Here is a 70,986-nt window from a genome sequence, read left to right as displayed (position 1 = left end):
TATTCTTGGTGTTGATTTTCTCAGAACTCATGGGCCTCTATTTCAACCACATATCATTATCATGCTTTCACTCTAATGAAATAGAACACAAGAAATATGGCTTACATCCATTTTCTGAAAAACGCAATGGAGGTATTCACCCAGCACTGAGGCATGTTTCTCTTCAATAATGAAGGAATAAATGTAACCACCTGGGTCGGACTCCCTTCCCTTCCTGCCGTTGATGCCTTTGGATGTTGTCATTTTTTAAATTAGGCTGCTTACTACACAATAAGATGACAATGTCTGTCTCCACCACGGACTATTTTTACATCCTTTTCCTTGGTGATCTCCATTTATTTATTGGCCCCCTCGATATGAACCATACGTAGAAATATGTTAATTATGATTCTTTGAAGAGTGAGATGACAAATCTATGTATGCATGTAGACCCCATGATTGAGCCTAAGCAGAGCCCTGTGAGTTCATTGCCACCAAAACCTTTCTACAGTCTCTGGCATGTCAGAATCAAAGACTACTGCTTTCCTTACTTTATGTCTGTTTAAAGAGACCAACCTCTTGAGCACTTGTTGACAGTGGGTTTACAAAGGATGAAGAAATGGATCTACCCAAGATCACGGGCTAATAAGTGGTCCCTCTAGAATTTGAACCCATGTCTGTGTGACTCCAGAATCAACTTCCTTTCCTCTTTTTCCTTGTAGAGAGCACACCACGATCAACCATGTTTTCAATTCAGCCTTTTCCCCACAATCAGTCAGACCAAGAAGTATTGACAGGTCTCTTACCTCCTCTTCCCTAGATCATCCAGAATCTAATTTGATGGGAAGTCCCTGTTTGGTGAAGAACTGCATCTTGTACACACCAAAAGTAGTACAGACAAAACTAAATGATTCTATTGCATAATGGGGAGGAAAGGAGTCCCACAGAGCTCCCTTCTGTAAAAGCATAGTCAGGAAATGGTACATAAAATGTTTACAAATATATTCTTGTTCTTCACCCTTTGCAGTCATGGCTTCATTCAACCCTTTAAATTACTACAAATAAAAATTGCCTTGTGCCAACATAACAGCATTAAAATCCCAGGACCTGACAAGTGGATGGGGGATAAGGGAAGGAGGGAAGCAGAGAGAAATGGATGGAGCAGTCACTGAAATCAGGAAAACAACCAGCTAAATTAAGTACTTTCTAATCTAATGCATTTAAGTCAGACTCAATAAAGCTTGACACTGATCCCTATTCACTGTGCTACCAGGATCTCAGCAGATTCAGATTAGTAGAGTACTTTCTTTCTTTTCTTTTTCTTTTCTTTTTTTTTTTTTTTTTGAGATGGAGTCTCGCCCTGTTATCCAGGCTGGAGTGCACTGGCGCAATCTCCGCTCACTGCAACCTGCACCTCCCAGGTTCAAGCGATTCTCCTGCCTCAGTCTCCCAAATAGCTGGGATTACAGGTGCCTGCCACTATGCCCGTATAATTTTTGTATTTTTAGTAGAGATAGGGTTTCGCCATGTTGGCCAGGCTGGTCTCAAACTCCTGACCTCAGGTGATCCACCTGCCTCGGCCTCCCAAAGTGCTGGGATTACAGGCGTGAGAGCCATCACACCAGCCTTGGATGCTGTCTGAAATCCTCTTTCTCACAGTTGTTCAGACTGAACAAGGTAAAGATTGATGCTCAGGGTTTACCAGTGATTGCTTGCTTTTGTTCTCTTTGAGCACATGTTAGAAACATACTTCCTGTTCTCCTGTGGTTGAGTGGGATCTGTAACCAGTTTGGACCCATGGATTTTGTGCTACTTTAGGGTATACCTTTAATTTCAGGTCCAAGAATTTCCAGAGCACTTGTCCTCTGGCATGGCAGCTGCCCACTTCAAGATGATAGCTTGAAGGCTTCTCTGTCATCCTAGGCCTTTGAAAGATTGCTGTAAGTCGAGACCCCTTGGCAACTTGGGATAGGCATGTAATATGTCACTGTCTGTCTACACACCCATGACCTGTGGGCATGTAACATGCATGATAAATAAACCTTTGTTGTTTTAAGCCACTAAGATTTGGCAGTTTGTGTTACTGCAACATACTCCAGCCTATCCCAATTGATTCCGCAAACAAGCTTTTGAGCCTGTAAGGAAGCGGGAGATTTGACATTGCAAGGAGCTTTTGCCAACCATCACCTTTAAGGAATTACGGATACCCTAAGACTCTGGGTGTTTCCTGAGGACCGCTATTTCTGGAGAACTGCAACAGGAAGATCCTAAAGCCCTACTAAAGCCTTTTTGACTTTAAGGGTCATCTCACAGTCTGAAGGGTATGACCTTTGGGACCTGAAAAATGTCACAACTCCCTGCAGAGATGCTCAATAGACATCAATGCAGACTGAAAAGCAAACTGGGGCAGAGATAATGCTGCCTTTCCAACTGTGCTCCCTCCTTTAACATGGTTTGGGATCATGAACATGCATTCTGGAGCTAGACTGATTAGGTTCAAATCCCAGCTCCATTATTTACCAGCTGAATGATCTATGGGCAAACTGCTTAGTCTCAGTTGTTTCCATCAGTGAAGAGGAAATACTACTACTACCTACCTCACGGGATTGTTGTAAGGATTAAACAAGTTGCTAAATAAAGAGCTTGGACCAATGCCTGGCACATAGAAAGCACTGTGTAAGTATCAGCTATCATTTCTTTTTGGTAATATTATCATTAGTTCACTTTTCCTTCATCAGTGAATATCTTTTTTTTTTTAATTCGACTGGTAAACTTGAGTATGCATATAAATTTTTTTTCTAGACCATAATAAACACTTTCAAGTGAAAATGTGGATTTTGGATATATTTTTTCCAGTCCAAAGAAATTTGGTAGCCATTCTGCTGCCAACATTCAGATGACAATCCCTTGGCTGACCTCTCTGTAAAGCACCATGCTGCTACCAATGGCACACGTGCATTGAGCCCTGGTGCTCTAGGATTCAGGAAGCAATAAAATGGCCATTGTTCTTGGCTCTAGATGCCATCATTTTAAGAGGTCTCCCTGCTGCACAATACTTACAGATCCCCAGGTCTATAGGATCCCCAGGTCTATAGATCCCCAGACATTCAGACCTTTTGAGACAGATACTTAATTTTTAACTCCTTGTTGAACTCTGCTCCATTTTGTTGAATGAGCCATAAGTTTAAGAGTTGTAGGGAAGCTCAGAGGGCAACCAAATGGTGCATCAACATTTTTTAGTAACACTGGGTCCCACTTGACTTTCTAAGTGTCTGTTGCTAAAGTATGTAATACACTTTGGAGGGACTCCTAGAGTTCAGTGAATTCATAGACACCAACATGCATCAAGAACATCAAGCGTCTCTTGCTGGCCCTCCAGCTGTTCTCCAATGTGCTAGAGACCTGTCACATGGCACTTAAAACGTGGAGCACTGACAGTCTGAGCCGCACTAGGAAGCTTTGGCAGTCAGTCATCCCTACATCCCTGGTCCCATTTGACTCCCCGCAGCCTTGGTCTCTCACCCAAATGTGAGTCTGCTCCAGTGAAAAGGGAAGAAAACAAATTAACCTTTATTTCATCCTTGAAAAGTATGGGACAGCTCTGCTACTTATTTTGAAGTTCAATCTATTGAGCTGAAATTTCTGTAGTGCAAGATCCTTTTTAGGCATACTAAGCTTTCACAAAGTACACAGTTACTATGGCTGTGTTGTTTTTTAATCCAAAGGTTCAGAGACCTCTTCTCATAGGGTCCATGTGGGGACAGCAGGGAATCCACTTAGGACCACAAATGTAGCTCAGGCCTCTGACTTCTAGACTTGCATTCTCACTATTTAATACCCCAATGACAAGTGACAAAAACCACTTCGAACACTTACCAGTAAAGGGCACATAAGCCCCAGTTTTCTAGGCCCTAAGATACTGAAATGGCACCTTTCAACTCGGTGGAGTCATTTATATATGGATTAATCATGCCTTTTCACTTATTGTCTTTCTGATGCTTTGACATCTGGGGCCTTGCTGACCCTGGAGAGGTAACCATAGAGATAGCAATTTCTAGAGATTACAAAGAACAGCTGCAAGTGTACCTTTCACACATGCAAACTAACCAATCCAAAGCCCACATCTTCACCACCTCCTCTATTGGGCTTTAGCAGGACTTTCACACTCTGAGCCACTATCTGTCTGCCCTAATGACCCCAGGGCCAGGTACCAGACAATGGAGATAGCCCCTATACCACAGAGCCTGCTATGAAGTTATTCAGATTAGCCAATCCCAAGCCTGCTTACCCTGCCTCGCCTGTTCCTCCCCACAGAAACCACAATAAAGGCTGGTGGCCATGCTTTCCTCCCACTTCTCTGCCTCCTGTCGGACCCTGGTGCTTCCCCAAGTGGCCTGGTGTGGTATGACATGCCCCCTCCTCTTGGAACTGTGAGCAACAAACTGTCTCCTCAATGGCAGTCATCTCCTGATCTGTTGGCTTTCACCATACTTGAATAATAATAAAATCTATATTCTAAAACAATGTACATTCACATGTTATGCACATTTTACAAAGTACAAGTCCAACTGGCTACTAGGAGGGCTCTCACCAAGAGGCATATCAATGACTATCCTCATTCTCTTCAATAACAGCGGACACATGGGCCAATTCTGACTCTCAGTCGCAGCACCACTAAAAATATAAACAACTTAGGAATAGTTTTGTGAAAGTTAATATGAATTCATTCCTTTAGATGGCTACTGAGCCATCTACCATGTACTAGGTAGTACCTATCTGGTTCATAGGTATTCAAAGAAGAGTAAGTTGTGGTCAAGGCCTCTAAGACCTTCTACTACAAAAGAAAAAATCGAGACCATCCTGGCTAACAAGGTGAAACCCCGTCTCTACTAAAAATACAAAAAATTAGCCGGGCGCGGTGGCGGGCGCCTGTAGTCCCAGCTACTCGGGAGGCTGAGGCAGGAGAATGGCGTGAACCCGGGAAGCGGAGCTTGCAGTGAGCCGAGATTGCGCCACTGCAGTCCGCAGTCCGGCCTGGGCGACAGAGCGAGACTCCGTCTCAAAAAAAAAAAAAAAAAAAAAATAGTACCTATGCATCACCTTATGGTCTATAGAGAGTGGTGGACAGTCATTGTGCTACTTGCTCCCCAGTGATGGTGTCACAAGCAGTGGGGGAGAGGAGCTCAAAAGACTTAGCAATAAGGCAGCCAGAAAGGAAGCTAAAGGTGTCAGCAAACATAAACGATTAATGGAAAATCCTTCTGCTCCATGAATACCTCCCCTTGCTGCCTGAACCTCCAGCCTTGGGGCCACCCAGTTACCTCCATTTGGTAGTATTTACCTCACAGTTCCAGGGATTTCTTATTTTTTAAAAAAGAATGTGGCACTAGCATCTTCTGGGTCTTTGATTGCAAGATTTGACATATTTGCCTTCCGCTCCTCATGGCCAAGCAAGAATGGAGTCAAGCCAACACTGACTGCTGGCCCAGGAGGTTTTCACACCAGAGGAGGGACCACCCTCTCTGGCATGAAATGGGATGTCCCAGTGAAGGGCAGTATCGACTGAGAAGCGTTTAGGGGTCCTGACTGCTGTATGCCAACTGTTCCCACCTCTCCATGTTAAGGCAAAAGGAAGAATTGCCCTTGCCAGGGTTGGGTGGAGCCGTGTGATCAATTTTATCCAATGAGCTCTAAGGAGAAGACACATGTGTTGGCCACTGCTAGATTGAACACGTAATTGTTGAAGTGAAACCCTAGAGATGCACTATCCAATATGGCAGTCCACAAGTGGCCACTGTGCATTTGCAACATGGCCGGTGCAAATCAAGATGCACTGTAAGCATAAAATGCTCATACTGAATCACAAAAACTTAGTACCAAAAAATGTGTGTGCGTTTGTGTTTGTGTTTGTTTGTGTGTGCATGTAGAGACAAATTCAAATTTTTTTTTTTTTTTTCGAGACAGAGTCTCGCTCTGTCACCCAGGCTGGAGTGCAGTGGTGCAATCTCGGCTCACTGCAAGCTCGGCCTCCCAGGTTCACGCCATTCTCCTGCCTCAACCTCCCGAGTAGCTGGGACTACAGGCACCTGCCACCATGCCCGGCTAATTTTTTGTATTTTTTAGTGGAGACAGGGTTTCACCGTGTTAGCCGGGATGGTCACAATCTCCTGACCTTGTGATCCGCCCGCCTCGGCCTCTCAAAGTGCTGGGATTACAGGCGTGAGCCACTGCACCCGGCCAGACCAATTCAAATTTATATATTGATTATATGTTAAAATTATAATATTAGGTTAAATAAAATAATTAAACTTAATTTTACCTTTTTAATGTGGCTACTAGAAAACATGAACATACATATGTGGCTCACATTTGTGGCTCACGTTATATTTCTATCGCACAGAGCTGCCCTACAGCTTTTTTCCCCTCTGCTATAGCAACTAGGAATGTGCCAGATAAGGTCACTTCTGACAGCCAGAGTCCTGGGGTGAGGATGACAATGATGTGGAGAGAGACCCTCAGCTATCCTCAAAGGACATGCAGCACAAGCAAAAAATACACCTTTGATTAGTCTAAGCAAATGAGAGTTGGGTTGGTTCATTACTGCAGCATGACCCAAGCTAATCTAACTGATACAAGAATGAAGACACGAGGAGCCAGTCTGGGGGGAGCCGGGTAAGACATATAATGGGAAATGGACACAGAGGAGTAGACATTACCTGTATCATGATCCTGCCTATAATCATTCCTGCACACACATGCACACGAGTGTACATACACACAAGCCCTGTTTATGTCCTAGAGAGGAAGAGCTAGAACCTGAAATGCTCTTTTTCACTCCAGTGACACCTCAGACTGCCAGTGTTAGATGAGGTGGCACAGGTCTCATAGAGAACTTGGCTTACGGGGATAGTTAATACTGGGGATTTTAGCTTGGCTGTGTCATTCCTGCACATGCTGCCATGTTTTCATCTCATTCCTGCCCATGAAGCCATTTCTGATATTTTACTTTTAGGGCTGACAGTCACAGTGATGCCTCATTCAACCTACATCCTTGATTCACTCAGGACTCATAGTGACAGTGCAGAAAAAAGCAATCCTAGAAGTGAACAGCTGAAGGAAATTCTGTAAAAGGGCACAATGAAGGGATGGACTTAGTGATTTGGTCTTCAACAAATATCAAGGAAGGAAGATCCTAAAGTCCACCTGTAAAAGAAGTGTGAGTGGTGTCTCTGAAGGTGAGTTTGCCAAGAATCAGACATCTAGCCTTCTCTACCTATTGCCTATCACAGCTCTGCTACTTCTTTTATTCTCTGTTTTGATTAGAGGTCTTTTGCCTGTAATTCTTTACATTGGTTTAAAATAGAGATTTCTCTTTCTTGCATAATAAGAGGTTGAGAGATAGTCAGCCCAGGGCTAGTGTAGCAATTCAGCAATGTCATTAAGACCCAAGCCTCACCCATCATTCCTTTCGCCCTCCTAAGCAGGTTGGTGTGTTGTCTCATGGCTGTAAAATGGCTGCTTTAGCTCCAGGCATTACACCCCACTTGAAGACAGGAAGAAGAGGAGAAAAGGAGGAGCAAGCTTCTGGCCTCACACTTGGGGAGGGGGCATACTTTGAAGAAAGGGGGATAGGGCAGAGGAGAGCTGTACCTTCTTCTCCTAAATCCATGGGCCTTGACTCAGGGCTTCATCAGTTGGGAAAAAGGGGCATTTTTTGAGGTTTTTCTGCCCAGGCGGTCTCCCTGTTGCAGTATGCACAAAAGCACTGCTTATGCTAGTGGCATCTGGTCTGATAGCCTTGGCTGAATGGCCTCTGTTTCATACCTTTCCAGGGATGTCTGTAGCCAGCTGCAATGGTCACTTTTATCACGAGAGTGATCAACAGTTTGGAAAACAGTGCCTTAAGGGTTAGAGTATGAAGTCCACGATGGGTCATCCTCAGCCTGTCCCCAGCCCCATGCTAATCCCACTCCTCATCTCTTCCTCACTTCCTCACACCAGCAGTTGTGCCATCCAGAAACACAACAGGTTCTTAGCTATCCTACTGCAGCTGATTGACAATTCATCCCTACCAAAAACTGGGCAGATAATGACAAAGCAGATGTTCCTGGACGCACATGATATTAATAGGCTACTCTAGAAGTATCAAGAGCTTTTCCTAGAGCTCAAGGGCCATCGGTAGTTATGGGCCTGAAACTGAGAGAGGGCAGCTCTGGAGGCAGCCTGTCTCCAGAGCCTGCCAGTCCAGAGGCTGGGTGAAATTTTCCACCACTCCCAACTCTGGAGAGGGAAGCTGTGCCCATTAGGCAAAGACTGCTCTCACAAGTGGCATTTCTGGATGGGTAAATTGCCCTGCAGCAAAAAGAGCTGGTGCTAATTTAGTGTTCACTTCTCATCAACTGAAATGTTTTTATTTTTGGAGAGAATTGGCGAGCTATAATTATTATTGATCTCTGTGACAGCAATCAGAGAAAGCTTTCGTGTGCCCTCCAACAAGCACGGCCAGAAATAGATGCAGTGTCTTTCTCGGCCAATCATAGCTTCTTTTTGCTCTAAATTGGTTTTATAGCTGAGTTGCCATTTAAAGAAAAAAAAACAAAGGTCTACATAGTGAATTTGGGTGTCCTAATCCTTCCCCTGTCAGGCACATTCGCTGGGGCTCTAGTCTTAGAGAATGCCTTACCTGACTTTCAACAGATGGATGTTAATGGGATATTTATTTACTGAGTAAAATTAAATTGGAGCTGCATCTTAATGCACAATTTACATAATCAGCTTTGTTCTGAACTGATGAGCTGTTTTCAATAGCACTTGGGACCTTTCCGTCACAGCTGCCTCAAAGCAGCAGCCACCGAGAATGGAGATTAAACAATTTCCTAAAGCTGGAAGTCTTGATGAGGATCTATTATCCCATTCTGGAGACCTCATAATTTCTCCAGACACTGGCATAGGATCAAAGATTCATGTTAGTTTCTTGCCATCGTTTGGGATCAAAAGAAAGATGTTCAATTTGCATTTGGAAACCATCACAGTCTTGGATAATCTCCACGCTCACCCTCACTTCATAAAATGTATGGCATTTCTATTTTTATAACGTCTCATACTCCAGACAACACACATAATTACCAACGTGCCTCACGGTGTGCTTAGTGAGCCTGGGGGAAACCTTTCTAACGATGAATTTCATTATACCTATGTAATACATAAAGCTGGACTGCAAGTAGAGCAGATCATAGGTAAGATGAGTTTAGAGCCTGGAGGGGTAGATGGAGTGAAGGCTGGGGTGGGGGGTAAGGTGAACAGGGTTACCAGAACTGGATCCTTAATTTTAAAAACTGTAACCTTCCAGGTGTGGCGACACCCACCTGTAATCCCAGATCCTCGAAAGGCTGAGGTGGGCTGGGCGCAGTGGCTCACGCCTGTAATCCCAGCACTTTAGGAGGCCAAGGCGGGCAGATCGCCTGAGTCAGGGGTTCAAAACCAGCCTGGCCAACATGACAAAATCCCGTCTCTACTAAAAATACAATTAGCCAGGCGCAGTGGTGGGCACCTGTAATCCCAGCTACTTGGGGGACTGAGGCAGGAGAATCGCTTGAACCCGGGAGGTGGAGGTTGCAGTGAGCCGAGATTGTGCCATTGCACTCCAGCCTGGGCAACAGAGCGAGGCTCTGTCTCAAAAAACTAAAAATAAAAAACAATTTTTTTAAAAAGCTGAGGTGGGAGGATCACTTGAGCCTAGGGATTCTGGTTGACAGGGTATTATGCTAATTGAGTGTTCCCACTAACTGAGTGTTCAGCACAAATGTGGTGACCTCCCAGGAGTGGGAGACCACCAGGTTGCCTAAGGAGGGGTGAACCGGAGCAGGCCAAAACTCCTGTGATGACCAGTAGTGGGATGTGGCCTGTGAATAGCTACTGCACTCCAGCCTGGGCAACATAGCAAGATCTTATCTCTTTAAAAAAAAACTGTTACATTTTATCCCTACCTCAGCCTGTAGGGTAGTGCATTGATCAGACACCTTTTATACTTCCAATCCGTCTGATCCTGACCAACTCCGCAGTGGACAGTATTTCTTCTAAGAGAAATAATAATAAACACTACCTAAAAATTCAAGCTCTTTAAATTTGCTTTGTTTAATCCTCCCTCCAGCCTTAAGAGATAGCAACTATCATTGCTTCCCCTCACCTGCCCTTTTTACCAATGAGAAAACTGAGTTCTAGAGAGGTTAAGTAATTAGCCCGAAGTCCCTCAGCTAATTAAATGGAATGACCAGGATTTGAATCTGGTTTGTCTGGCTCCAGAACACAAAGCATTTACCCCCTATGCCGCACGGGACCTCACAGAGCAAACAGCATGGGCAGTCCTATTCATAGACCTGGTGTTCCCATTTACAAATAGAAACAAAAGGGTGCTTAAAATGAGACTTCTATTCCTCAGGGCTATATTTGCTTAACCTTGAACATTGGGCAAATACATAAAATCCTTAAAGGGAAAGCTGATCTAAATTATTTATTTATTTATTTATTCTTCCATTCATGTATTCACTACAGAGTGGCTTATTCCAGTCAGCTATAGTTAAGTATAATAGAGATCAAATCCATACCCCATGGAGAGCAAGCAATGTACGTAACTGGGATCTCAGCAAATTTGGGATTTGGCGATGCCAATTGGTTGTCTAAATAAACTCCAATCCTAGCAGGGTGCATTGTATACATGAAACATGTTCCTTAAATCCACTGAGATCATTAGAGACAACCAAATGTAGTAGAGGAAACATTCAACTGGAAGTGAGGGGTCTGCAGCGCTACCTGGCATCGGGCATGTGATCCTCAGCTCGTAGCTTGTGTTTCATGACAGGCTAAATGGGCAGTGACATCCTGATCATGCTTAACAGTCTAACTTCCTTCTATCACAAACTCTACACTTCCTCTGGGACAATCCAGAAACAAACAGAAGTGGGCAGGAAGGTGGTCACTTTTCCCACTGGAGTCCAAGAAGGTGAGTCCAGCATAGATGTAAGGCAAAATTAGGAATGGTCAGACTCTACCTTTGGCTTCCTAACTTCTCACTTGGGGTGGCTTGTCACAGGTTCAGTCTGATGGGGCCCCAAGGTCTTCTGCTGCCTCTTATTGCTTTACTAACATGGCCTCATCTGTCCCTTTCCTCTGGGATCCTGCTCTCAGCCCTGGACTAATGGGCATTGAATGTTCAGATGATCTCTCTCAGAGGTACTTTACTTTTTCATAAGGGCCCTCTACAGATACAGTGCTTAAATTTCAGTTATGTTTCTAAATGGTACCAAGACAGAGAGTAGGGAGAGAGCTGGCCACTGTCGTGGTTTGAAAGGTAGCTTCCAAAACATAAGTCCATTTTCTAACCCTTGGAAACTGTGAAGGTGACCTTATTTGAAAATGGGTCTTTGAGAATATAACTAAGATGGTATCTCAGGATAAAATCATCGTGGATTACCTTAAATCCAATGACAAATGTCCTTAAGAGAAGCAAAAGAGGAGAAACTATAGCTACAGAGACAAAGTCAACGTGAAGATGGGGGAGAGACTGGAGTTATGCAGCCACAAACTCAGGAATGCCTGAAACCACCAGAAGCTGGGAAAAGCAAGGAGGGATTCTTTCCTTGAGCCTTCAGAGGGAACACAGTCCTGCCCTGAGACACTAATGCAGCCACAGTGGGGAGAAGACTTTTCTACATCCACAGAGGTGCTCCCCTTAACTTCTGCACTGACTTGGAGAAGCAGCCTGAGCCAGTTCCCCCCACCTCTCTGTGACTTCTCAGAAAAAGGACTAGTGTCAGGAGCAATGGCTCATGCCCGTAAATTCCAGCTACTCCAGACACGGAGGCAGGAGGATTACTTGAGTCCAGGAGTTCGAAGCTGCAGGGAGCCGTGATGGCTCCAGTACACTCCAGCCTGGGTAACAGAGTGAGACCCCTTTCTAAGAAAATAAAATAAAGACTCTGTGGGCCTGTGAGGCTCTGGTCTTGCTGTCTCCCACACTGCAGCCTGTTTTTCTGTGTGGCAAACGTCCCCACCAGCCCCACCTGCCTACATTGGGAAGAAGGGTGGGGAGAAAGGCAACATTCTTGAGACCTCAATTGGATCATGAAGAAAACTCAAAGGAGTAAGATCTATAGAACCAGGACATGCTTGAGAGAAAATGGCACAACTTCCTAAATTATTGGAGAAAGGTGTTAACATAACGAAGGGGAGTGATGGAATAAAGAAATAATGGAATTAAAATGAGAAAAGAAATACTTAGACATATACGCAGCTGAAAGAACTAAAATCAGTCTGCAAGATGATTTCTGTAGGTAAATGATGGAAGACTTGTTCCTTAGAACATTTAAAGCTAAATCAGCCTGCAGGATACACACAGGAGAAGGGATATACATCATCAGGGCCATCACACAAATAATTCAGGAAGGAAAAAAAAAACTACTCTTGGAGTAAAATAGTTCTATCATCTGAAAAAACTACATTTGATCTTTGTACGAATTGAATTTATCTGGCAATTGTTCAATTGTCTACTTCTTTGTATAAATTTATTTTTTTATTTTTATTTATTTATTTATTTTGAGAGCGACGGAGTCTCGCTCTATCGCCCAGGCTGGAGTGCAGCGGCACCATCTCCACTCACTGCAACCTCCACCTCCTGGGCTCAAGCAATTCCCCTGCCTCAGCCTCCCGAGTAGCTGGGATTGCAGGCATGCGCCACTACACCCAGCTAATTTTTGTATTTTTAGTAGAGACGGGGTTTCACCATGTTGGCCAGGCTGGCCTCAAACTCCTGACCTCAGGTGATCTGCCCACCTTGGCCTTCCAAAGTTCTGGGATTACGGGTGTGAGCCACTGTGCCTGGCCCTTTGTATACATTTTTAAATGCACCTAATTTTCCTTGGGGCACCTAGTCAGGGTTAGGAAAGCAACCTCTGCTGGCAGGACAAGCAAGTTATCATAAAACAATTTCAGCAGGCTCCAATGTCTGATCTCTGGAGCTCAGAGGTCCTTTCTCTAGGTGCCCCTAGAGGTCGCATGGCTCCTGTGCCACCCCCATCTCTAACCCTCAGCTTCATTTCCCTTCATTCCCCATGACCACAATACAGGGCAGACTATTCTGAGGGCCGCCACGTGGCTGCTCAAATGAACCCATCCCTGTGGAGTCACCGAACCAGTGGAGCACTCGCTTCACCTGCTGCATAAGTCAGATTTTAACCAAGTTTTGCACAAGCTCTTTTACTGGAATGAGCGATCCCTCACTTTTCAATTCTGCTTGTTCCTATCACTTGTGCTCAGAGTGTGATAGGAGACACATATGAAAAGGAAATTACATGTCGGATTTTTTTTGTTTTCTGAGACGGAGTATCACTCTGTTGCCCAGGCTGGAGTGCAGTGGCACGATCTCAGCTCACTGCAACCTCTGCCTCCCGGGTTTAAGCAATTCTCCTGCCTCAGCCTCCCAAGTAGCTGGGACTACAGACGCCCACCACCACGCCTGGCTAATTTTTGTATTTTTAGTAGAGACAGGGTTTCACCATGTTGGCCAGCCTGGTCTCGAACTCCTGACCTCAGGTGATCCACCTGCCTCAGCCTCCCAGAGTGCTGGGATTACAGGTATGAGCCACCATGTCTGGCCTACATGTGGTACATTTCTACTGTAATGTTTCTACCTCCATAACATATGGAGAAGTAATCAGAAGCCTGCTATTTCATTTTTTTTTTTTTTTTTTTTTTTTGCTTATCTTTACAAAATGAGTCATTTCAATTATAAGACTTCCTAGTCTTTCCACATGGCCTTGCTGCTCCTCCATGTTCCAGCCCCTGCCTCAGTCCTGGTCTTGAACCTGTCTCCCCTCACCTCTGCCTTACCAGTTGGCTCCAGCCACATTGGCCTCCATGCTGGGCTGGACCCACCCCAGGGCCTCTGAACGTGCCATCCTCCTGCCTGGAAAAGCCTCCTCCATTCCTCACATGGCAGCTCCTTCTCTTCATTCAGATCTCAGATGTTCACAGGGGCCTTTCGGCTCCTGGTTTCCCGTCATGCACATAAGGACTTTGGTCATTGTCATTTCCATCCTCACAGAAAATAAACTTTAAAACTGAAAGTCAACAATTCTTCTTAGATCCATCAGAGAATTGAAGTCACAGGACAAACCTCTGCCCCAAAATGAGAGAGACAGACAGGTGGATACAGAGAATCCTAATTTACAGGAACAGAAACCTCCGAGAGAACCAATACCTAAGCAGGAAAATCTGAATTGTAATTGACAAATTGCAGGAGGCTCAGTATAGACAATTCTGAGTGTTAAGAACTTCAGGGGCATCCAGTCAGGCTTTTGTGAGTTTTACCTCCAGGAGTCCCACCATGTTCTCACAAGACAGATGAGAGAAAAATCCCCCTGTGCTTCTGGCAGGAGGAGGGGAAAAGGAACCATTTTGAAATATGCCAGAGAATTGCATTCTTCTTAACAAGGTCTGCTCTCAGAAGAAACTATTTTACCAGACCCCAAACTGTTGGGGTTTTATTGGAGCCTAACCTACCTGGGAGAAGAGAAATATCCAACTCTAACCCCTCTAGCCTCCTGTCCCATCTAGAGGGGAGGAGGGAGTACTGAGAAGCACTTGTGAAGGTCACAGCCCAGGGGCACAGGCTCACTGAAGGACTGAGACTAGAGGACTGTAGAACACTTCCCAGCCCCCATGCCTTCCCATCACATCAGTAGAATCCTGTATAGCAACAGGAGAATACAGCTACAGAACTGCATGTCTGCTGTGGTCTAAGTGTTGATGTCCCCCCAAATTTGTATGTTGGAACCTAACACCAATGTGATTATATTAAGAGACAGGGCCTTTTAGGAAGTGATCCAGTTCTGATTAAGGGGCTAGTACTCATAAAAGAGATTGAAGGGAGCTGCCTTGCCCCTTTCTCCATGTGTGGAAGCAGTAAGAAGGTGCCATCTGTGAAGCAGGGAGCAAACTCTCACCAGACACCAACTCTGCTGACACCTTGATCTTGGACTTCCCAGCCTCCAGAACTGTGAGCAATATGTTTCTGTTGTTTATAAATTATCCAGTCTAATAATAACAGCCTGAACAGACTAAGACAACAGCTCAGACCTTAATTAAGAAGGAGCCTCAAAGAGGCCTTTTCTGACAATCCTATCTAAAATTCTGACACACCCTAGCAGTGCATTTCCTATTACTTTCTTCATAGCATTTAGCACCACCTAAGATCAACTTGCTTATGGGATTATCATTTCTCTCCCCTACTAGAATGTAAACTTCATGTCTGCCTTGTTCCTCAATGAATCCCAATACCTATAATAAAGCCCTGGAACATAGTAGAATGTTTAGTAAATATTTGGTAAATCACTGAATAACTACATAAATGCAAGCCCATTCAATATTTGGTAAATTATTGAATAACTAAATAAATGCAAAAGTATATCCCTCATTAGCATGTCTTTCTCATGACATATATTTTAACCAGTTACTCTTCTTAGTTTTAAATCTTCTTTAAGATAGTACTTTTCGTTTTTCTTGTATAGATATGTGTGTGTATGTGTGTGTATATAGGTATATATACATATAAAATGTGTGTATAGATACATATGTGTGTATGTATACTATGTTTTAAATATTATGTGTATATAATACTATGTGTGTATATATATAATATGTATTATGTGTATATATTCCAACTGTACTGTCTTTATGATGAATGTTAACTTATTATAGCTATGCATATATATATCATCAAAACTGTTTCCGTATTGAAAGATGTCAGCCATGGTCATTGGCGGTCTCTCAGACACACATTGAGTGAAGAAAGTGGAACTTTGGTGGCTTAGTTAAGATTTAGGGTTGGAATAAGACTGTGGGTATTTTCTCCCACATAGTCATAATAACATTGTATTTGTCATAGTGCCATGTTCAGCTTGCTGGATATAAGACAGATTTTGCCTCTACATTGTAGCATATCAGTTCTTGGATACTGACATTAGTTAATGATGGAGAATCACTAGCTAGTTGAAATGTCAGAAAGTCCCTGGAGCCCCTGAAATCAGACAAATTAATGAGGTTTCAATGATTACATCTTTCCTTTCCAACACTGTGTAATGGTTAAATTTTAATGTGTCAACTTGACTGGGCCGTGGGATGTCCAGATTGCTGGTAAAGCATTACTCCTGGATGCATCTGTAGGCATTATGTCTGGGTGTAAAGGTGTTTCTGTAAGAAACTAGCACTTGAGTAAAGATCATCCTCACTAACGGGAGTTGGCATCATCCAATCCATTGAGGGCCTGAATAAAACAAAAAGATGGAAAAGCAGAAGAAGGGTGAATTTGCTTCTGTTTGAGCTGGGATACCCATTTTGTCCTGCCCCTCCCCACTCCCCAGCTGGCTCTCAGGACTTTGGAATAAACTGAGTTACATCACTGGCTTTCCTGGTGTCAGACAGCAGATTATGGGACTTCCTGGCTCTGAATAGCCCTAACACACACTGTAAGGATCTCCTGTACCTAGCAGATGGTATACAGGCATGCTCTTGGATCATACCTTCCCGTAGTACATCACACACATCAAGTCAAAGCTAATTCCTCCCTACCAAGAAAGCCCCTTTATCAAAAAATGCACTATTGGAACTTCTCTGTCCTCCTTCTTACTCGAATGCTCAGAGCATCACTGCCTCCCTCCCTGGCCATTGTTCCACCAAAGATAATCAGTGAAGTAAAGAGGCCACTGTGACCTAACCCTGGTGTCCTTCCTACTCAAGATGCCTATGGAGAACATCTCTGAAGACTTCTGAACACAGAGCCCTGGTGAAAGCTTCTGCAGCTATTGGGCTCCAACAAATCAGGTTTTTAAAAGGGGCATATCCTCCAATCTCGTGTGTGTGTGTGTGTGTGTGTGTGTGTGTGTGTATGCGCACATGCGTGCACGCACTCAATATCAAGATGTGAGAATTTTACAAATTTTGGTCTTTACAACTGACAGCATCTTTCTCTAATATTGACTCTGTACTGGTCAGTTCATACACATATAATCTTGGAAATGGTTATTTTTCACGAACCAATAATCTACAAATTCTGACAACCAAAATACATGCTCACAGCAACTGAGGTGGCAATGGAAGTCACTGTGCATCCCAGTGTCAGATCATATCCTTTCTAACACGGCAACTTTCACTTCTCTGTCTCTCTCTGCTTGAAATGATGTTTCTTCTCATCAGCTGCTGTTAAAAACAATAAAGACTGCTGAGAGTTAGAACAACTATATCTGTTCTTGATGATATTGACTTCAATATTCCAATATTTTGGACCTAAAGCCTCATCACCCAGTACTGGTACACAATTTAAATCAGACCCCCTTAGCAAAGGTCATGGAAGCATGGGGTTTTTAGCATCATAACTGTCCTCAATGTTTTTCCTGGAGTTTCTTATTTACTGACCACCTACTATATGCCAGGTACTGTGCTGGGCAAAGGAATTTCTAGGTGATTAACTTTGTCCCCAAGGAACTGTCAGGCTGGACGAAGGAACAAATATATAAAACTACTTCTTGATAATATGGTGAATGATCAGTTAGAAGAACACTTATGATTAGTATGGGAAGAAGAGGGGGGTGGCAAAGCACGAAAAAGGGCCCTTGGCCTAACCTTGCATTTCCAGGAAAGCTTACTGAAACTGATCATTGTTGAACTGAGACTTGAAGGAATAAGAATTGCAAAACACAAAAATGTTCCAGATACAGAGAATTGTATGGGCATATAATGATTTCCAGGGGGCTAGATGTGGTTCCACGTTACTACCTACAAGGCAGGGAGGAGCAGAAGATAGAGCTGGTGAGAGGAGAGTGGTCTGAGCAGCTTGAATTTTATTCTATAAGCCTTTTTTTTTACATCATAGTACATGTAGTGAATTTATCTGTGTGGAATATGGGGGTAAATCAATAAGGCTGCTCACAGCTTGGCCACCCTTGGAGCTAAAGGGATCAATATTCCTGCATATCTATAATCCAGCCCAGCACACTGGTGAGCAAGCTCTGCTAAAAGAAATAAAGAGCCACTAAAAGCTTGAAAGGAGACTTATAACATAGTGTCACAGTGTATTTTAAATTGCTCATCACTCTGGCTGCAGTGTGGAAAATTGATTTACTTAAGATTTAACCACGATTGTTTAGGCACCGAAGAGGCCTGAACTGGGCCAGCAGTCAGACAGAAAAAGGGACAAGTTCAAGAAACAATGAGCAGGTAAAATTGGCCAAACTTGGTAATTTAACACCCTCAGGAAATAAGAAAACAGAGTCCAGGGCAGCTCTCTGCTTTCTGGGCTAGGTATTGAATTAATATATAAATTTAGAAACCCATTTTGTCCAAAAGATTGAGATCTTTCCCCATTTATCACACCACACATATTGAACTAGAGAGCGGTTTCTTTGTTGTTATTGTTTTGTTTTTAAAGGCTTCCTGCTTCTGACAAGCAAAGAAAACACTGAAGGCTACTGGTATCTTCTCTTCTCTCCCAAAGTCCTATTTGAATGCTAGAGCCAACATTCTTAGAGAAACAATGAGAGAAAGAAAGGACTGAGGGAGGGAGGAAAATCGATCAATCTGGTTTGCTGTGTGACAGCCTGATACTAAAGTCTCCTTCGTTTGGGGCCCCCTTGTCATCTGTTGGATGCTTCAGCACTGCAAGGAGCCTTCCTCAGCATAAGTAGCTCCTTTGCCCCTTTTCTTTCCAAGGCATCAGATCCCAAGATAATCGTGTAGGTCTCAATTCTTTCAAATGACCTTAAAATAAACAAAGCCTCACCACCTGAGCAATATTGGTTACATCACCCCATAGCTCTAGGGAGCAGCTTTCTGAATAGTTCTAAATCAACGGAGCTTTAGATACCCCAATGGGAACCATAGTATTTCCTGACAGATGCAGAAAAAAATTCAGAAGACCACCTTGGCACATCTACAATGAGCACATCAGGGCCTGGCTGTCTTATGTTCCTGTCGCCTGATCTCAAATGACACTAGCCAATTCTGGATGCCCCAGGAACTGCACAAAAATTCTTCTTCTAAAAAATAAACTTAAGAGGCATCACAACAAATGAAATGCATGGATCTTGTTTGGATCAGACAGATGCTGGGAGAAATTTTATTCTGCTCTGGGTATTAGATGATATTCAGGACCTTCAGTTAATTTGGACAGGTGTGATGATAACATGGTGATTATATAAAAAATCGAAACAAAATGCCTTTCAGTGGTACCTACTGAAACATTTATAGGTGATGTATAGAATTTGCTTTTTTTAAAACAACAACAACAAAAAACTTGACTGAAAAAAAAATGTTGGGGAAATAAAGATTAGCCATCAGTTGACCTGTGGAAGCTACATAATGAAGGTGTAGGGGCTTATTTATTTATTTATTTATTTTTTGAGAGGGAGTGTCATTCTGTCACCCAGGCTGGAGTGCAGTGGCATGATCTGGGCTCACTGCAAGCTCTGCCTCCCAGGTTCATGCCATTCTCCTGCCTCAGCCTCCCAAGTAGCTGGGACTACAGGTGCCCGCTGCCACGCCCAGCTAATTTTTTTTGTATTTTTAGTAGAGATGGGGTTTCACCATGTTAGCCAGGATGGTCTCAATCTCCTGACCTCACGATCCACCCGCCTCAGCCTCCCAAAGTGCTGGGATTACAGGCATAAGCCACCGCGCCCAGCCAGGGGCTCATTTTACTATTAGGTTGATGCAAATGTAATTGTGGGTTTGGCCATTGAAAGTAATGGCAAAAATCACAATTATTTTTGTACCAACCTTATCTATTTATCTAATGTATATACACCTATGTGTTCATGAGAGATTTCCATCATAAAACTTTGTTCTACTTCTACTTCATCCACTGACTTCACCTGTTAGATTTGCATTCTCGGCACCATGTTAAGCCAATAATGCATTTTAGGAATGGATTGAAGCTGGGTAAAAGGGACATTCTTTACCAAATCATTGACCCTGTTGAAGGAAAATAATAATCATAGCTACCATTATTAGTGTTTATTACATTCCAGGGGCTGAGCTAATCATTTTATATACATTAATTCATTCAACCCTCACAATGAATCTGTGTTTAAGCATGTAAAGAGGAGCCCAGAGACTGACTCCAGACAGTTCTTTCAGGAACCACAAAAAATCACTCTATTTTAACAAACTGAAAAATCCTCAAAAGTCTCTGAGGCAATTTTCCATGAATTTCTGTAATTTTTATCTATATTCTTAAATATATACAGAAAAATATGATTATGATGATAATAACAGCTAATATTTACTGCGTACTTACAGTGTAGTAGGCTCTGTTCTAAGCATTTTCCATGTGTCTCACTTGAGTCTCACAACAATCTAGACGGTAGTATGGTAGATTAAATGCACTGATGGTCCCAATCAATGGCTTCCCTGTCTGTATCCATGTCCTTTCCAGCTCCTGCCATCAACAGGTGGAAGGTATTTCACATCCTTTGAATTGGGGTAGTATTGTGAGTTGCTTTCACCTGTAGAATGCGGTCAGCAGGAGTAAGGATGAATCAGTTCCAAGCCTAGGATTCAAGAGGCCTTGCACACAGCTGCTTTCTCTCTTAGACCCTTGCCTCTGCCCTGAGACCTGGCCTGAAGTAATTTGCAGGAGGATGAGAGACCGCATGTAGCAGAACCAAGGGGTCCTAATTGTCAGCCAACCGCCAGAAGCAGAGCCACCTAGCAAACTGCCAGCTGACCACAGGTGCATGAGGGAGCCCATCCAAGACCTGAACAGCACAGTTGAGCCCAGACTAATTTGCAAACTGCAGAACTGTGAGCAAAATCAATGGTTATTTCAAACCATCAAGTTTTGAATGGGTTTGTAATGCAATAGTAGATACCTGATATAAGAGGGTACTGTTATTTTCTTCATTTGATTGATGAACCAACACAGAAAGGTGAAATGACTTACCCAAGGTGACGTAGTAAGCAGTGGAGCTAAGACCCATCTCCAGAAGCCTGACCCTGAAGTCCTTGCTGCCAGTTCAAACTTGTTCAGTAGATGATCTCTACTAAAGGTAAGGATCAGGGTGAGAGGTTATCAGTTTTTGACACCCAGCAGCACAATCATGTCCAGGGTGGATTCATTACAACCATCTAGCAAGTGAAGTATCCCAATCTGTCTTAGGTATGGCTGCTGTAACAATATACCATAGACTGGGTGGCTTGAACAACAAAAGTTTATTTTCTCACAGTTTTGGAGGCTGGGAAGTCTAAGATTAGCATGACAGTATGATCGGGTTCTGGTGAAGGCCTTTCTGGTTCGCAGACAGCTGCCTTCTGTGTCCTCACGTGGCAGGGAGAGAGCGAGAGCAAACACTAATACCATCATGAGGGTCCCTCCCTCATAACCGCATCTAAATCAAATTATCTTCCAAAGGCCTCATCTCCAGATATTATCACCCTGTGGATTAGGGCTTAACATGAATTTGGGGAAGACAAAATTCAGTCCATGGCACCATCTGTCTTCAGTTCTCCAAGTACATCTCCCTCAAAGCTCTGCCTGCCCTTCCCAGGAGGAGGAATCTTTATCCTCTTTGGATATAACTTCCATGAGATAGGGATGACATTTGGTTAAGTTATGTTGACTTGTAAAGGAGCCCAGTGGGGGTCCTGAGAAGCAGTGATATGATAACAATTCAGGAGGTCAGAAGAATATTAAGTAGCATCTACATTTAAGACAGAAACTCATCATAAAGTTTTGTTTTATTCTAAAGATAACGGAAAGTGAGAAATTTTAAGTAAGGAAATAACATGATTACATTCACACATTTAAGAAAACCAGTATGGTTGCAACATGGAAAATTGGCTAGAAGTAACACTGGAGACATATCAATTCAGAGTTGCAGCAATCACCCAGAAGACAACAGTGGCTAGACGGGGATTGAGCCCATGGAAATAGAAAGAAGTAGAAGGGTTCAAGGTCCATAAAGGAGATAGGATCAACAGTTATCTGGTGATTGGTTGATTAAAGGAGAGGAAAAAGGTGAAAACCATCAAATCATAGCCCCATATAAAGTAACTAACAACCAAGAAACTCTCTTCCATCCCACAGCACCCCTGAGTGACATCTGACCAATTGCTGGAAAAAGGTTTGGACTTAATGTTCCCACCGAGTGAGGATTTCCAATGAAGAGTTCCAAATCATCCTATCTGCAAAGAATAAAGGCAAGCTTAGAAAGAAAATGTCATAAATTAGCCACTTGTCCTGACAGCATTAAAAATAATCTGTCACCTGCTTCTAAGTTTGTTCTCAGTTACAAAGACCATTGTTTGAGTGAACAAAGAGGGTAAGGAATCTGGAAATAACTGTTTACCTGAAGAAACTGATAAGTGCTCAGATTGGAGAAGACCAGCATGCAAATGAGGAAGGGGGTGGGCATCTCCAAGCACAAGCATTCTGTCTGCTGCAAAAGGACCAGGAGACCAACTCGGGCTCAATATTATGAATGGAAAGAAAGCTGATTCCCAGCAGCTGTTCTTGGTATATCCAGAATATTCTAAAAATGACATGGCTCCCCAGTAAAAGATGTTTCTCATTATGAATCAGAAATTCAATATGGAGGACAATATGCTGACAGAGACTAAGGAGGATTTTGGAGTCTCGACTTCCTCTATCAGATACATTGTGTCAGTTTACCCTCCTTTCAGCTGCTTCCTGCTCTGCCCAGCTTAACACTGGACTCCAGCAAGCATTGACAACATGCAGACTGAGGTCACCCTATTTTATGGAAATTCCTCAGAAAGGGAAGAGTTCAAGAATGGAATCTGAGACATGCAGAAACCAACAGGATTTCCTTCAGAGTTGTTTTGATTCTGTTTCCTATTGTTGGCACTCTGCTAAGCTCTGGATGACCATCCTTGCATAAATGATTTCCCTATTGAAATTTCCTCCCCAAACTAATTCTGGAGATTCCATTAACTAGTGTTAACAGAAAAACCACACTCTGTAAAATATTTAAAGAGGTTTATTCTGAGCCAATATAAGTGACCACAGCCAGGGAACAGTCTCAAGAGGTCCTGAGAAAGTGTGCCCAAGGCAGTCGGGTTACAATTTGGGTTTTATGCATTTTAGGGAGACAGAAATTATAGGTAAAATCATAAATCAATACGTGGAAGGTATACATCCCATATACACCTGGCAGGGGGGTGTGACGTGAAAGGTAGGATGGGAGTGATGCTTACAGGTCACAAGTGGATTCAAAGATTTTCTGATTGGCAACTGGTTGAAAAAGTTATGCTTTGTCTAAATTCAAATCAGTAGAAAGAATGCTTGCGTTAAGGAGGTATTGTGAAGACCAAGGTTTTTATTATGTACGTGAAGCTTCCGGTAGCAGACTTCAGCAAGAATAGATAATAAATGTCTCTTTTCAGACCTTAAAGGTGTCAGGTTATCATTTAATCTCTCCTAGATCTGGGAAAGACCTAGAAAGGGAAGGCCTAGTTGCATTAATGAGAATTCTCTGTAGATGCAAATTCTCCCTCCTCCCCTCAAGAGACAGTTTTTCAGGCCATTTCAAAATATGCCAAAGAAATATATTTTGGGGTAAAATATTTTTATTTCTTTTGGGGTCTGCTGTCATATGATGCTATGCCAGAAGGTTGGAACTTGGTATCTTACTGCCACAAAGCGTCTGTGTTGTCGGTCTTGCGATCTCTATTCAATGTTAATGCTGGTCAGTTCTGCCTAAACTCCAAAAGGGGGCAGTATTATGAGGCACATCTGACCTCCCTTCCCATCGTGGCTAGAAATTCAGTTTTTCAGGTTCCTCTCAGGTCTCCTTAGCCAAGAAGGGGAGGCCTATTCAGTCGGCTGGGGGGCTTAGGATTTTATTTTTGTTGTACACTAGCTAGTTGTTTTAGGTTGTGAATGTTCCTCTTTATTTGACCTGATCCACAACTTAGGGCACCAGATAGACCTATTAACAGGATTCAGCCAATTCAGCAGGAGGGTTTAATCCAGCAACCAAGAAAGCCAGTCAAGTCAAGGGCCAAATGGAAGAAGACAGGAAAAGCTGAATGTTTAGAATGAAGCCAAGACCTGCCCTGCAAGAGGAAACAACTTTGGTTCCTAGAGAAGGACTTAAGGTTAGACCAGGAGGCAGACAAAGAAAAAGCTGCGAAAGGAACCTAGATGCTTAAAGGATACTCTCCTTGAAGAATGAAATTTCATTCTGTTCCACAAGGTTAGATCCTGCTGGATTGCTAGCTAATCTATGACAGATTGCATTACACAATGAAACATTGTTTTGAAGTAAATCTCCCCCACTCCATAAAAATGATATTTTATGGCTCGTCTTGCTAATTTTTCACCCATTTAGATTCTGCCTGACAGAAAAAGTTGACACTGTTAAATAGTATAATGTTCTCTGAGTTCTGTCAGCTTGTGAGAAAACATCCAACTGCTGTTATATACATTAATCCAAGTTAAATATTTGTAACACAAACATGGGGAGTGTGCCTTTTGTCTTCTGTCTAGAATCACATAAATCAATTTGGTTTCATCAAAAAAACAAAAAGAACCCTACACTCCAGGGTTATTATACTGACTTAGACAAATTATGGTACATCATTATGCCCTGAATGATTAATTTACCAAATATAGGAGGGCAAAAAACAGCAAAGGGCCAGAGGCCTATCAAAAACAACTTCCCATTTTTCAGATTTTGGTGGCCACAGGGGATAAGTGATTTAGCCTTTGTGTAGACATCGGTCACCTTCTGCCCTGTATGAAAATCAGGTGTGTAGTCAGCGAGAGGAAATACTCCTGTCATTTTGTTCTCCCTCCTTTGGAATTTCTGATGCTATTTTGAGTAAGACTTGACAAGTTCCTAAATCTGAGAAACAGACACCAAAACAATTTTTTTTTTTGAGACTCTGTCACCTAGGCTGGAGTGCAGTGGTGTGATCTCAGCTCACCACAGCCTCAACCTCCTTGGCTCAAGAGATCCTCCCACCTCTGCCTCCCGAGTAGCTGGGACTACAGGCACATGCCACAGTGCCCAGCTAATTTTTATATATTTTTTGTAGAGACGGGGTTTCACCATGTTGCCCCGGCTGGTCTCAAATTCCTGGGATCAAGTAATCCGCCCACCTCAGCCTCCCAAAGTGCTGGAATTACAGGTGTGAACCACCACTCCTGGCCCCAAAGCCACTTTTAAACTTAATTTTCAGAGACCAGAGTTACTTGGCAATCTGGTCTCATAGAAGGAATTTGAGATCTGCAGTCATTTGGTCTACACTGAATTCCCTGTTTGGCTCTTATTAGCTCGCTAACCTCTGCAAATCCCTTGGAGTTCCTGTTTCCATATCTGTGGAAGAAATGATACTGCCTTCCTTACAGGGCTCTGAGGATTACTGGAGGTCATATCAAGTGAAAAGTGGTGTGCAAAGAGTTCTGTGGGTGCGGGTGACTGCCTTTGGCTTGTTCAAGTCTCAGAAATTTAGCCAGCATGAACAGTGGATGAGGAGTGAGGATATTCCAGTCTCAAACTCTTGTCTGTCTCAATACAAAGATCAGTTTTCCATCAGCAAAATGGGTAAACTTCTTTCCTTAACATGTGACTACTCACTTATTTTCATTACTAGTGAATGCAGCATTACATTGAGAATCAGAAGGCTTAACTATCCTACTACAGTGATTCCTAAACTTTGCTACATATTGGAATCACCTGGGGAGCTTTTACATGCACCACTGCCCAGTCACAGCCAATATCAATTAAATCATAATGTCTAAGCTGGGGTCCAGGTGTCAATACTTGTCAAAGACCCTCAGGTGATTCCACTATACAGCAAAGTTTAGGAACCACTGACCAACTCCCTTTTATAGTCACCTAGGAGTACCTTTCAATTTCTTGACTCTAAAGTATGTCCAACTTTGAAATGGGCATTGAAGCCCAGGACAACAAATCTTGAGCCTCTGCACCTGCCCCCAGTAAGCCTGACAGCCAACCACCCTCATCTCTTGCAGCCAACTGGTAAGTGTGAACCATGAGTAAGTAGAGGGAATCCGAGGGTAGGGAAGTGAGCCTGGGGTTGGGGAGAGCACAGGGCACTCCTTCCCAAACTGGGTGAATAACAGAGAAAACACAGAAAAAGATTTCAAGATCACATCAAATTGGGTAATTAGGGGTTCATCCAGGATAAGCAGATTACTTCACTGTAGGACTTGTTAGGACCTTTAAGTCAGAGTATGATTATGAATCTGCCCGAGGGGATTCTAGCAGCATTTCCTCATGCAAACCTTTATTTTTCTCAGTGTATTTCTAGGACTTGTGTTTCAATCAATGGTACTTGGAGAAACCTATAGTAGTGTTGAAATTTGTCCCCCAGGGGACATTCAGCAATGTCTGGAGACATACTTGGTTGTCACAGCTGGGAGCCAGGTGGCTGTTACTGGCATTGAGTGGGTAGAGGCCAGGGATGCTGGTAAACATTGTGCAATGCACAGGACAGACCCCAGCACAGACTTATCCAGCCCCGAATAATAAAGGCACAATCGAAAAGCCCTGGCTTAGGGTGATCTCTTCCCCCATAGACCTACCCCCACCCCCATAGCCTCAGAAATTGGAGATGATGAGGGAGCAAGAAGGATAGGAGAAAGAGAAGAGGAGGAAGAAAAAACTAAGGAAAAAAAGGAAGAACTGAAGGAGAAAAACAGAGACAATAATGAAGGCAGAGGTAAAGAAGAGACCAGGGGAAAAGAGAGAAGAAGCCAGATTCATAATTGTCTTGAGAGCAACCAAGATGTTCTTTAGTAGATGAAAGGATAAACTGTGATCTATCCAGACAATGGAATTTTATTCAGTGCTAAAAAGAAATGAGCAGTCTCTGAATCTATGAAAAGACATGGAGGAAACTTAAATGCATATCCAAGTGAAAGAAGCCAACCTGAAAAGGCTCCACACTTGGCGATTCCAACTATATGACATTCTGAAAAAAGCAAAACTATGAAGACTGTAAAAAAGATCAGTGGTGGCCAGAGGCTGGAGGGGGAGGGAGGGATGAACAGGCAGAGCACAGAGGATTTTTAGCGCAATGAAAATACTCTATATGGTACTACATATACTCTATAATACTCTATATGGTACTACAATGGTGGCTACATGTCACTATGCATTTGATCAAACCCACAGAATGTACAACACCAGCAGCAAACCCTAATACAAACTTACGGACTTTGGAATAATTATGTGTCAATGTAGGTTCAAAGACTGTCACTAGTGTACCTCTCTGGAGGGATGGTGATAATGCGGGAGATTATGCATTTGTGGGACGGGAGTCTATGGGAACTCCCTGTACTTTCTGCTCAGTTTAGCTGTGAACCCAAAACTGCTCTAAAATATTGTCTATCTTTTATTAAAAGAAAGAAAGAAAGAAAGAAAGAAAAAGGCAGCATGCTGGTGTCAACTGGCCCCAGCCTCCTCACACCTTTATTAAAACTCTGAGTTTAGGAAGGCTGCTAACGCTGCTTTTCAATAGGTACGAACTGGCTGGGGAAGGCGAGGACGACAAAGGAAGGCAGGGGATTCTCTTTTGCCCAGTGTTCGGTGTCCCAAACTCGGCGTCCCGGTGCAAGGCCGAGGCCTCAGACCCTGCTAGGCTTCTTGGGGTCCTGGCTCCTGGCCGGCATGAAGGCGTAGAGCTCCTCGATGAGCATTTCCATGCGCGCGGTGACCTCGGTCACGGTGTCAATGACCAGCTTCTGCTGCAGCTTCAGCTTGTTGTTCTCCCACAGGGCCTTGTTCTCCTCCTGGAAGCCCCTGTGCTCTGCCCGTAGCACCTGCAGGGTCCTGTTCTCCTCCTGCAGGAGCCGGTTCTCCTTGAGCAGGGCCTGCAGCGCCTGCCTCATCTCTCTCAGCAGCTGCAGGGGCTGGCAGCCGTCGGGCAGGCCCGGGCCCACCTTGGCCTCCTCCTCCCCGGAGGGCCCGGACATGTTGCTGACCATCTTCCGCAGGGCGCGCAGCTCCTTGGAGTCCTCCTGCCGGGCCGGAGGCCCTTTGGGCTCCTCGAAGCGGGAGGAGAGGCCGGAGCCCTGGTCCTGCAGCAGCCCGGGGCTGCAGGGCTCCTCGTGGGGTGAGGGGGCGGGCTTGCTTTCCTCGGCAGGGGCGGCCGTGTCCTCTGCCTGCGCCCAGTAGGCCTGTTTCTGCTCCAGCAGCTGCTGCAGCGCGCGATTCTCCTCCCGGAGGAGCTGCAGGGTGCTGTCCTCCTTGCCACGGGGCACCTGCAGGGCGACGTGGTCCTTCTTCACCACCTCCAGGGACGCGCTGTCTTTGTGCAGCAGTGGCGAGGGGGCCCGGCTCTCCTCTCGGCCCAGCGAGGCCTTGTGCTCCTCCCAGAAGACCTGTAGGATCTTGTTCTCCTTGCTGAGCATCCGGTTCTCCTCGCGCAGGGCCTTGTTCTCCTCCCGCAGAGACTTGTTCTCCTCCTGCAGCATGCACTCCTTGGCCAGCCTCTTGTGGTGCAGCTTGTGGTGGAAGGAGGCGGATGGGGAGAAGTAGGGAGACTGCAGGCGGCAGTTCTCATTTACCCAGCGCCCGTCCTGGAACACGAACATCTCGTCGCTGAGCTGCACCCGCGGCGGGTTGTAGTCCAGCTCCAGGTCGGCCTGGGACATGGGGCGCTCCATGGGGTCTAAAGGCACGGAGGAGAAGCGGTTCAGTGGATAGGAGTGCTGGCTCGCCATCCTGCGGCTCAGCCGGGGCAGGGCGGCCTGCTGCGCGCAGCGAGGGGTGCTGTACAAGTTGTGGAGCCTCGGGAAGGGTTCGGCTGTGCCCCTCTGCGGGAGAGAATGGGAAAGCCCAGCGTTAACGATGGGACTGACACACTTGGGGCTGGCTGACAAAGGGGCCAGGACATCCCCAAATAAGCCCCGTCTGATTGTCTGGCCTGGCCACAGTGGGCGCTTTTGCTTCTTGGGGTCCTCACAAGGAAATGTGGCCTATCCTTGTCATTCCAGTGAGTTCTGTTCTATGAAGTCAGTTCCAATACTGAATTAGCAAATATAGAACCATTGCTCCTACAGGAAATAGAGGGCTATGTTCCTGTGAGCCTGTGGTCACAGTTTTGTCAACCAAGCAATACATAACCTCATTTAGTGCGTATTGTTGATTCATTAACATCAAATTCACGTCAGCAGCACTGTCACGCATGCCCAAACAAAACTTCTCTAACACATGTGTTTTCTCCATGTGGCACAGCATAGCCTTCTTGTGATTGGGAATACTAGACAGCACTTGACTTGGAATGGTACAGAAGCCATTTTTAACAGCAAAATCACCAACAAAATGCACAAGAAGGCAAAACAAAAAAAGTGGCACTAGATAGACTGCGCAATGGACACTATTTTCTAGCCTGAGAGCTGAAACAAGAAGGCTCCTTGGCTGGGGACTCAACTTCACACAACTCAAATTTTCACCTCTCCGTGCATGTCTGAGAATTACCATAAAAGTGCTACAAGTATTGATTTGGTGGATACACATTTTAGCAAGTAGGCAAATTCACAAATATGGAATCCGTGAATAATAAGAAACAGTTATATATTATGGTGGTCAAAGGCATTCATTTTAGAGTCAACCAAATATTTTGAGTCTTTGCCTCACTACTTACCAATTAACAAGAATTTGAGCAAGTTATTTGAGCTTTAATTTCCACATTTTCAAATTGGGATAATTGCATTTACTCCTTGCCTCATAGAGACATTTTTAGGATTAAAAAAGGCAATGTACAAAAGCACTAAGCATGGGCTCTGGCACATTCTGTCACCCTAAAGGAGGAACAAACACTGTTCTCAAGGGCCACCACCCACAGATGTGTACTCACACTTAGCATGAGCAGAGAAGCAGCATGAATCATCCAAACAGCCACCCAAATTGCTGTGTCCAAAATGGCGGTGCCGTTGGTCAGCCCAGCCTTCTCTCTTGCCCATCTGGGCATATCCTTCACTCTTAGCCACCCTTGAGTCTTTTCTGCTAGCAGCCCCTTAAACATTCACCCCAGCTTCTAATGCAATGCTAGACTCAAAGCAGAGTCTAACTAATAATTTTGGAAAGAAAGAAAACCCATCCCAGACATATCACTGAGCAATGAGCGTTCAACATGTGGTGATAAAGCCAGTCAAGGACCCTGAGGAATTCATGATGGTGGCCATAGACCTCAAGACCACAGCATAAAACGGGGCTCAGATCCACAGAGCTTAACTCCAATGAGCTGGTAGCTTTCACACATCCCAGTACAGAAAAATAACTCCAGTGAGTTTTAAATGCAGATTTCTGAGCCTCCCATTGTGAGTCTGATTTACTCAGACTGGGGTGTGGCCCAGGAATCTGCATTTCTAACCAGCTCCTTCAGGTGTTCCTGGCTGCAGGTGGTTAGGACAGATCTAAGTCAAGTAGAATAGGCAATTTGCTTAAGTGAGGGTTGCACCAGCATTACAGACTGAAAGGTCACAAGAATTCTCATCCTGATTTTGTCACTGATGGGCACTTTGAAACCAGACAGCTCTCTTATCCTCTTTGAGACCCAGACTTTTCACGAGTGAAAAAGAGGGAGTCGGGCTCCATGATCTTAAAGGCACCTTCCAACATTGAAAAGTCAATGAAATATACCTGTAAAATAGAAATAATATGTGCCCTGCTTAGTTCACAACACTGTTGTGAGGATTAAATGAGATAATGAATGCAAAAATATTTTTAAAACCAACAGTGCCAAAGAACCATAAGGTATTATTATCAAGAAGAGTAGATTTCACTAATGCAAGAATTATAAGATGTATTCAAAAAGAAGTGAGCAAGTAGAATGCACACTAGAGAAGAGGTGATGATTGCAGCCATGAATTTAAGTAAACAGATCATGATAGCTACTTCCAAATACACCAAAAGTACTTCATCCAAGTATATCAAAATGCTCTCCAGATATCAATTCCTTATGTCTTAGGTTACTTTCACAACCGTACAGATAGAGAAAATAAAAAACAAGTCAGGCTAACTACATTATATATATATGTGTGGGTGTATGTAGAGAGAGAAACACAATTTGCATGGTATATAAAGTTGGTTAGAATTCTTTAAAACTTAAAGAGCTAGATAAATAGAAGATGCAGTTCTATGCCATTAACTTTGCAATAAGCACATGTCATTAACTTTGTAAGGATACGCTCAATCTTCCAGATAGCAAGGGTATGAGGGCATTCTGCAAGCGGAATTTTATTTAGTTTAAAAAAGTTCAGCCTCCCTGGTTTTCACATTTCTCAACTGGGAAAGCAGATTGGCTCCTGTAGCTGTCTGTGATCAGAATGAACCTCACTGTGGATAACCTAGACCATTTTCTGATAGGTTTAAGGTCCTGAGATCCAGGATTTCTGGGAAGACTGGTCAAAGCCAAAGACGTGAATGTTTTGTTGTGGTGGTGGTTTTTGTTGTTGTTGTTGTTGTTGTTTTGAGACGGAGTCTCACTCTGTCGCCCAGGCTGGAGTGCAGTGGTACGATTTCGGCTCACTGCAACCTCCGCCTTCCGGGTTCAAGCAATTCTCCTGCCTCAGCCTCCAGAGTAGCTGGGACTACAGGCGCGTGCCACCACGCCTGGCTAATTTTTTGTATTTTAGTAGAGACGGGGTTTCATCATGTTGGCCAGGATGGTCTCGATCTCTTGACCTTGTGATCTGCCTGCCTCTGCCTCCCAAAGTGCTAGGATTATAGGCATGAGCCACCGTGCCTGGCAGGAGTGAATCTTAAGAGGTTCTCTCCATCCTTGCACTAGAACTAATACTTTATCTCAGCAGGATTTGACTCCAGAAGCTATCAACATGGAAAAATGTGGTTTTAGTCAACATGTGCATCCCAGTCCTGAGAAGAAAATGGAAGAAGGAAACAAATATTAAGCCTCAATTTCATGCTAGGCCGTGAGCTGAGCATTCTACCTACTAAATTCATTTTATCCTCACCACACTGACATGTAAGATATTATTACTATTCTTATTTTACAGATGGAGAAACTGAAACTCAGAGATGTTAAATAACCAGCACTAGCTCCTTCACTAAGACACAAACCCACTTCTGGCTCCCTGACCTTCTATGTGTGAAGTACACACATGGGAAACCACCATGGATTTATCAAAAGTCCTGCAGTACTTTGGGGAACATGATATCTTTTCCTTCAATTTATATGATGGAAAATTTCAAACATACACAAAAAGAGAGAGAATAGTCTAATAAATGTCCATGTACCCATCACTCAGCTTCACCAAGTATCAAATCAAGGCCACACTTGTTTCACCAGGCCTCAACCTGATTCCACAACCACTCCCCTACCGCTAGGTTATCTTAAAGCAAAGTGACATTGTGTCATCTTATCCACAAATATATAAATATGTGCCTCTTTAACAGAATCACAATACCATTATCACCCTTTAACATTTAACAATTATCCCTCAATATCTGCGAATACTGAGCCCATGTTCAAATTTCCCCAATTCTCATTTCTTTTTAACGATCGTTTTGTTTCAGCCAGAGAGACAATCTTCTTGATCCAACTAAGGGTCCAAAGAGGAATCATGGATGCTTTCTACCTGTCCATATTTGGCCATGATGGCTTTTAACCCATGGCATTCAGCTGCCTGTGTTCTACATCCACCTTCCACACTGGGTACCCAAGGAACATTCTGTCATCCCCTCAACAGAAATACACTAAACAAAACCTTAACATATGGTGGATCCCTAGCCACGGACAACCTGGGTGTTTGTGCCCTGGTCTTTATTCACACATTCAGGTGATCTTGCTCATATCCACTCACTTTCTGACCTTAGTTTCCACTTCTGTAAAATGAAGGGTAAGAGTCATTATCTCTAAGTGCTCTCTTGGCCTAACTGTCTCTGGTCCAGTGGATTTGCATTTGTAAATTGGCACCACTATGGCCCCAGCAGCCCTCTTTTACCAACCTAGTTGGCATCTCGTCCTCTCCCCTAAATGGCCAACTCTTCCCAAGCAGGCTTTGTGCCTTCTCTTGTTCCATGCCCACAGCACCTAATCCAGGAAATGCTGATGGACAAATAAGTCCCCTTTACTTTCTCAACAGGAAACCAAATTCTTCTCCAATGACTGAGTCCTATTATCTTTCCTCCTATCCTCAGACAGGACCAAGAAAGTGGTCAAGTGCAGTGTTTCCTCATGGCTTAATTTCTTAGAACATTTAAAAATTTTTCAGTAGTCATATACTTATTTTAATGAGTAATGGGAAAACATACCTATATTAAATATACAGGCATTTTTAGACATGACAAGGATCATGATTGAACTTCAGGAAAACATTGATCCAGAACAAACTTGTTTTTTCCTGTAGCATTTCTCTGATTCTGATCAGAGCTAGCTGGATTTAATCCTTAAAGGAAAGCTCTTGGCCTTGTGAAAATTCTTCACCCTAGTCATGTACCCACTCAGGATGTTATTGCACCAATTTTTCCCCTACATTAGTGTCAGTGAATCAACTAACATTAATTTGGCACGTACTGTGTTCCAAGCTCACAGACCCTGCCCTCAGGGAATTTCCAGTTGATTTGAAGAATCAGTGAATAGCACCAATTACTTCTTGATGCAAATGAGAGAAGTCAAAATGCAGGAAGCATTAACGCAGGCAGCAAGGTGTGGGGAATAGGGGACTAGAAATGATAACATCTCCAGAGAATTCTGGCTCTGCACTATATGAGTGCATGACCTTTACAAAGTCACTTCATTTCTGTGCCTTAGTTCCTAGAAAATGTGGATGTTGACATGAATGAATCAGGGCCAACCCATATATTTTTGAAATGCCCAACTCTAAAAGGCGCTATTCACTGTTACTGCAGGGCACAACCTGTACAACCCTCTATAACGACCTCACCAACATCTGCCCTACTTCTCTCAGAGGGTTTGTTGTTCAGAAATAAAAGGAGACTCGGAACATTTTCTTTGTTTATAAAGAGCTGCAGACATACAAGAAGGGCTTTTAGAAGAGACATTGCTTAGCATTTCTTTAGAGAAAGATTATATAGAACAAGAAAAAAAATAACACTGAGTGACTATAATGTGTCAGGTTATATGCTAATTGATTTCTGTATTCATATGTAATATCTTACCCAAAGAACTGGCATGATTCTGCATAAGATTACATAGCTGATAAAGGAGTGGAACCAGGGTTTAAAATGAGGATATTTGACTCCAAACTCCATGTTTATTCTAGCACTTCACAATGCTCAGACATTTTATTTTGCATGTGCTAATATCATTACTTTGCAATGGTTCTCTTACAACCAGGCCTGTCCTCTCCCCATATGAGTAAGTTGCAATTATCTAAGCACAGTGACCTATCCCTTGTTTTTGTGACATCCCAAGTCTTGGGAATTAGAAAGCAAATTTCACATGTGGTGGAGGCTTAATGAGTCCTTGGCAATAACTGAATCAACCAAAATACACTGAAAGATTGGGAGGAAATACTAGGTTGAACCATAAGAAACTGTTAACATTTTACCATTTTTGGCCTACAAAAATGGCCATTTCTTTTGCCTTAATATAGTTAGTGTATTTGATAAGCTATATCCTCATTTCCATTCATATTTTAAGACTTTAAAATAGTCCCAGGGCAAAGCTGTTATGGTATGATGTAAAATCTATAAGCATGGAGTTTTCCTCACGTGAATTCCACAAACCCCTAGGTTCATCCATGTACTCCCTTAGAGGAAGCTCCCACCACCCCCTGCACACAAGCACGCTAGTGGTCCCTTTCATCATCTTGAATATATAATCCAACGAGGGTAAACGCCCTAAATTTCCAGTAACTTTGGGCTCAAAAGTCCTTCCTTTGACTGCTCTTGAGAAAGTCATTTTGCCTCTCAGAATGTCACCTCTAAAATAAGCCTAAACATGGCTGCTCTGCCTACTTCCTGGGGTTGCCAGAGGACAAGAAAGTGGTAGCCAAGCTGTCATAAAGACTAAACAGATGGTCAGTTCTACTGGTAAGGTTTAAACATACCCAGCCTAAAGCGCTATGCAACGTGGAGTATATTTCTTTACAAAAGGGCTACCCAAAAACTAAGCATCTGAGCTCAGCGAACATATGCAGTTCCAGGATTCCAGACCTCCTTGGCCTATGTTAGAAGCCAGTTCCTTCTCAGTAGGACTCCTCGACCAGTGGTATCACTGGATTGGTTTCATGGGCCAAGCTAACCTGCCCTGATATCCTTTAGCCCTTGACAAGAGGTCTATGCCAATACAAAGCCCCAAGAACACCCCAGTAATGTTCTCCTAAGCCTGGGAGGTACAGCCTGTGTAGCATGGTGCAACTGACCATGAAAATAAAAGATTGTCTCTTTTCTGGTCTCTAGGAAATGCCCTCACATAGAGATCCAGTAGGTAGGAAAGAAAAAGGTTGGCTTCTTCATGGAGGAATGAGATATGAAGCTGATGCAGAAGGGGAATAAGTTGGTCATGGGCTCATCATGCCTTCCTGTCGGGTGCTAGAAAGGTGCCAAGAGACTCTGTCCTCAGGGGAAATGTGCTCATAGCTGTAACCCAATGATGCATTAGTGACAGGGATCCAGGAAGGGCCATGGGCACGAACATCGCCCTCACAGAAGCCTGAAGTCCCATCTGTGGATTGGAATTCTTCCTTAGCATTAGGTCTGGTGCCCTCCTTGGTAAATATAAGTGGTCCTGGAAGGAAAATGCCTGAAATCTGCCAACAACTGTGTCTTTGTCAGATCACCAACCTGGTGGCAAGTGAAGAACATGGGGGAAGGGGACAATTGAAAGAAGGGAGGCAAAATGCAAAGGCCAAAGGGCAAAAGGAAAAGGGGAAGTGAAAGGACCAAAATCTCTTACTAGTGCTACAGGACTTGTAGCAACAGGTCTCTCTGGGTGGGACCTTCTGGGATAGAATTACTGGGGGTGTGGTTTCCCATCCAAAGAGTTTGGGGATGGGATTGAACAGCAACTAGCCAGGCTTAGCTGACACACACTGATGTCTCTCCACCCCTGGAAAAATGTGGCTACCACAGCCCAGAAGAGATGTCCAAACACTGCTGATAGAGTCCAAGCCTGCTGACCAAGTTTCTTAAACACCAACTTTGCCAACATTACTGAGGGTTACTATCAGAGAACATTCAGCCATCTGAGGTACTATTAAAGCATGTGAAGTTGAGAGGACCCAGGATTCTGGAAGGAAAAGCCAAATATGATACTGATTTTCATATGAGATGACAAGGCTGAGTCTCATTATCATTATTTTAAATTAATTCAGCTCCCTGGTACCATGGCAAAGTCAATGGTGGTTTTAATAAATACTAACAGGTAAAAGGATAATTCACAAGGTAAATGTGATTGATGTTGACAGAATTACAACGTTAACAGCAAAGAGGATAAAGAAGATGTCATATGTAGTATGTTTGCATACTGTTTAACAGAGACTCTCCTGAAATCTTCCTGGGAATTCAAATTGGCGGGTGCTGTCAGCAGGAATTCACTGCTTCTGAGTAACAAGCACAAACAAAGGGGAAGGAGAAAAGGCAACTGGGAAGGATGAAGGAGGCACCGGAGGGTGCTATTGGAGCTCAGTCTGACCTGGTGTAGCTCTTTCATTAATGATCTAGGAGTAAACAATGCCTTAATGAAATTCACAGAGCACGTTCATTGGGGAAACGCGAAAGTCTGTGAGAACTGAATCATTACATACAAAAGGAACCAGGAGATCAGCTAGCTTGGGCTGGAAATGACACTGATGGCTTGCAAGTTAATGTGCTGGAGGGAAAGAGATCAGAAAACACAAATATTTAATGTGAGGAAGAAAAACAGGAAATCAATGAGTCCTGAAAAGACCTTAGGGTGATAACATGTAGTGATCACAGGCATTTCCAATGTAATTGAGAAGCCCAAACGCACAGCAGGACTGGCAGCTGGGAGCCAGAGGCAGTCTCTGGAGACAGAGCTGCTGCCACAAGTCCTTTCTGAAACAAATGGAAAGTGGACTCCATCCCAGAATAGAGCAGCTTTTGGCAAATACAAAATAAGAAGCCCAGAGATGAGTGGTTAAGATGCAGGGAGAAGACTCCATCTCCAAAAAGCAAGAGAAGAACCATGGAGCTAAGATGCAGCATGGCCCAGCTTACTGGCATGTGCCCTAGTATAGCGGAGAACATGGGCACTGATTTGAGTTCAAGCCCCTTCCTCGAGCTCTGCCATTACTAGTGGGGTTCCTGGGGTTGCCGGTTCCTGTACCTGTAAAATCTCTACCTCACACTTGCTTGGCCCCATGCCCGACACATGATCGCACCAACATTCAGTCAATATTTCTTCCTCTCCTTGCTTCCCAGATCAACCCTGTCCCCTAAGCCATGTGCCATCTCATTTAGGGAGGTAGAGTGAGCACACTGGTCCCTCTCGCAGGCCTGGTGGTATTTTGGTTCGGATCATCTAGTTGTAGACACCCACACCCATCCCCCAGAGTGCCAGTCTTGAGCATCCTGACAGGTGTCCAAAACCTGGTGCATGGCTTGTGCCCTCTTGGCAGGTGTACGCACGAAGCTGCATCTGCCCTTGTGAGGTACACGTGCCCAGACAGGAGATATCCTCTCATTCTTCACCCACTCTGCCCCACAAGACCCCAGCAGCAGCACCAGGTCCTCCAGCACAGGAAGCAGGCAGCCCCAAGACAAGCTTGAGCTGTCTTAAACCACCTTCTCTTCTCCTTGATCGTTGGGCTGTTTCTGGGAGCTGGGGAGGGAAAGTTGCGGTGGGTGTTGATGGAAACATCATTCCAATTTCTCTATCACATGACCACTACTCTTTCAAATCCTACCCCCTCCTTCACACCCACCCCTAGGTTGGCATCCTCTGCCTGACCAAGTTTCTTAAACACCAACTTTGCTAACATTACCGAGGGTTACTATCAGAGAACATTCAGCCATCTGAGGTACTTTCAAAGCATGTAAAGTTGAGGGGCCCCAGGATTCTGGAAGAAAAGATTGGTTTATATGGGCTATGAGGAATCACAGCAGTAACACCCACTCTTGGGGGAGTAGTGGCTAACACAACTCCCTGCGTATTTCAGGTGGAAAGAATCAGGCCCAAAAAGATTCCTACAGCTTGTTATCTTGTTGAATGATCAGGGGGAAGTTATCTTATATTCTGGCTAAGATTCATGGGCTAAAAGTAACAGAAAAGTGACTGTTCATTACAAAGTTATAAAGATAATGTGAAAATAAACATCCAGGATGTTTTCTTCTTCCATATTTTTGCCTCCCGCTGAACATACTTGCCTAGATTGTTACAATTATATATATGGAATGCCCACCAGTGGTCAATCCTCCTCCTACACATCCCTGGACAGAGCTCTCAGATAGTTACCTCTGCATTGGATTCCTCCATCCTACATTTCAACCCCTCTGGTTGCATGGCCCTGGTCTTCCAATGAGGACTTAGGTGACTCTGGAGAAAGCAAAGCCACCCCTTTGTGACATAGCAGCAGTAGAAACAATTCAATCAAGAGGACTCCACTAAGGAAACAGCTGATTGCAGGCAGGAGGAGACCTGAGACTCTATAGCCTGTGAGGACTTCACCAATTCATTGACTGAAAAAGCATCTATGCCCATGGCCCCTACATCTGTCTTTGATGCATAGCAGGGCTTAATTCTCTTGACAGCTCCAAATAACTCTGTACCCCTTTGTCCACGGATGAGGTTTTCTTCTCATGGATTCATTCTTATGCATTTGATTTCAAGTCCCAGTTCTAATTCTCCCCCAGAAATCCAGAGTGATTGCACAACACTAAGCACCAAAAGATCTCGTTTTGAGAAGGCTGGGTTACTTCAGTGTATCATAGAAACTTGGAATGTTAGGACTGGAAGTTCTTACCAGATCATCTGACCCAGCCACCTCATTCATGGGAAAAAGAACCCAAGGCCCAGAGGGGCTATGTGGCCTTCCCCAGCACACCGCCTGCTGGCACCCAACCCAAACTATAATCTGAAGCCCTGACTATCTCTGCTTATTCTACAACATCTTGCTAGAGTTTTGAAGGAGGAGATGGGGGGTTATTCTGGCTAACACTGATAGGTTACATCCTTCTGTGATTATCCCTACCTGAGGTAGAACCACACTGATTGGAATTTCTAGGCTTTCAGATCTGGTATCTCTTTTTCTTGTATAATTTGGCCTTGAGTGCTGTGGAAACGAGAAAAGAAGAAGATTACTGCTTCCCAGCTCATCCTCTGGGCCTCAATTGCTCGCCTAAAAAACACAGAACTTTCTACTCATTTATTTCTCTCTTGTCAATTATGTACAATTATGAAAGTCTGAGTCTGAAAGAACGTGTAGATGATATCTGGCATGATGGTTTATCAATCTCTGAACAGATATTAAGCTAGATATTATAGTTGATGTAAAAGGCTTTTGAAAGTTTTTGAAGTGGAGATAGCTGTACCTGCTTCCCTGTCTAAGATGATTATTTCTATCTCAAGTAAAAAGCCATACCAATGTGAGTTGCCAGGTATAGGTCCTATGCAGAAGTTGGTCACCAAAACACTCAGAACATTCCAGAGGTGACATCACAAAACAATATGGTGTTTTTCAGGGCTCATGGTTTCTCTCTGAGCATCACAGGTGGGAATGAGGCATCTGACAGGCAGGAAGAGCTTGTGGGTGCTGTGACTACTTGGCTGGTCAGGGTCAGTGTGACACACACAATAGCCCAAACATTAGCCCCCTGTTGGGTCATTCCAGCTGCCATTCGTATTCTCACTGCCAGGCTAAGTTGAGATCCCTATTCTCTCTCCAGAAGTGGCATCTTCTTGGAGTTGGGTCACTCAAGAAGAAAGAAACACAAACTGAACTCTTCCCATACCAAGGGAGAAAGTGTAGTCTGAGGTGTTTTCTGACACTACTCAATTCCTTAATTCTCTGACACCAACTGTGTGCCCTACAATTCAATTTCATCCTGATGCTATCTACCAGAGTTAGTGTTACAGAGCTGAAGCGGCTCACTACCCAATGCAATAGAAGCCAATACTAAAACACTAAGTTCTTTAAAAAAGAAAAACTTGTATATTGAAAGTCAACTCCCAAGGAGACAAGAGTCAAGCTCAAATCTGTCTCTCTGTGCTGACATTAAGGTAGTATTTTTATTAGAAAAGATTCAGGGGGTGGATTCTGAGATTAGTAGGTGATTGGTGGATGGAAATGGGAGGTCTGGAAAGTCCCAAAGAGTAAGAAACCAGTTACTTAATTTTTGAGTTTCAAGATAGCAGATAAGAAAAGAAACTTAAGCCGCTGAAACTCCCTCCACTTGTGAGATCAAGAAAAACCTGGCTGAAACTGGTTGGAACCAAGATGGCTAACTGGAGCTTGCACAGAATAAGCTTGCTGATGTCATAGCCTGAATTTCCACCACGTTTCATACTAACTCTCCCTGAATTTGCCATGCAACTCAGGAGTTAACATGAAGAAATAACTATGCATGCCCAAGGACTTTCCAGACCTCCCTTTTCCTTGCACAAATCACCTACTAATCTCAGAATCCACCCCCTGAACCTTTTCTAATAAAAGTACTGCCTTAATGCCAGCAGAAAGAGACAAATTTGAGCTTGACTCCTGTCTCCTTCAGAGGTGACTTTTAATATAAAGCTTTTCTTTTTTTCAAAAATTTGGTGTCAGTGTTGGCTTCTAGCACATTGGGCAGTGAGCCCCTTTTGCTTGTTAACAAACTAGAACCCCAGGTGAGACGAACAGCCTGTCCAAGGTACTGTTGCCCCTAGTGGTGTGCAGGCCCCCTGCACTGATCCTGAGTGGCCACCTAGACCAGGGTGTCCAGAGGCTCGACTATAGGGTTCCTTCTTCTCCACCATGGCACTTCAGGCTCCCTTGGCACTTCTCTTTTGGGAAAATAAATTGCTTCTGGATTAGACATCTTTCTGGTGAGTACCTTGTTAATATGCCCCTGTACTTTTAATTGTCTTTGAACTCATCATAACGACTGTGGGTTCAAGTCCCACCCTGTGGTTTAGGATTATGGATGAGAGTCCCAACCTTGTCTAGGATTGTGGATTTGAGTCCTACCCAAGGGGGATTCTGGTCAGTTCAGAGTCCCAAATCTGGTGTATGTTTAAGTCCCAAAGAATTAAGGCAATACTAAAAAGCTACAGCCACTAAGATAATCTAGTCTGGTTCTGATTTTTGTTGGTCTGTCTGTATTTTTGGTCTGTGTAGCAATATTTGGCTTAACAGAGGTCAAAGACTGTGATGGCTACAGCAGAAGCCTTATGAGATCTCCAGACTCCTGCACACTCAATTAGAACAAAGCAACTCCATAAACTAGAAAACCTGAAGAAAAATGGCACATGTAAAACATTTTCAGTCAATCCCTCTTTCTTCTTCTGTCCTTAAAGAGTTACCATGTAGTCTTCTAAGTTCTTTGCCTATTTTTCCTTCCTGACTACTCTGAATCTGCTGACTTTTCTGCTGGTGTTGAAATAAAACTTACTGTTCATGGTATTACTAGTTTCAGGTTACTGGCTAAAGAAAAAAAAGGAAAGAGGTCTTTTAAAATCAAAGTGCCCTGGAAACTGCTTTGCTCATCAGGGCAAATAAAATTTAGCCATGTGAACAGATTCCAGTTTTATCAGGAAAATAAGTTTGATCCAACTGTCTTGTTTATGCATATACATGCATTATGTTATATGTTGTGTCTATATGGTACCAAATTAGCTTATAAATAAAAGAGTACTGATAAATTAAATAAATAAGTCCAAATGCTTTCAAGTTCATTTGACTTTAATAATCTTTGGAAAATTAAAAAAAAATTATTGATAAAATAAAAATAGATATGTCTTCAGGATTGTCAGCATGTATTTTTGCCTGTGTTTACTGGTCAGCTGATATGTGCATCTGATAGTTATTTTAAGATGTCCAGGTTTGGCAAAAAGTTATGAAATTACAAACCCGGCCAAAACAGAATAATCTTTGTTTATGTGATTCTTTTGATAAATAAGACTAATTTAATATTGTTGGTTTAATGAAAACAATGAAATCCTCTGATTTATCAGCAAAATATCTGTGTATTTCACTTTAAAGTTCTTGCTTAGGTGAACACCTGATATTCACAAGCTGTAAAATGGTTAACAAGGAAATAACTTAAAATGGTGACTAGCTTTGTCTAATATCTCTATTCTCATAACTAATCTAGATAAACTGTTAAAAACAAATAAATTAGATAAATGTAAATGGGACAAATGTGTGTAAATGAAATTCTTATGTTTTTCAAAATCTTAAAGTTATGATACTTACTATCATACTTTACTTACTGAGCAGCTGGGTCACTTCCAATTAAGAAATGTATAAGGAAATGTTTCTAAAGATTAAAACATGGTTTTAAAATACATGAAATACTTATAATATTTTATCTTAAAATACTGATATATTGCAGACAATTCAAGATTTCTTACTTCCTAGGTTCTTCCCTAAAATCCCTAAAATAAGGATTACTAAGAGTTAATATTGTAACTTATATAAGTAATTGAAACTACTAGATACAAGAGAAACAATTCTATTTGCAGAATGTATACGAAAAATAGGATGTGTTTTTGGTAAACACACAAGAAGACAGGAATATGGTTTTCGTTTAAGGGCAAGTAATTTTGCCTAGTTTAGAGGTTCTAAAGGATTGTTTTAAATTGAAGGAATTAAAAAAGTGTAGATAAAACTAAATAAATATAGAAAGTTGAGAAAGAATGAAAATAAAACAAATTGTAAGAGGTTATAAAAGGTTTATGGAAATCTTACCTTGCAGTCAAAACAAATTGAGATTGAATAGATTTGTTTATAAGGTCTTATTAAAATTAGCTGTAATATTAAAAATGCGCTAATACAAAACTAAAAATTTTGGTTAAAGCAACAAAATTTTTTGAAGTATTGATTTGCTCTCAATGATATTGCAAGAAATATTGAGTTTAAATTCTAAAATTAAAACGTCAGATTTATATCTCAGAAGTTCAACTTTTCCTGCACCTTGTTACATATAAGTTGCAGATCACATTCATTATCTTCTGTTTTTTCCCCCTTGAAAAAAAAATATCTTTTTGCTTGGCTGGAATGATAACTGTCCTCTTCAACTTGTTCATCAACTCTTACAACTTTTTACCCCAGTCCTAATGCTGTTCTTATGGCATAATGCTAAAATATTTATCTTAAAAGTTTAGAAAAGCAATGTTTTCCTCAAATGTAATATAATTTTATACTCTTGGCCTTATGATATGTCTGAATTATTTCATATAACCAGGAAACCTCCCATGTAACTTTCTGTATTACTTTTGAGGTCTTTTGACTGTCATGCTAGTTAAATGAATAACTGTTATTTTTAAATGACCTGTAGCTCTGTTTTGATCAAATGTTTTGAATTTTTAACGTCTTTGGTAGGATTTATTTGGTAAAACTCTATGGGAGACACTATCAAATGCTAAATAATACTAGATCTTCTTTTGGTTATGTTTATGGGTATGCTATTGATATAAATGTTCTAAGAATTACATAAATTTATAAAAATCTCATATGCTATCAGTCATAATTTTGATATGTTAAATCTTTTTAAAAGTTATATTTGTACAGATATATAATTAATACAAATATTCTTAAGATTACATTATTATAAAAATCAGATGGTCTTGATGTGATGCTGTCAGTCATGGTTCTGGTTGTTATCTTAAAATGCTATATATAATAGAAATAACTTAATTTTCTTGACAATTGAGAACTTTTATCAGATTTTAACCATGGCTAAGTTTTTGTAATCCACAGTTATTGTTTTGAATTCTTCTCTAAAAAGCTTTCCAATCAGCTACAACCCAACTTACTTTTCATGGAAAGGACTCTGACAAGTACTCTTAAATACAGATTTCTGATAACTTTGGAGATAATGCCATCAGACTAGGAAAAGTCTTCCAGGACTCTGATTAAAAAGTTACATGAGAATTGCTAACCCAACATCAAACCGAACAAGAATTAGTTACATGGGACTGAACTGAGAGAGGACTAAAAAGATCTTTTATGACATTTTTATTTGAAACATTGATGATCTCTTTATGTTTTGTTTTCCTGTAAACATTTTCCTTTTGAACCATTTTAACTTACAACACATTAGATAAAATATAGTTTTGTGAACAAAAATTTGAGGCATTTACCTTTCTCTCTGATTTCTCCAGAATTTGGAAGCTGTTTGTGAGTATTCTCAATTTATGGCAATATATTATTTGTATTAGTTTTCAATAAAAATCTATTTCCTTTTGTAATAGAACACAATTGGAGACACTGGTTATTTCACTAAGGCTTTGACTGGAATGACACGTTTTTAGGTATGACCAGAATGGAAGTTAACTTTAAAGCACCAATAAAAAACCCCCTTAAAAAGACTGGCCTGGTAGCTTGTCTATAAGGTTCCTTTACAAAGTTTCTGTCCTTGCAGTAAGTAAAGAATGTCACTTTCTGACAGGTCCAGCAACCTATTTTGGGACCCTGAGAAGAGAGGAATAACACAACCATTCATGCAGGCATTACAGGCACAATCTGATGGCAAATCCTTGGCTTGACTGATCTCAAGGCTTTTAAAAGTCAGAAATTCCTTATTTTAAAAGGCCCAGCAAAGCCTATTTAAAAACGAAAGCCTATATGGTGAATCATTATTCCTGCTGTACTTTATGCAAATAATCAGTCCAGGTATAATAAGACTAGAACTTATTTTATATACAAATTGGTCCTACAATGATTCGTCTTTGGTAAAAATGGGGGACTGGAGAGAGAGAAATTATGTTCAAAAGAAAACTATATATAACACACCTGTCTCTGACCAGTAGGCCAAAGCCTTAACTTTCAGAATTTGTCAGGGACCCTATGTGCACCTCCTGGATATACTTTTTTTTTTCAATGTGTCAACCACCCACGGGCTTATGAATGTGCTGGCAACTGGTGCATGAGAGGTATTTGTCTATTAGGTTATGTAACTACTTCCTTTTCTATTTATATTGCAAGTGTTACTCAAGACAGGACTATTTTCCTTAAAATTATTTTCCTGGACTAGACAAACCCTACCTGCAAACCAAGGAGATGGATTTTGGCCTATGTTTGGCAGGACTCTCTTGCCATGGTGGGGAGTAGACAATCATGAACATATGATTAGAAATCTGTCAATCACTCTAGGTAACTTAGCAAATGAAGCAGTTGAAGCCACAGCCAACCAACAAAAATCTTTAGGCTCTTCAGCCAGGATCATAATGGATAACAGAATAACCTTAGACTACATATTGGCAGAGCAGGGAGAAGTTTGGATAGTAGCTAACATATCATGTTGTATTTACATGAATACATCTCCTGAAGTCGAAATACATGTAGAAAAATAAGATAGTAAGTTGACTGATTACAACACATTTCTAGAGAAGAACCAGGTGCCAACTGGTTCTTAGGTTTAGTTCCTGGATCTCACACTGAATCAAATATATGCTCCAGGGTTATACTAAAAATAGGGCTTTCTCTATTTCTAATACTTATTGCCGGATATCTGGTAATCAAATTCTGTCTCCAATGCTATGAGGTGGGCGGATCACGAGGTCAGGAGATCGAGACCATCCTGGCTAACACGGTGAAACCCCGTCTCTACTAAAAATACAAAAATTAGCCGGGTGTGGTGGCAGGTGCCTGTAGTCCCAGCTACTCGGGAGGCTGAGGCAGGAGAATGTCATGAATCCAGGAGGCGGAGCTTGCAGTGAGCCCAGATGGTGCCGCTGCACTCCAGCCTGGGCAACAGAAAAAAAAAAAAAAAGAGAAACCAACGTACTGGTAATACCAAATGTTAATATTAAACCAGATGTTAGAGAACATCTTCAACCTAATGCAAAACAATTTCATTTCTGAGGCCCAGACTTGTATCCCTAGTCAGCAGGAAGAAGTTAGAGTAGTTGTCACCCCTCATCCCTCACAATTGAGGAATTTACATAGAACAGGGGGAATTGAAACCATGCCCCAAAGAGTTAAAGAAATCAGTGGTTAAATTCTTGGACTTACAGGATAACAGACAAGAAAATAGCTTGCTGAAAAGCTGAAACTGAAGCTGTGCCCCACAAAATAAGAAACCAGTAACTAACAGAAATTCTTGAGTTTGCCAGATAACAGATAAGAAAAGAAACAAGCTGCTGAAACTCTCTCCACTTGTGAGATTAAGAAAAACCTGGCTGAAATTGGTTGGAACCAAGATGGCTAACTGGAGTTTGCACAGAATAAGCTTGCTGATGTCACAGCCCGAATTTCCACCACATGTTTTGTACTAACTCCCCCTGAATTTGCACATGCAACTCAGGAGTTAACATGAAGAAATAACTGTGCATGCCCAAGGACTTTCCAGACCTCCCCTTTCCTTGCACCAATCACCTACTAATCTCAGAATCCACCCCTTGAACTTTTTCTAATAAAAATACTGCCTTAATGACAGCACAGAGAGACTCCTTGACTCAAATGAAAAAAATCTTTGGTAATGTAATTAATCATCTTCTTGGTTTTACCATAAGTGGATTTTCTTCATTAAAAGCTGGGTGAGTATATTCGCATTGTTGTGCAACTCATCTCTAGAACGTTTTCATCTTGCAAAACTGGAACTCTATGCCCATTAAATACTAATTCCCCCTTTCCACTCCCCTCAGCCCTTGGCAACCACGCTTCTGCTTTCTGTTTCTATGATTTTGACTACTTCAGATATTGCGTATGAGTAGAATCAATATATTTGTCCTTTCGTGACTAGCTTATTTCATTTAGCATACTGGCATCAAGGTTCATCTACGTTTTAACCTATGACAGAACTGCCTTCTTATTAAAGGATGAATAATATTTTATTATATATATATACTACATTTTATTTATTCATTCATTGGTTGATTAATATTTGGGTTGTTTCCAGCTCTTGGCTATTGTAGGTAGTGCTACAATGAACATGGGTATGCAAATGATACCTTTGAGATCTTGCTTTGAATTCTTTTGGATATGTACCCAAAAGTGAGATAGATGGATCATTGTAATACTATTTTACATTTTCTGAGGCACCCCCACACTGTTTTCCAAATCAGCTGCATGATTTTACATTCCCTCCAACAGAAGGATTTCAATTTCTCTGCATGCTCAGCAATACTTGTTTTCTATTTTTCCAAAGGATTTTTTGGTCAAGCATGGTGGCTAACGCCTGTAATCCCAGCACTTTGTGAGGCCAAGGCAGGTGGATCACTTGAGGTCAGGAGTTTGAGACCAGGCTGGCCAGCATAGTGAAACCCCATCTCTAGTAAAAATACAAAATTAGCCAGGTGTGGTGGTACACACTTGTAATCCTAGCTATTCGGGAGGCTGATCCAGAAGAATCACTTCAACCTGGGAAGCAGAGTTTGCAGTGAGCCAAGATCATGCCACTGCCCTCCAGCCTAGGCAACAGAGTGAGACTCTGTGTCAAAAAAAAAAAAAAAAGGTTTTTATAAAAGTGGTTAAGTCCCATACTGCCTGAAAACAGAATTCCATTTTCCTTTACACGCACACCTCATAGAAGCACCTGCACATCCACTGAGTTATGGAAGAGGAGCTATGAACAGCACGAGGGAAATGTGGATGTCACCAAAGCAGGGAGGCCTAGAAGGAGCTGTACAAGTCTCTGCGCTTGCTGCCTGCTGGGGCTGAGCAAGGGAGACTTAACAGAGAGGGACGCAGCTATATTCATTTCCTAGGGCTTCTGTAACAAAGGACCATGAACTTTTTGACTTAAGCAACAGAAATGTATCATCTCACAGTTCTGGAAGCCAGAAATCCAAAACCAAGGTGCTGGCAGAGCCACGCTCCCTCTGACATCAGAGGGGAGGGTCCTTGCCTGCCTCTCTCCCAGCTTCTGGTGGTCATCAGCAATCCTATTCTCTGACTTGTGCTGCAGCACTTCAATCTCTGCCTCTCTTATTGAATAGTATTCTACCCTCGTGTGTCTGTATCTGGTATCCTCTTCTTATAAGGACACCAGTCATATTGGATTGAGGGCCACTAGACTGTAGTTGGACCTCATCTTAACTAGTTACATCTGAAATGATCCTATTTCCAAATTAGGTCTCCTGGTAGGACTTCAATACATCTTTTTGGGGAGACATAATTCAACCCATAATAGAAGCTAACATTCACTCAAAGCATAGTGAGTGCTGGTCCTGTGCTACTTTACATGGTTGTTTCACTTAAATCTGAGTTCCTGACATGTATGCAGGCCCCACCACTCCTGGGATATAGCCCCACCCTTGGGGTCCCTAAACCCATCACCCTGGCCTATCCCCAGCAGGTTCAGTTGAGCCACTTCCTCCCATAGGAGAGGTCTCCAGTGCACAAGCTCTACTCTGGAAGGATCCACATGAACAAAGAAATCTGCTAGTATCCTGGTATGCCTGCATTACTATTACATGTTATATCATTCATATTTATTATTATTTCTGCTATGTTATTTTGCCTACTCTTAGTCCCTCTGCCTCTCCACACTTTTGTTTGTCTGGTGGCTAGTTCCAGTGTAGTAAAAGCCCAACCCTGGCTCTGTTCTGAAGGCTCTATCTGAAGGAAGATACACCCCACCCCATTGAAGTCCCTCTGTGGTTTTCTAGCATGACTCCAAAGTTATATCCATGATATCAGGGGAAGCCTGTGGCACAGTCCGCTCCTAGGAAGGAAGTCTTGCTAGTAGATGACCATGAAAACTGGTCTGGACCCACAGTGCAAATTGTTTTTTTCCAATTGCATCACCAGTCGGTCCCACAGAGTCCTCCAGGAGGCCCTTCTCTTTGTGATCTCCCTTCCTCCTCCCTTCTGCCACAGTCCTTTGCCTTTTTCTCGCTAGAGACCTTGCTCCAGGTAGAGGGGCAGCCCAGATCCTTCTGGGTCTCACAGTGGAACATGGTCAGCACCACTGTATCTCTGGCTGATAGTGATGGCTCTCACAGCATGACAGAGACTCACCGTCTGATCTGATTAAAGACCCTTTCTACCCCATTCTGCAAGGAGAGTGCTAAAGGAGATAAAGAAGGCCCAGATGGACACACAAATTGTCCTGACACATTGGTGTAAAAAGAGCTCCTTTTACTGAACCCAAAGGAAGGGTACTGATAAGAAAAAAACGAGGCTGTGGAAAAACTATGCAGCCATAAAAAAGAATGAAATCATGTCCTTTGCAGGGACATGAAAGGAGCTTGAAGTTGTTATCCTCAGCAAACTAACACAGGAACAGAAAACCAAACATCACATGTTCTCACTTATAAGTGGAAGCTGAATGATGAGAACACATGGACACTGGCAGGGGAACAACACACACTGGGGCCTGTCGGGGTAGGGGGGAATTGGGGTAGGGAAAGCACCAGGAAGAATAGCTCATGGATGCTGGGCTTAATTCCTGGGTGATGGGTTTATCTGTGCAGCAAACCATGTAACAAATCTGCACATCCTACACATGTACTTCAGAACTTAAAATAAAAGTTGAAGAAAAAAAGAAGAATAAATGAGGCTACAGAGAGCAAGGTCATGGCCACTGTACATCAGCAGACCCATGTGCAAAGCTGGAAGCCAAGAAACAGTTACTTATTATATGTCTTCATCAGCTCAGCTGCTATATCAAAATGTCACAGACTGGATGGCTTAAACTACAGAAATGTATTTCTCACAGCTCTGGGGACTGGGAAGTCCAAGATCAAGATGCCAACACTCCCGGGCTTACTTCCTAACTTGCAGATGATGTCTTCTCACTGTGTCTCGCATGGTGGGGAGACAGAGTTCTGGTTACTCTTCCACTTCTTATAAGGACACTAATCCCATGATGAGGGCCCCTCACGACCTCATCTAAAACCTAATCACCTGCTAAAGACTCCACCTTCACATTTACCACATTGAGAGTTAGAGCTCAACATATAAATTTTAGAAAGACACAAACATTCAGTCCATAGTAGTTTATGACTTGAGCAAGTCACCCCACCTGTCAAAAGCTCAGTTCCCTCCTCTCCAAAGTAGAGAAATTATATCTAAGTTGACATAGCATTCTAAAGAAGCTGACAGTAATCTCTCAATAAATACTCATTGTTTTGACTCCCTCGTACAAAATTACCCTTTGACTTAAAATCTCTGGCAGCTGACACACAATTGGTGCTTCTGTTAAAAAGGCTTGAAACTACAGCTTCTGTAAGGGCTTGTTTGTTTGCTTGCTTGATTTATTTCCTTTTTGTTTTCAAAGGGAGGAGCATCTTAAACTGGGCCAATCTGGTCCAAACCTCAGCAGTTGCCCATTAGCTGGGTTTCTTCCTCCTCTGTAGGGCACGCATCTGTAACTCAGTACTGAGAAACTTCCCGGAGATCATGCCCAAAATGCCTGTTATTACTGAGATTAACACCATCATCAATCATCCACGTTCCATGAGCATCAGCAATTGGGCGCTACATAGAGCAGGGAGGTAGACATGCCTCACAGGTTTCTCATCTGAACAGACAGGTAGAGCAGAGACAAAGGAAAGGGCAAGCCTGCATCAAGACTCTCCAGGCTTCTCCCACCTGCAACTATCTGATGATGAATCACAAGCAGAAATTCAACAAGCAGGAGGGCCCATTCCAGAGTGCAGGGCTCCCTGCCCTTCCCTAGAAAAATCACAGAAACTGTAGCTTTTGGGACAGGAGTCAGAGGTGGATGTGGGCTCTATGTTCTGGCTCTTCTCTCATTCTCATTTGGGGAAAAGGGGATGGGAAGGTGGGTGGATGTAGCAAATCGTCAGGATGCCTCTCATCTCCAAATTGCAGGATACAATTGAAAACATAGGTCATTTTTGCTACCTAGGGCAGAGGGTAGCTCTACTCTGGAGCCAGAGGGGCAGCCCAAGTACAGCAAGGTCTTGGGCCAAGCTGCTCTTAGGACTGGCTGATAGCTCTTGCCTTCTGAGGAAGCAGGAGTCAGCAAAGGGCAAGAGAGGATGCTGGTGAGTCTATCAGGCAACAAGTAAAGACCAGCTGTTGGAAGAGTCTGAGAGTGGAAGGAAGCAGAAAAATAGAATGGCAGCTCTCAGGAGCGTGGCTAAGGTGAGTGGTTGTTAAAAGATAGAAGAGTCACTCACATTTGCAGGAATGTCAGAAGAAACAATGGAGGTGGAAGGTGTCAGAAAGTAGGGCAGTTAGCACTCCCAAGTTCCAGAGGTAATCACGAGAATAAATCTTGGTGAAGAATAAATCTCTTGGTGAACTCAGGAAAGACCTTATGAAACTTTTCCTCCTGAATCCAGGAGCTGCTGTAAATTGCCCTGAAGCTCTGACATTCTCCCAATATTAGGTAATTTGTTTACTTGATCCAAGAATGAGGCTCTATCAAAAGACAGCCAATGAAAAAGACATTCAGTCTCTAAAAAATGCTCTTTTATTTTGAAAAAAGACAAAAGAGGTGACTAAGGGGGTCTCTGCCCCCCTCCACTAGCCCCTCCACATCCCCCCATCCTGAGATGATAACTGGCCTTGGGTCCGCAGCAGGGCAGGAGCCATGGAAGTGAATTGGACACTTCCAAATTAAGAGGCAGGTTGGTCTCCACTTCATTTCGACCAATAGCAGCAAACTTGAATGCTTTGTTTATTAGGACAACTCTAATCATGATTTATGCACATCTGTACATTTCAATTTAACCAAAATTAAAAATTACCAGATTAGTTAAGTGTGTAATCCTGTAAATTAATTGTCAATTAGTTGCTCCCTAATGATAATGAAATGCTTACCAAATAGCATATGATCTCTGAATAGTGCCAAATAAATTGATTAAAACATTTCTTCAAGAACTAACAAGGGTCCCATTTGTTCAGTTTCCTTGATAAGTTATAGTATGGTCAGGACTTTGAAAAATGGGTCTGAGATTGGACTTGCGTTACGCTAAGGAAGGACAAACTTTCCAGGTGACCAGGTCAGAGGAATGCTCACCTCCACACCTGGACCCCATTGCAGAGGTAGCTGAAAAGACACAGAATCTAAGTCAAGGTTCCTATGCTGGAATCCTATTGCCAACCCCAGCTAGCTGTGTGACCTCTGCTAAGCCTCAGTTTCTTGGTGATTAAATGGACATGATAGTTTTTCCAATTTTAGGTTGTGGTGAGGACTAAATTAAATAAGACAGGGAATGAAGGACTTTAGAGCTGTGGCAGGCAGGCTTCACCCACAAGGTAGTCAATATATATTGATTGATTGAAAACTTTAGGTGAACTCTATCATTATTACTTTTTTTTTCTTTTTTGAGATGGAATCTCACTCTATTGCTCAGGCTGGAGTGCAGTGGCACGATCTCAGCTCACTGCAACCTCCGCTTGCCAGGTTTAAGAAATTCTCATGCCTCAGCCTCCCAAGTAGCTGGGACCACAGGCACGTGCCACCATGCCCAGATAATTTTTTGTATTTTAGTAGAGACGGGGTTTCCCCGTGTTGCTCAGGCTGGTCTATGAACTCCTGAGCTCAGGCAATCTATCCACCTCGGCCTCCCAACGTGCTAGGATTACAGGCGTGAGACACCGCGCCCGGCCTGAACTGTATCATTATTAATAAGCGCCTGAGCATTGTCTCTGAGCAAGGCACTATGCTTGGGGGTGGAGATAAAGAAGGAAAGAGAGGAAAAGGAAGTAGCAGAGGAGAGGAAAAGAAATCAGATATCATCCCTTGCACTCAAAAGGACTGTAATCTAATTAGACAGCAAAAGTTGGGGGAAACCGGTATCATGATAACAATAGCCAATATTTATTGAGTGCTTTTTCCTATGTGTCAGGCACTAGCATAAGCTCTTTATGCATTAAACTCCTCACAATCCTAAAAGAGAGTACTACTACTTTTAGCCCTATTTTACAGATAGAAACTGAGACACCAAGTTAAGTAACTTGCCTAAGGTCACTCATTAAGTGCCAGAGCTACGATGTGAGCCTCAATTCTGCACCCTTAATATTGCCTGTTGTATGGAGGGGAAGGGGGAATCAGAAGTTCTGGATCTGAATCATTCATACTATCTATGCAGCCCTAGGCAAATCACTTTACCCCTCAGACTCGGAGACTCCTCATCTGTAAAACGAGTTCACATTCTCCACAGCACAGTTTATGGTAATCATGAAATAAGTTGAGTGAGAGTACTTTGCATTATGGCTGGCATGTGCTGTGCATGTAATAAAGTTTAGATGCATTTGAATCTGCCTTGCCATTTATACCAGAGCTTCTGCCAGCTAAAAATGCCCCGAGCTCTCTGGGTAAAACCTGGACACTGAATGTGCTTCAGATCCTCTCTGCAATGGATTGACTCGGACTATTTCAAACACTGCATCAGGGAATTACATATGAGCAAAGGTAGTCTACAATCAGTGCTCTATAAAATCTTTTCATAATACATTTTACGGATGAAACATTTTGGGCATGGTTCCAGGCGGGGGTCTGGGAAGCTCAGCAGCCATGGCCAGCCACCTCAAGCTCAACAACACTGCCAAAATGCCCATCCTGAGGCTGGGCACCTGGAAGTCCCCTCCAGGCCAGGTCACCGAGGCTATGAAGATGGCGATTGGCATTGGGTACCACCACACTGACTGCACCTACACCAGAACAAGCATGAGGTGCAGGTGGCCCAGGAGAAGCTCAGGGAGCAGGTGGTGAAGCGTGAGGACCTCCTCATCGTCACAAGCTGTGGTGCACATACCATGAGAAGGGGCTGGTAAAAGGAGCCTCCCAGAAGATATTCAGCAACCTAAAGCTGGACTACATGGCCCTCTATCTTATTCACTGGCCAGCTGGCTTTAAGCCTGGGAAGGAATTTTTCCCATTGGATGAATCAGGCAACATGGTTCCCAGTGACACTGACATGTGGACACATGGGCAGCCATGGAAGAGCTGGCGAACGCTATTGGCATCTCCACCTTCAACCATCTGCAGGTCGAGAGGATCTTAAACAAGCCTGGCTCAAAGTGTAAGCTGGCAGTTAACCAGATTCAGTGTCACCCGTACCTAACTCAGGAGAAGTTTATCCAGTACTGCCAGTCCAAAGGTATCACAGTGACTGCCTGTAGCTGCCTTGGCTCTCCTGACAAGCCCCGGGCCAAGCCCAAGGACCCTTCCCTACTGGAAGATCCCAGGATCGAAGCAATCACAGCCAACCGGAATAAAACTACAGCCCAGATTCTGATCCGGTTCCCCATGCAGAGGAGCTTGGTGGTGATTCCCTAGTCTGTGACACCAAAACACATTGCTGGGAACTTCAAGGTCTTCAACTTTGAACTGGGCAGCCAGGATATGACTACCTTACTCAGCTACAGCAGGAACTGGAGGGTCTGTGCCTTTGTGAGCTGAGCCTTCCACAAGGATTACCTCTTCCATGAAGAGTTTTGAGGCTGTGGGCTTGCTTGTCCACAAGTGACCTACACCTGTTTTTCCCACCTCATTTTTTCTTGCAAATATATATGGCCTGTGTCACTCAGAGGTGGAACAGCAACCTGAAGACAGACCATTGAGGGCTTTCCTAGCTTGATGTTGCGTTTGGAGAGCAGTACCCACAGAGTACAAGTCTCTTCCAGTTTTCTTTGCCCTTATTGTTGCCCAGCTGGGGAAAGTACAACTTGAATACCCTTTTCTGACCAAGGAAAAGCAAAATGTACAAAGTCAAAATAGTGCCACTAATAGTTGAGTTTTGATGCTTGGAACTGTAATCCTTTCAGCAAGACTTCTCTTTACCTCAAATAAAAATGCTTTTGTAAAAAAAAAAAAAACAACATTTTGAGCACAGATTCCTACATATATATATATATATATATGTATTTTTTTTTTTTTTTTGAGATGGAGTCTTGCTCTGTCACCCAGGCTGGAGTGCAGTGGCGCGATCTCTGCTCACTGCAAGCTCCACCTCCTGGGTTCACACCATTCTCCTGCCTCAGCCTCCCAAGCAGCTGGGACTACAGGTACCCACCACCACGCCCAGCTAATTTTTTGTATTTTTTAGTAGAGACGGGGTTTCACTGTGTTAGCCAGGATGGTCTTGATCTCCTGACCTCGTGATCCGCCCGCCTCGGCCTCCCAAAGTGCTGGAATTACAGGCGTGAGCCACCGTGCCCAGCCGGTATATTTCTTAATTTAAAATTTTGATGCTTTTCCTATTAATATTATCATAGTTATACACGTTATAAAGCATACTCAAAAATGAAATTTTAACAGGATAAACAAAGATGAAATTTATCTTATTCATTAATAATACAAAAATCTTCTGCTTTCACAAAAATTAATTGTCAGTAGTAATATTTGTAATGAACACAGTGTAATTAACTGTGGTTATCTCTTAAAATCTTAATTTAACCCAGTGAACCAAAAGTCAGCTTCTAAGTTCAATTTCCCTGGATTTCTGGATGTAATGGCTGTCTGTTATCACTGAAAAGGGTACCTCACAGAGATCTGTAGATTTAAATGGAAAAGTACATTACTGACTGCAATTTCTAAGTCACAATACTCAATATACAGTCCCATCCTCAAACAATGCAAAGGCTTTTGCTAAAATTTCCACACTAAATTTCTATCTTTCCTCTTGTCAATGGTTATTCTTCAATACTCATTGATTGAGATGTTGAAGACATTCTGGAATTAGACAGTGGTGGTGGCTGCACAAATTTGTGAATAGACTAAAAACCACTAAGTTGTACAGTTTAAAAGGGGGGATATTTTTAATTTTTATTTTTATTTCAATAGTTTTTGGGGTATAGGTGGTGTTCGGTTACATGGATAAGTTCTTTAGTGGTGATTTCTTTGATTTTGGTGCACCCATCACCCGAGGAGTGAACCCAATATGCAGTCTTTTATCCCTCACTCTCCTCCCAGCCTTCCCCTGTGAGTTTCCAAAGTCCATTATATCATTCTTATGCCTTTGCAACCTCACTTATAAGTGAGAACATACAATATTTGGTTTTCCATTCCTGAGTTACTTCACTTAGAATAATGGCAGAATAATGGCCTCCAACTCCATCCAAGTTGCTACAAAAGACATTATTTCATTCCTTGGTATGGCTAAGTAGTATTCCATGGTGTATATATACCACATTTTCTTCATCCGCTTGGTTGATGGGCACTTAGGTTGGTTTCCTATCTTTGCAATTGCAAATTGTACTGCTATAAACATGTGTGCGCATGTGTCAAAAAGGGGGGGATTTTATGATATGCAAATTATATCTCTTTTTTAAATAATCATCAGAAGATTTTTGACAAATGGGTCAAAACCCAGTGAAACTGTTTTTTTAGAAGATTTTAAAACAGATTAGAAATTTATCTTTCCCACTTTCTTCACTATAAAGATATGAACGTTTTTATAGGTTAACTTCTTATATCATTTGGGCAATAAATGCATAGAATGATGGAAATGTTTCTAAGCATCCATTTTCAAAACATTCTTGTTATTAAATAAGTTTCTTCCAAAAACACCCTAACTCCCTCCCTCATCGGTAAAACACCATCTTTACTAGGAAGGAAAAAAAGTAATGTGCCTTATTTTTCTCTTCAAAGTGGCTCCTAAATAAGAGACTGTTAACAGCCACTTGGCACCATAAGAAAAGGTCAGCAAATTTAGAACACTTGTCTTTTTGTAAAAACAGATGACTGCAAACAAGAGGTCTTCATGATCATTATTTATCTTGGTGCAAAGTATTTCAAAGATCCTCTCATTTTATGTGGCTCTCTCACTGGTTTTGTTGTTGCAGTTGCTGTTGCTTGAGACAGGGTCTCACTCTGTCACCCAGGCTGGAGTGCAATGGCACAATCATGATTCACTGCAGCCTCGACTTACTGGACTCAAGTGATCTTCCCGCCGCAGCCCCCGAGGTAGCTGGGACTACAGGTGTGCACCACCACTTCCAGTTAATTTTTTTAAATTTATTTTATTTTATTTATTTATTTATTTATTGGTGAGGAATAATATATTTATTCAATGGAATGAGTAAAGTAAATCATATTTGATATCCTTTCAATCTTACCTGTTTTAAAGTATTTTTTGCATAATAACAGCATATCTATTGTGAATTTAAGTAGAGATGCGATCTTGCTGTGTTGCCCAGGCTAGTCTCAAACTGCTGAGCTCAAGCAATCCTCTGCCCTGGCCTCCCAAAGTGCTGGGATTACAGGCATGAGCCGTCATATCCAGCCAGCTCTCTCATTTTTCAGAATCAGATTAATTGCATCTGTGATCTCCTGTAGCTCATTCTGCACTTCTGACTTCAACTGCTCTGCAGCAATAGTTTGCTTGTGAGTTACTACCCAGCGAATCAATTTCCCAAGTGATGCTCTCCACATCCTATCCAGCATCCTCTTTTAATTCCAGTGGAAGCTACCACTCCATCAAATGTCATTTTAAACAATTGTTCCATGAGAACATTGTTTCTTGTAGAGAAGTTATTTACAATTGAGAACACATCTTTTCTGGCATATTTTCTGTAACTGGTTCACCAAAGAACAGCACTTGTTATGTTTTATTATCTAAGCAGAAGCTACATTTGTACTTCACCCAGCTGTAAAGCAAGCACTACTTGATTTGTTTCCATACTTGTTTCTTTAAAGTTTTCTCCGCATCTATCAGCAATATTTGCTGGCTAAAGGTATTTTCATTCAATCATTCAAAAAGGATATTTTGAATATTTTGTATGAGCTAGTCACTGTTAACAGGTGCTGAGGAAGTAATGAACAAAATTAAGTTTTCATGGAGCTATGTTCCTATGAGGGACAACAGACAATGAGCAAATTTTTTAAAAAATCTAATGTATATCAGGGGTAAGTGCTCCAAAGAAAAGTTCAACTGGTTCTTGGGACAGAGAGTGATAGGGTGAGCCATTTCAGATGACGAAGACCTGTCTAAGGAGGTGAGGTCTGAGCAAAGGCCTGAATATGTGGAGGGGCAAGCTGTAGATTATCTGTATCCAGCAGAGGGAGCAGCAGCAGGGGAAGGACCCCCCAGGCAGGAGTTGCCTGGGTGGGACTGACCCACGGGAAGCCAGTGTGTCTGGAAGCAGAGAGGGATGGGGAATTGGGAGGACCAGAGGACAGAAGGCAGCCTGGGAGAGGTCATGTAGGGCCTTGAGGGCTAGGGTGAGGATGATGGATTTCATCCTGAGCAAGACAGGAAGCCGGGGTGGGGGACTCAGCAGAGCACAACACAGTCTGACTTAGGTTTAAGATTTCTCCAGCCTACTGTGGAGAAAAGACTGCAACATGGCAGGACAGGAACAGGGGACCAATTTCAATTGTCCAGATGAGAGATGGACTGAAATGCTAGTGGTGAGAGAGGACATTGAAAGATTTGGACATATTTTGACATAGAACCCATGAAATTAGCTGACAGCTTTGGATACAGGATAAGAGAGAAAGAAGATAGGACACACATGGTTTTTGTTTTTGTTTTTTTTAATTATACTTTAAGTTTTAGGGTACATGTGCACAATGTGCAGGTTAGTTACATATGTGGTTTTTAACGTAAACACTTGAGGAAGGCAGGAGCCACTTGTGGAGGAGGAGACTGAGGGAAAGACAAGCAGCAATGATCAAGAGCTCAGTTTGGATGCATGAAGCTGCAGAAGACTAGAGATCCCGGGAAGGTGTCAAGAAACCAGTCGCTTGTAAGAGTCAGGCATTACAGGGGAGGCGTTTGGAATGGAAATACAATTTAGGACTTGTCAGTATATTAAAAGCCTCGTCAGTATATTTCTTCATGCATTATTTCAGCTGTATTTATTGCAGTAGGAAGAACAAGTATTTCCCATGGTCATATGCACCTTTTTTTCTTCACTACTAAGAAACCTCAAAAGAGGCATTTAAGCACTTTCCATTACACTAATTAACATTTTGAGAGATACTGCACTGAATAGTACATGATTTTAGGTCAGTTAAAAAAGATTGCAGACATTTTTATTGTCTTTTTCAAAGCATAATGGCTTCAACTCTTGCTAGCCAGTATATCAAGATGTAACACAGTTAGGTGAGGGGTGTCATTAATGATTATGGCTGTAATTTGTGTTTATACATCTACTGAGCAACTTCACTGAAAAGGAGATAGTTCTGAAAGCAAAACTGTCACTGCGGCCTTTTCTCTTGTTTACTCATGCTTGCCTTATCATTACATTCAACCCACCCTCTCTTTGCTGACATCGTCTTAAACCATGTGTCCATTTTGCAGTGACTTGCTGAGTTAAGACCAGACAACATCATCCATAAATCCACTTTGCCTGACACGTATAAACTGCCATCCATCATTGCAATGTGCAACAAGGGAAAGGTGGCACCCTCAACCTCTTGTGGAATGTTGTTTTTCTCAGGACACTCCCCTTCCCTAACAAGAAATGGGACCACTATTCACTCCACATGAAGGTGCCAGTGCCTGTCCATGCATTATACTTTAGCAGACTTTAGAGCTTAGTGTCTTTCTAACTTTTTAGGGAAAATAAACAGAACTTACAATATTTCCTTTTTTTCTTTTTTTTTTTTTTTGGAAACAGGGTCTTACTCTGTCACCCAGGCTGGAGTGCAGTGGCATAATCTTGGCTCACTGCAGCCCCAACATCCCCGGCTCAAGCAATCCTCCCGCCTCAGCCTCCTAAGTAGCTGGGACCACAGGTATGCACCACCATGCCTGGCTAATTTTTGCACTTTTTGTAGAGATGATACAATATTTTCTTCCACATATCAGTGAATCACCTTGTGCATCCTTTGGAGCCCACATTCAGGGCTCACCCTCTGATCTAGTCCTTTTCACTGTCAAAGAAGGTGACAAATAAAGCTGCTACCATGTCAGAATGAGGATTGGCCCCAGCTCCTGGGCAAACAGAATTCCTAGAAGAATGAAAGATCAAGTTGAGTTCCTACGCTTGAAAAAGAAAACATTAAAAAGCAATTGTCTCTTGTTAAACTTTAAAGGCTTTCCTATAGACTATTAACCAATGAAAACTGTGCTAATTTTCTTTCCTGGGGCAATTGCTATTAAGTTGTTTTTGTAGGCTGGTCAAAACCTAACTGAGAAAAAGTTTATTTTTACCTGTCTTTGTGGCCTTCTTAGTAAAATTGGCTATTCAAAGTGGATTAGGAACCTGAACTTCTTTCCTTAGGAAAGTTTCACACCAAATGTAAAAAAGAGAGAATGATTTAGAAATTAAGTTTTATTTTTTATTTAATACTCTATCTGAAACTGAAAACTTTGAGTTTTACTTAGCAACAAAATAGGCAACATTCCCTCTTCAGAAACACTAAGTCAACATAAGGTAAAAGACCTTCATTTCTCAGTAAAACTGAGATTTGAGGTGGCGGCAGGAATGTGAATGACCCTCGTAAATTTTCTAGCTCCAAATTACTTGGCTGCTAATCAACATAGGCAGGTCCCTAAATATAGGACCATATTTCTAAAACATCCCTTTCTCTTATTATTCACAGAAACCCAAACTGCAGAACATGTTCAGTGAAGCAACCAGAGCTAAATCATTTGAAATGCATTAGCCAGTACTCGCCGCAAATTAATTTAACACCAGTCACATGTGTCTGGGTGATTTTCCCCTGAAAGGTGGCGTGAGTTGATTGGACCCCAGGAGGAACGCTGCGCTGAATGGCTCAAGATTTACTACTAACCACACACTGCACAGAGAAGGCTGCGTGTTACCAAGGCCTCCATGGAATTAGGGGGAACTGCCAACAAACCAGTGCAGAGCCTGCAAATGTCAGATAGAAGGAGGATGAGACATGATTTGGATATTTTTCCAAGAAGGAAAGACTCAGTTCATTTAGAAGAGTTTCCTTAAGGATAAAGGAAGTATCCAGAACCTACTCTAAGAAAGGGAAATGGCTTCATGCTTTCCTCTCCCATTCCCATACCTGCAGGAAAATCAGATTTCCTCATGGTCCTGTCGTTTTCTCAGGCCTGAGAGGAGGGACACTTCACCACCGCCCCCCTCCCCACCCCCGCCCCAATCTCAGTGGGTTTAGCAAGACAAGAAGCAGACTCCAGCTTTGGAGAGATGGGTAGGAGACGCATTTGGCCTGGTTCAGCTACTACTTTAGATGTAGATCTTGAACAAGTTTCAAAAATGAATGAAAGTAGCTTTTTATGAATCTGGGCCCGATCTCCCGATTGCCCCTCCAGAGCAGCTCCCTGCCCTTCCCTGCCCCTGAAGGCTGACCTGTGAGCCCCTTTGGGCTGCTGATGGACCTGTGCTCCCACCCTGGCTCAAAAAGCAAAGAAAAGGGAGTGGCTATCAGAAAATGGAAGAAGAGAGTAAAGAAGACAGTGCTGGCTTGAGAGAAGCAGTGGCTTCAGGTAAAAGGCTACTGCCAGCGATATGGACGGGAGACAGAGAAATGCTAGAAGAGGGCGGTTCCCCAACAAAGGCCCCACCCACAAGCCTGGACACCTGTGGCCCTAAATGAGAACAGGCATTCCTGTTTTTGCACCCAAAAAGTGGTCTTTTGGTATGCCACACCCCCTATCCTATACCCATATAAACCCTGAACCCCAGGCTCCAGCTCAGACCAGCAGAGGAGGAGACGAGACAAGCAGACAATGCAGAACAGTGCAGCAGAGAGAACTCGAGAGGAATTCAGCCAGGGTGGTCAGAGAGGAGTTTGGCTGCTGGACAGCCCACTCCAAGGGAAGATCATCTTCCTACTCCATCTCCCCTCCTTCCAGCTCCCTATCCATCCTGCCGAGAGCCACCTCCACCGTGCATTAAAACCTCGCATTCATCCTTCAAGCCTGTGTGTGACCCGATGCTTCCGGGACGCTGGGCAAGAGCTCAGGATACAGAAAGCTGTCACACTGGCCCTCTGCCCTTGAGAAAAGGCAGAGGGTCCATTGAGCTGTTTAACACTTAAAGCCATCTGCGGATGGCAGGGCTAAGAGAATATTGTAACATTGGGGTTGCAGGCACCCACCCCAAGACACTACCATGGGGCCAGAGCCCAAAGCACCCACCCCAGCCTCTGCACCTGCCCATCTGAGTGCTCCCCCTCCCGCAAGGGGTTTGAGGCAACGGAGCAGGTCTCCTGGGAGGGGGATCAGGGAACTCTCCCATTTAACCAGCCCACAGACATGAAGACACCATGGGGAGTGTGGGGAGAGCCACGAGATGTGTACCATGACTGCCTCATCTTTCCACCCTCTGATCTCCTGTTGAGGGTTCCCACTGATCAAATCCAAGAAGCCAGAGGGGAAGAGAGTTCCTCAATGTAGTCAGCGTCCTGGAGCAAAGAGAGGAGAGGAGATGATCCAGGAGCAAATAGGAGACAACCAGCACAGTTCCCAAATGTGAGAAACTGACTACAGCAGAATCGACTTGAGGCACATTTTAAATATACACATGAATTCCTCAGACTCCCCCACTCCCAATTTCAGAGTATGTCAGGGGTGGGACCTAAATAATTTACGTTAAAAAAAAAAAATCTTGGCCAGGCACAGTGACTCATGCCTGTAATCCCAGCACTTTGGGAGGCCGAGGCAGGCAGATCACCTGATGTCGGGAGTTTGAGACAAGCCTGACCAACATGGAGAAACCCCCTCTCTACTAAAAATACAAAAATTAGCCGGGTGTGGTGGCGCATGCCTGTAATCCCAGCTACTCGGGAGGCTGAGGCAGGAGAATCGTTTGAACCGGGAGGCAGAGGTTGCGGTGAGCCGAGATTGCGCCATTGCACTCCGGGCTGGGCAACAAGAAAGAAACTCCCCCCCCACAAACAAATAAAAATAAAATAAATCTTAAATGATTCCAAAGCACAACCACGTTTGGAATACCTGGCCTTACGAGACACACAAATGACCTTGAAGATTTCAAAGCAGGTCCCACAATCCCTTCTCACCACAAGATTAGGCCCAACAAGACCATATCATCTTAGTTGGGCATAGTGGCTCATGCCTGTAATGCCAGCACTTTGGGAGGTTGAAGCAGATGAATCATCTGAGGTCAGGAGTTCGAGACCAGCCTGGCCAACATGGTAAAATCCCATCTGTACTAAAAATACGAAAAATTAGCCAGGCGTGGTGGCACACACCTGTATTTCCAGCTACTCAGGAGGCTGAGGCAGGAAAATCACTTGAACCCAGGAGGTGGAGGTTGCAGTGAGCCGAGATCATGCCATTGCACTCCATCCTGGGCAACAAGAGTGAAACTCGGTCTGAAAAAAAAAAAAAAAAAGAAGAAAGGAAGGAAGGAAGGAAGGAAGGAAGGAAGGAAGGAAGGAAGGAAGGAAAGAAAGATTCTTCTATAAAGCAAGCAACTGCATTTGGTACTATTCTAGTGTCCTCTCTGGAGTGGCACTTATCAAAGAAAACATTGGGTTACTTTCTGTCCTCAAGCACTAACCCCTAGGACAGCTGAACCTAAGGATACATTTTATACACTTGAACTCATTATTGTCCTTTTACCCCCTGAGTAGAAAATACAATAGCTCCAAAACAAACACCTGATTCCTTGAAAATGCTTCACAGGAAGCCAGCCCCTCAACTTGAAATGGTATCAGGTTACAATGGCTGAAGGAGACTGTATCTCCACAGACACCATTCATTGACAAGGCATGCCATTCAGAAGTTTCACTGAAAGATCATTCTCTCCATTATGATCATTGAAGTGAAGGCAAGAGGGGAAAAAAATTGACAGGCTGAACTCTAGAAACTTGGCTTCAGAAATGCCTATTAATCCAATACAATTCAATACAATAAAACATACAAACTCCTGGTAATCCTCAAGGTGCTCTTAAAATTGAAGTTGATTCTGCGAAAACTGCTTTCACCTACCATCATTAAGGAAAATTCCATTTTAACTCAATTCTGAAAAGGGAGGACATGAAGAAAAGTATCATGTCCAGGAATACAAAACATTGTGAACACTGGGACCCCAGGAAGGCGAAACAGGAGGTCTGTACCTAATCCAGACCTTGCCTTTGCCTGCTGCTACAGGTTCCAGGTCTAGCAACTGCTCATTTTCCTAGGGAATTAAATGGAGAAGATGTCTCATAATTTCCAATCACACAGCACAGTTCAATGGCAAGTTGTTTTCCCACAAAAGTAGTTTTATGGTTAATGCACCCAACCTGAAAAGAAGTTTGGGCAGGAGGTTGCGGGGCAGGGGAATTAAAGCAGAAGATATTTATTTCCTCACACGGCCAGAGTAACAAAAACACTGCATTTAACTGCAGGAGCTGCAAAGTGTAGTTGACCCATGTAGTATATGGGTCCCACAAGCCGTGGCTGGGATTGCTGGACTCCTGAGTCCTGTTCCCTGACAAGTTATTAATCTGCCATGTAAGCTTGAGCCAAGACCCTGAAATGTCTCCTTCTATCAATTTCCCACACGATACATGAAAATAAAAATATACTTACCTTTCAAATCCTATTAGATTCAAAATCCCTTTTTGTACTGGTGTGTCCCACTGTATCCAGTAGATTATGTCCCTAAATGCACTGAAATGCTGCTTACAAGGAATAAGAAATCAAATGGTTGACAAGTGGTGTTTTAACTACTCTCAGGCAGGTGACTTTAAAAGCACTCATTTACAAGAGTGGCTAAGAGGTCAGGTGCTAGAGACAGAGAGTTCTCTTTTCTTACTGTAACAAGAAAATTTTTTTGATAGATTAACCAACATTTTCTCCTTTCCCCTTAATTCCTATGATCCCATGAGACTTCTCCTCTGTGTGCCAGGACCTTCTGCATTTAGCACTGTATCAATGACAGTTTATTGAACAAGGATGCATGTTCCCACCCCACCATAATGTGAAGATGTTGCTGGGAAGTCACTGCCCAGCCAGGGGTGGACTGCCTCTCCCACCCACCTTGAGCTAGGCAGAGGCCATGAGACTGAGTTCTGGCCAGAGCAATGTGGGTAAAAATGATACACGCTTCTTCAGGACCATCTGCAGGATCATTAGCAAGACAAGGAACAGAATAGGATGCTTCATTCAACAGGAAGACTCCTTAAGTCAATTCAGGAAAATAGACATGGCCCTCCTTTCCTGTGAGTCCTTCAGCATCACATACTTCCTGAGAATCTGTGTAACTGCTTCCCTGACAAAAACTTGGCCTGTGCCTCCTTAAAAATCAAGCTACGCATCTATTGCCTGCCTACAATATGCCAAGATCTTTCACATACAAACACAAAATCTAATTTTTAAGAAAGGAAGAATTATCTCCACTTAACAGAGGAGAAAACTAGGGTCAAAAAGATGCAAGCGACTTGTCCAGCGTCGTTCACATAGAATTCATTAGCACTGAGGTTTGAAACCAGGGTTTCTGGCTCCAATACAGTGATGTTCACACCATTTCACAGCTTCCTCTTCTGGACAGTGTGCTCAAAGGAACCCCTAGCTCTCAATTGCTGTCACACTCAACCTTAGGCATTCTATACAAAATCTGAGGATGACAAATTGTAACCCACCTGTCTCTAAGGGGCAGCTTACTAAGATTCTGAGGAAAAAGAAAAGTTTTTTCTAAATTGTTTGATCTACATGAATGCATAGGCTGCAGGGTCCGACCATCTGTACTCCATTATCCTTGTGTAACTGACCACTGCCAGGTGTCATGCCAGCCAGCATGGATTAATTAGTTAGTATAAACCAAATCCAATGCAATTAATCATGCGAACTTGAACCCTTAATGTCCAATACTGCTAAAAACATGCCTTAAACTCAGGACACTATAAAGAATGACCAAAATAGAGATAGAAATAAGGCTTTGGATGTATGTGATTCATGTTTGAATCAAGCTTGATACCCATTTGCCCCCCAGGGACTCTCTCTCAACTTGCTATTGCTATCAATGAAAAATTTATGTGGCCCGAACACATATGGATTTCAGATCATGTGACCCACCATAGAAGAACCTCAGACAACCCTCCTGTGAACCCTTCCCTTTGGTTGTTCCAACCAATTAGGCCAATACATTCCAGACCTATCCGCAAGAGATACAAGGAGTTCAATGCCGAGGTTACCATGGCAGCCCCCCAATGACCCCCTTGAGAAGGGCTTCCATTTGCCAACCCCATCCCCTCCATTACGGGACTACAACACATTTATCACCTTAGCTTCCCAAGTGGGCTTCCAGATTGTCTTTGCTATTGATTGTTTTAGCAATTTAGGTAAGGAATTAGAGTGATGGGTTGGCAACTTCCTGTGTGCTTCTTTCTTCACTTCTTAAAGTTTGGTGCTAATTTAATCCATGTAAGAACGCTGTGTTGCTTGGGTGCCCTGATGGTGATTCAAGAGCTGGCTATTTATCTGCAAGACTTATCAAAACTCACTGACTGTGCCTATGTCCCCGGCTGATGTAAGATGCAAGATCAGGTGCCAGGCCGGGCGCGGTGGCTCACGCCTGTAATCCCAGCACTTTGGGAGGCCGAGGCGGGCGGATCACGAGGTCAGGAGATTGAAACCATCCTGGCTAACACGGTGAAACCCCATCTCTACTAAAAATAAAAAAACAAAATTAGCTGGGCGCGGTGGTGGACGCCTGTAGTCCCAGCTACTCGGGAGGCTGAGGCAGGAGAATGGCGTGAACCTGGGAGGCGGAGCTTGCAGCTAGCCGAGATCACGCCACTGCACTCCAGCCTGGGTGACAGAGCGAGACTCCATCTCAAAAAAAAAAAAAGATCAGGCACCAAAACCTTGTTCAGTCAAAAGCAAAGACTGTGAACAAATAAAGGAGCCAGCAAGACAGAAAATGCCAAAGCCAGGGAAGAAAAGCTTTGCATTGTTCTCCGAAGGATCACAGAGCTGGATTTGAGAGTCAGTGGGAAGGAGGGAATTGCACTTCTGTCAAGGGAAACCACATACCACAAGCATTTACCTCCTGCAATTCAACTCCCATGGCAGCATGCCAGTTTATCCCAAGGCATTATCACTCAAATATGTTCAACCAAGGAAAGCCAAAAACAGGGATAAATGATCCTCACAGGAAACCAAATGCCAGCAAGCAGCTCCCTTCCCCCACTCCTCCTCTCTCCCTTCTTTCTCTTCCTCTTCCTCCTCTTCCTTCTCTTCCTTCTTCTTCCTCCTAATGCTTTTTGGGTGATTCTGAAAACTTTCATTCCCTGGGCTGGAGTGATTTACCACACTATGAATTCTAATTTTAACCCCACCCGCAACTTATGGGTGACTGAAAAAAGCCACTGGGCCCCAATTAATTTCTTCAACCTCCTTACCCCCAAAAGAGAGATTGCCAAGGAGTTTTGCTGAAGACTTGACCATCTGAGAAATGGCCACTTACTTAGACTTGAGCCAAAGCCTCTCAATCTAAGGAAGTGTTTCCTAACCTGATTTTCATTATTGCACCACCCCCTCAGTGGCCTTTTTAGATTTTTTTTCCTAATTGCCCCCATCTATAAAATTTTAATACCACAGATATATAGATACTGTGTTTCAATTTGTGCATTCTATGTATATTTGTAATTTATACGTAAAAATAGTAAGACTTTTTTGGCCCCCAAGGACTAATTTTTGCCCTTTGGGAGAAAATATATAGGCTTAAATTCACACACAAAGTGTGACTGATATAGCAAGGCATGTCCTGTTGAGTGGAGACAATTGAGAGCCTAGTAAATGGTAAAAGGAAACAACTAGGAGAAAAAGAGTACAGCAGAAGCAGGGGGACCCAAGACCCGTTTATATATTTTATGATATTGTCAAGGACTGGACTTGAAGCTAGGCCTTACAGACCCAGTAGAGTCTATTTATTGATGAAAAGCATAAATATCACCTCCAATTGCTGAAACTACTGCCTTCCCCACAATTTAACAGGATCAGTCTTTAAAGGAAATATTATGCCAGGACTGATTTTAACTAATGAAAAAGGGCTTTATCAGAACAAAGCCCTTTCCTCTGCCCCTTCATCCCCACCATGGGACACCCAGTTGTGCTGTGTCCCTTCAGCTGTCCAGCAGTTCAACACCAGCCTCAACCCCCTCTGCAGTGCTCTGTGCTAGTCAGTCTATTACAGTGTTCTGTAATTAGCCAAGAGTAATTTAGACCCATATTTGTATTCCTCATCTCCCTGATTTTCTAAATTATGTGAAGGTGTTAAAACACAAACACACAGAGAGACAGAGAGATAGAGAGAGAAAGAGAGAGACTTAGCAGCAATTAACTGCAATGCTTTTAAAGCTTAGTTTTCATTTCATAGTTCTTTACGAGTCAGAAAAAAAAATACGAATAGCTACTAAAATCAAGTTTTATTTTACCGCTGGTTAAAAAAGCAGCAAGTGGCTTGAGAGGCACTATTATCTAAAGCAACATTTATGAATATTTTCCTTTTCTGCCTCATTTCTAGCTGTCAGCATTTCTTAGGCACACAAATACCATGGATGAAAATATATTTGGGAAAGATTGAGCCGAGGTGAGCATTGCTTATTGCTGTTTGAATGTATCCCCAAAGTTCACGTGTTGGATGTTGAAAACTTAGTCTTCGATACAACAAGGTAGAGCGGTGGCACCTTTAAGGTGGTTAGCTCGTGAATAGATTAATGCTGTTGTCTCAGGAGTACCCAGGGTTAGTTATCTGAGGAGTAAATTAGTTATCACAAAGTGGGTTCCTGATAAAAAGATGAGTTTGACCCCCTTCCTTCTCTCATGTTCTTTTGTCCTTCTGTCCACCACCGTGGGATGATGCAGCAAGAAGGCCCTCACCAGAGGCCACCACCTTGATGTTGGACTTCATAGCCTCCAGAATTGTGAGAAATAAATTTGTTTCTTTATAAATTTCCCAGTCTGTCGTATTCTGTTATAGCAACACAAAAAGGACTAAGACACTCACAAAGATAGTGTAGGAAAGAATACTCAAGGTCTCTGACCACTTTTGGAATACCAGCATTTTATTTTCGACAATGCTTAAGTTTAGGACAGTTAGTGACATCCTCATTTATTTTCTAGAACTGAAGACGCTGAGCCTCTAAAAATGCAACCCTCAAAAGGGTTATTCTCAGATAGCTGAGAGTAAACAGTACAAGTAAGAAAGATGGAATCACTCAGCTGTCAAACACTTGTTGAAAGGGCCCTTAATTTACAGGAAGCTTGTAGACCTGGTTATTTTTGGCAACAGTGAGCATAGGACCCTCTCTGGAATTTAGTATTTACTTGGGGATCTGAGCTTGCCCCTGGGGTACATGTTGAGATTACTACTCTCAAAGCTCAGCTGAGGATTCCAGACATCCAAGCAATACTGCAAGTCAGGGAGAAGACTGAGATGGCTGATGTAAGAAGAATCTACTTCATCATCTAATATTACAGAAAGATGGAGGCTGACATCTGGGAAGAATGTTCCCTCCACCACTTGCAGACACTAAGTGGCCACTTAAAGGTTTCTGTTCCCATTGTTCCTTTTAAGGAAGCCCTTGATGCCAATTTTAACCACATTTCACCTTCCACTTTTTTTTTTCATGGAAACTGCTCATTTATTAGCATTGGCACTATTTGACATAACAAGTTTCTGGTAAATATGCTGAGTTGCTTGGCAGTGACAGAACAAGGCAAGGTTCAGATGCACAAACAGCAGACTTCTGCTACTTCCATTGGTTCTTGTTGTAGTACCAGTTGGCAGAGAAGTCCTAGATGGGACTGACTTCATGTCTAGCATCCTCTTGGTCTGCATGCCCACACTCTTCATCAAAGCCGTGTGGGATGAGACCATACACAGTGTTTCTCCCGGATCAGAACAAGAGCTGTGAAGCCAAAGAACATGGCAGTGCCCACAACCATCTTCCACTTTTTCATGCCCCTGTTTATCCCAGAAAAGCTCCTGTTGAACTGAATGCAACACAACTCAACTTTTTCATCCATGGAGAGGTTGCTCCAGGAGGCTTTCTCCTTCTCCTTCAAGTCCTCCTGGCTGGCAGACAAAGGGCTTAAATAGGCCACATCAGGCAAGGGAGTGAGCAGCCACTCTTTGTGATTGGCCTTAGATTGCTTCAAAAGATACAAAATTAGGCCAGGCGTAGTGGCTTATGCCTGTAATCCCAGCACTTTGGGAGGCTGAGGCAGGCGGGTCACTTGAGACCAGTAGTTCAAGACCAGCCTGGCCAACATGGTGAAACCCCGTCTCTACTAAAAATACAAAAACTTAGCTGGGTGCGGTGGCAGGCACCTATAGTCCCAGCTACTTGGGAGGCTGAGACAGGAGAATCGCTTGAACCTAGGAGGCGGAGGGTGCAGTGAGCCAAGATCATACCTATTGCACTCCAGCCTGGGCGACAGAGTGAGATTCCATCTCAAAACAAAACAAAAAACAAAAAGATACAAAATTAATCTTTATTCTTGGGCTAGCTTGTCCACTTGAGCTCACACACCTAAAATCCCCTTGCTCATAGCGTATTTCATTTTATCAGATAGAGACATTCACAAGTCATCATGTTTGCCTTTTATCCTTGGCTGCCAGGAATCTCAAAGCCCAGTGTTACGCTTAAGTGCAGTAACTGTCTTTAGTGCACAGTTTTTACCACCATCCACCAACTCCCCGTCCTATATCCATTACCCAGTATTTGGCCTTTGTTCTTCTATCATCCTTGGATATACTTTTACAATAGGCCGCCCTACAGCTTTTTTGGTGAAAATACAAATAAAAGAAAAAGAGCTAAATTATCTTTAAATGACTTTGCATTTTGGAGCAGCAAAAGTCTTTGGGATACCCCTGTGTTGAGATCCTTATTGAGAAAGGCTGCTCTGGAGGCGATGCGCTTTAACAGGGTAACTAATACAGCACATCAGAAGTCATAAAACCTCTACATGTAATGTGCCCCACATGAACTGAAAGTCATCTCTGCCTCCGTTGGTGAAGTTCCCCATCTATAAAATGATGACAATGCTTGCTCCTTCTCTCTGTTACACTCGTGTTATGAGGATCAATGGGACAGCAACTATAAAGTGCTTTGA

General features: G+C 42.9%; 1 protein-coding gene, 1 long non-coding RNA gene and 2 pseudogenes across 6 annotated transcripts, besides 3 other annotated features; 2 read left to right on the top strand and 2 right to left on the bottom strand.

Annotated features, from left to right (window-relative positions):
* Window positions 1-27,456: 27,456 nt before the first annotated feature.
* On the bottom strand, window positions 27,457-39,696 carry CBY2 (chibby family member 2). 5 transcript variants are annotated; one of them, XM_011534971.3, is made up of 4 exons: window positions 39,551-39,696; window positions 39,161-39,241; window positions 38,425-38,505; window positions 27,457-28,834 (listed from the first exon to the last, which is right to left on the bottom strand). In XM_011534971.3, the coding sequence occupies exons 1-4, from the start codon at window positions 39,623-39,625 to the stop codon at window positions 27,644-27,646; spliced, it is 1,428 nt and encodes a 475-aa protein (XP_011533273.1). In that variant the 5' UTR covers window positions 39,626-39,696; the 3' UTR covers window positions 27,457-27,643. The 5 variants fall into 5 exon arrangements, with proteins under 5 accessions (XP_011533273.1, NP_689932.1, NP_001273271.1 ...); NM_152719.3 differs by lacking the exon at window positions 38,425-38,505; NM_001286342.2 differs by lacking the exons at window positions 39,161-39,241; window positions 39,551-39,696 and adding an exon at window positions 39,501-39,547.
* Window positions 40,184-40,483: an enhancer, noted in NCBI's record as "active region_7682". NCBI's record gives its function as "activates an Ori minimal core promoter by ATAC-STARR-seq in GM12878 lymphoblastoid cells {active_cell/tissue: GM12878}" and the evidence as "EXISTENCE:reporter gene assay evidence [ECO:0000049][PMID:35858748]".
* Window positions 40,832-60,817, top strand: LINC01055 (long intergenic non-protein coding RNA 1055). The gene is made up of 4 exons (NR_125786.1): window positions 40,832-40,989; window positions 56,816-56,952; window positions 59,597-59,714; window positions 60,525-60,817. It is a non-coding gene; the product is annotated as a long intergenic non-protein coding RNA 1055 (long non-coding RNA).
* Window positions 40,934-41,013: an enhancer, noted in NCBI's record as "active region_7681". NCBI's record gives its function as "activates an Ori minimal core promoter by ATAC-STARR-seq in GM12878 lymphoblastoid cells {active_cell/tissue: GM12878}" and the evidence as "EXISTENCE:reporter gene assay evidence [ECO:0000049][PMID:35858748]".
* Window positions 53,506-54,833, top strand: AKR1B1P4 (aldo-keto reductase family 1 member B1 pseudogene 4; annotated as a pseudogene).
* Window positions 61,524-62,026: an enhancer, noted in NCBI's record as "H3K4me1 hESC enhancer chr13:46254125-46254627 (GRCh37/hg19 assembly coordinates)". NCBI's record gives its function as "activates a minimal SCP1, AML or CMV promoter by ChIP-STARR-seq in primed H9 embryonic stem cells {active_cell/tissue: H9 hESC(primed)}" and the evidence as "EXISTENCE:reporter gene assay evidence [ECO:0000049][PMID:30033119]".
* On the bottom strand, window positions 69,625-70,171 carry COX4I1P2 (cytochrome c oxidase subunit 4I1 pseudogene 2; annotated as a pseudogene).

This window comes from Homo sapiens, chromosome 13, assembly GCF_000001405.40.
Source record: "Homo sapiens chromosome 13, GRCh38.p14 Primary Assembly".
In the NCBI taxonomy this organism is placed as follows: Eukaryota; Metazoa; Chordata; class Mammalia; order Primates; family Hominidae; genus Homo; species Homo sapiens.
The sequence above is the reverse complement of the archived record's forward strand: the minus strand, read 5'-3'. Positions and strand labels throughout refer to the sequence as shown.

Coding starts and splice junctions, on each gene's coding strand:
- CBY2 (XM_011534971.3), bottom strand. CDS start 39,625: ATGTCACCTCTGGAATGTTCTGAGTGTTTTGGTGACCAACTTCTGCAT. Junction 39,242..39,550: donor ATACCTGGCAACTCACATTG/GTATGGCTTTTT, acceptor TCGTTTCCACAG/CACTCAAGGCCAAATTATAC. Junction 28,835..38,424: donor TGGAGGAATCCAATGCAGAG/GTAACTATCTGA, acceptor TCTCTCCCGCAG/AGGGGCACAGCCGAACCCTT.